This window comes from Eptesicus fuscus, chromosome 19, assembly GCF_027574615.1.
Source record: "Eptesicus fuscus isolate TK198812 chromosome 19, DD_ASM_mEF_20220401, whole genome shotgun sequence".
In the NCBI taxonomy this organism is placed as follows: Eukaryota; Metazoa; Chordata; class Mammalia; order Chiroptera; family Vespertilionidae; genus Eptesicus; species Eptesicus fuscus.
The window spans coordinates 51,813,961-51,886,049 of record NC_072491.1 but is presented as its reverse complement, the minus strand read 5'-3'; the positions used below and the strand labels follow the sequence as shown (position 1 = coordinate 51,886,049).

General features: G+C 44.7%; 1 protein-coding gene and 1 pseudogene across 1 annotated transcript; both read left to right on the top strand.

Moving 5' to 3' along the window:
- Nucleotides 1–11,687: 11,687 nt before the first annotated feature.
- On the top strand, nucleotides 11,688–11,834 carry LOC114230720 (small nucleolar RNA SNORA48; annotated as a pseudogene).
- A 20,945-nt stretch (nucleotides 11,835–32,779) lies between these two features.
- STMN2 (stathmin 2) lies at nucleotides 32,780–68,572 on the top strand. Its single transcript, XM_008139189.3, has 5 exons — nucleotides 32,780–32,941; nucleotides 52,596–52,691; nucleotides 53,312–53,484; nucleotides 64,632–64,823; nucleotides 67,555–68,572. Exons 1-5 carry the CDS (start codon nucleotides 32,923–32,925, stop codon nucleotides 67,612–67,614), a joined length of 540 nt encoding a protein of 179 aa, XP_008137411.1. The 5' UTR covers nucleotides 32,780–32,922; the 3' UTR covers nucleotides 67,615–68,572.
- The last annotated feature ends 3,517 nt before the right edge of the window (nucleotides 68,573–72,089 follow it).

Below are 72,089 nucleotides of genomic sequence, written 5' to 3'. Positions count from 1 at the left end.
CACCTTAGACATGAGAATATGTCCATCTTTGCAAACAATTCCTTTGGATGCTACTGGTCAAATCAACCAAATATCTACACGTTCATGAGAACTCAGTTTTACTTCAGTGAATTAGCAGGGTCCTTCTAGTGAGAGTTGCAGAGAAATATTTTCCCCACTTCACTTCCTAATTATACCAAAGATCATCCTTTCACTTAATTCCGTCCAAATATACTGAGGCGCTAATGGAACATGACGAGGAAGCTGTGCGTACTAACTGTCTCTAACTCGGTGTAATGCTGATTGCTGAGTCTGTACCAGCTGCCCCCCTACACCGTGTGGCACGTCAACTTGATAGCCCTCCTTCTTCACTAGGAACATGGGTTTAAGCTGATGTCATGTTGTGTGAGCCCAGGGGATTTACACCATGAGCAGTTCTTTAAAGTTTCAAAAATATGCCAAGTGGTGGCTGCCAGGGGGAGGGCGGTGGAAAGGGTGCAGGGGACTACGAGGTACAAGCTTCCAGTTATACAATAACTAAGCCACGGGGCTGTGGTGTACAGCAGCGGGAGTACAATGTCAATAATATTGATACCTTGGCACATTGTCACTTGGGTGCTGGCCTTCTCATGGTGATCACTTTGTAAGGCATATACGCATCCAATCACTATGTTGCACACCTGAAACATAGAATATACTTCAACAAAAAAATTAAGTAGACCAACTGTGAACCATAAACAAATTCCAGCTGAAGGTGTGCTATTACCACCCCCCACCCCAGTTTTCCTGTGACACCAGGTATAGCATTCCACTCACCGTAGTAAGTTTGGGGTCAATACTAAGGACTTCTTCATTTATTCCGTGTAACACCTCCTATTGCTAGTCTTGTGATCCTGGCACGTCCCTTCGCTCTGGGCCCCAGAGCCCCCTCTCTCAGCTGAGGGATGAGACTCTGGCAGCCTAGTCATGAGTTTATGTCCCCTTCCCACACCCAGGTGAAGAAACTCTACTTTAAAAAGTGCTAGAGACTAGGTCTTAACTGTTGTCTCCACAAAACAGCAATGATCATTGTGATATGATAAGGGCGTTCACTCACATGACGCGGTAATCATACTGCAATATACAAAAATATATACCATCAACCCATACATCTGAAACGTACCCAAGGTTATAGGGGCGTCCCTGGCACAGAGGCTGAGTGGTCTGTAATCGGGCCCCACATCCCTCTCTCAGTCACTCGGAGTGCCCCCTGCCCTTCTGGGGGCACCCTGAGGTAAAAGGAGAACCTGCAGACCAAGGCTCACCCCCTGCCAGCCAGGAGCCCAGGGCAGCGAGGGGCCCCACAAGGCGCCTGAAGAGTGAGGAGGGGCCTGGAGGAGCCGTGGTGGCGGGCGCCGTGAACTGCAAATCTGCTGCCACCGCACAAGCAGGGGGCATGCTCACAGCCCCCGGGAGGGGCAGCCACGGGGCTGGGCAGGCAGCGCGCCGTTATCCACCAACAGAAGCGGCCCGTGTGCACGACCCGGTGTGACCGTGACTGTGGGCATCGCACGCACCTGTCCCGGACCCTGATCCCCGAGCTCACGCCCCGGCCCGCCAGCTGCGAGCTGGGAAGAGTGTGGCTGCTACGGCGCAGGGCACCCCGAAAAAAGACCCCACGCCCAGGAACAGCTGGAGGTCCGCGGGCTGCTTCGCCCGGAAGGATGGACGCGTGACCCTGGCGACCCCCCGCCTGAGGCCGCCGCGGCGCTCTTTCCCCCTCACAGGTGTGTCCCTGGGACGCAAGGGACCTTCATTTGTTGGAAAAAGGTGCTTACCTCCTGAGACCAGCAGTATGCTGTGTTCCTCCAATTTCACCAAGTGGGCACCCTAAATGATTGGGTCTTCCTTTTGCAACCAGCAGCGGAGGGTTCCGCGGGTACCCAGGCCACCCCATCTGGGGACACAGGGGACACGGCTGTGTCTGAGGAGCCCAGCAGTGTCTCCCACATCGGGCAGGAGCTGGTCTAGGGCTGGTTCAGTCTCCCGGGAGCCCAGCAGCGCTGCCCCTGTTGAACCTCCAGCCGCGTGGCCCAGGCTTTGGAAAGGAGAGACCCTGCAGGACTGGCTGTTTGTCAGAGAACCTCAAAGCCTGGCTGCCGCACAGGGACCAGCGGGGACACCCAGGCCAGGATCACCGAGGAGACGTGGCCAGCAGAGCGTGACAGGGGGCCAGCGATCGCGGGTACCGCGGTATCTGAGCCCCAAGGAGACATACCTCTGAAGCTCATCGAAGAAGCCAGAGTGCGGGGACCATTTCCAGATTAGCTTCCTTCGTTTTACATAACTAAAACCTTCCGGTCTCCGAATGAAGTGCTCTTTGGTTGTTTAATGCCCCCTTGTGAAATGTACAAATTCCCTAGCACAGTGGTGACCTCGCCTGGACGCCTGGGCTGCGCAGAGCCTGCCCCACCCGCGCCCTGCAGAGCTGCGGAGCCTCCACCCGCCTGGCCCTCCGCTGCTCCCCCAGGCCAGCCGAGGCTCCTCCTGAGGCTGGGAAGCACCACCACCTCCCTCTCCCACCTCTTCCCTCTGAAGGCCCCTGGATGTGGATGTTAAATCAAGGCCGTTGCTTAAGAACATTAAGAAGCAGACCCATGTCCCCTCCGGACATCCAGGGAAGGGAGGCGGGCACAGCAATCAGCAGAGGAAAGGCTGGGGTCCAGACTCAGCAGGCCCACTTGGGCGGACGCCCTGAAGAAACCCTGGCACGGGTATTTTAGGAGACAACTCTGAGAATGTTAGCAGCACATTTAGAAGAGCAAGACCCTGGGGACACCCCAGCTGTCTATCAACTGGGAAATGGATGGGTTACAGTAAGCAGTGGGATACCACTCACCAATGGCAGCTGTACGCACCGGCCTGGGTGAATCTCAGTCAAATACCAAAAGCAAGTCACGTAAGAACTCCAGCGCCACGGTTCCATTCAGAGAACAGTTCCAACGCAAGACCAAATCACGTAGGGTGTCCACTCGGTGAAATTGGAGGAACACATTATCTCTAGGGTGGAGAGGGGAGAGACGGTATCCATTGTACACACAGTCTCAACAGCGTTGGGGACGGTCCTGCCTCGTATACAAAGGAGAGGGCACTCAAATAGTTGTCAACATTTTCCCACGTTGGCATTACTGAAATCATGAAACTCGTCACAGATACAGTTGTCATTGTCATAGAAATCTTAACCAGTGACTCCTACGCAACATTTTACTTTTCCAACTTTCACAGTATGTTGAAAATCATAATCTGAAAAAGGTTTTTTGCTCAGAACAAACTGAAAACTCAAAGTGGCAAGAAAAGTGTGCCTGTAGGACATGGTCTTACACATGCACTTCAACAGCGACACCTGCATCTACTGTAATAAAGGCTGAACGTGCCACGTCCAACGGCCCGGGGCCACCAAGTTCTTCCCCGATTCGCCTACCACCTGGGATAGAGGGTGAGGGCATCTTCAAAGACATCTTTGAGTATTCTTTGGCATAAGTAGATAAGTAGTTGAAATATGGCCTACATTTCTGTCAGACTTACTAAAATCTAAGTTTAACGGGAGAATTCCAGCCCTGGCTGGGTGCTCAGTTGTTTGGAGCACGGTCCTGAACATCAAAAGGTTGCAGGTTCGATTCCCGGTCAGGGCACATACTTAGGTTTTGGATTAGGTCCCTGGTCTGAGCATATACCGGAGCAAACTGATCCACGTTTCCCTCTCACATTGATGTTTCTCTCTCTCTCTCTCTCTCTCTCTCTCTCTCTCTCTCTCTCTCTCTCTCACCATAAAGATATCCTTGGGTGAGGATTTCACAAAAAATAATGCCAAGCGTAGGGTGCAAGTAACACCAGCTGAAGGTCCCTCTCTCAGAGCTCCACGCGGCTATCAGGTGTGAGTCAATGTCTGTGTTCCCGAAAACCTTCATTTTCTTGGCCCCGATCCCAGCATTACAGTAGAGTTCTACTCTAGAATGTGAATGAAATAACTCCATCCAACTGTTGTCCTGCACACCAGGGTTAAGGAAAATGAAAAAGCAGAAAACTTTTTCTTTTTAGGCTCCAAGCCAATGTATAGTTTAATCTCAGTTCACATGTAAAGACTCGCTCCTGGTATTTTTACATGTGCTTTTCATCTATGGGGAAGATCCCTGAGCAGTAGGAAGCAATGCTCTGTACACGATCAGGAAAGAAGAGACTATTGGGAAAGACTACTGAGAAAAGAGCTAGGGGTTTTCTCTATCCACAGACACATAAGAAAACAAATGCACCGGAAGCAAAACCTGCTGCTTTCTCACTAAGAAAGTCAGTGGACGTGCTAAAATAAACTAAAAAAGTATTTTTTATTTTTGTAAAAGGAGTTTTTATTTCCATTCAGAAATAATCTGGACATAAATATGAACCACATCCCTACCCCGCCCCTCAAATGCAGTTATAGCAAGTAAACATAAAAGTGAGCTGCTGAATTTCAAAACCAATCGATTTCATAGTTGGGGGGGGGGGGGGGGGCGGGGTAATTGTAAGAAATAAATTAGTATCAGGCCTTGTTTATAAGAAGCAGTGTGCCCTGGCTGGGCAGTTCAGTTGGTTAGAGCATTGTCCCAATACACCAAGGTTGTGGGTTTGATCTCTGGTCAGGGTGCATACAAGAAACAACCATATAAGTGAAACAATAAATCCATGTTTCTCTTTCTCTCTCTCCCTTTCTCTCTCTCTCTCCTTCCTCTCTCTCTTAAAAAAAAAAAAAAAAAAAACATCAATTTCGCCAGGCCAGCATGACTCAGTGGTTGAGCATTAACCTATGAACCAGCAGGTCACAGTTAGATTCCCGGTTGGGGCACATGCCTAGGTTATGGGCTCAATCCCCAGTGTGGGGTGTGCAGGATACAGCCAGTCAGTGATTCTTTCTCATCATTGATGTTTCTATTTCTCCCTCCCTTCTTCTCTGAAATCAAGAAAAAATATTTTTTAAAAATCAGTTTTAAAAAAGAGGCAGTGGGATCACCCATGGGAAGAACAATGTCACATGGAAATAAGGCAGACAGAAATGCCTGCCACGTGACCAGCCTCATGTTAGCCGGGAAAAGCTTGACCACCAGATTTTATAGAAAGAACTGGAACACAGTGTAGGAAGTGGACAGTCCCTGAGAATTCAACACAGCTTCGGCGGAAAGCTTATCCAACCACCCTGAGCAGAAGGTGTTCATTGACCATTTCTCTTATGTCGGCCCTTAACAAGACTCAACGGCTCTCTCCATGTCTGTCCACTCCCCTTCAGCTGAGTCCACCCACTCACCACCGGGACCTCTCATCTGATTTCCATCCTGCCTTCTTTACAGACATCAACCCCACTATAAAACTGCTATGAAATCACCAATTGTCTTTCTGCGTAAATATCAGGCTTCCATTGGCCAAAGACTCACACCAGGACACCTTAAGGCTACCCTCACCTCAAATGCGCTCTCTGGGTCAGCTCAGCTGGGGACTGAGAAATGTCACTTGACAGAGGCACTCAGCCTTCTCACTGGCAGCCTTTCAGAAGAGGTGGCTTTGAAATTTACCAGCTCACCTTTACGTAGCCGGAGGCTGTCTGTGCCGGGGAGTAGATGCCATGTACCCAGCATCCTCCCTCACTGCGTCTCACAACCTGGTATTCTCTGAGACTCATATAGAAAACTTCAATCAGCCTTTGAGGCTTAATGCTATATTAGATTGTTCTTTTTTTCACATTTTAACCCAGATCTATTGAGCGCCTATGTTAAGTAAAGTAGGGTACTAGGTATTTTTTATTTTTAAATTTTAACCCAGATCTACTGAGCTTCTATGTTAAATAAAGTAGTGTACAAGATATTGAGCACGAGGAATGGGAAATAAGACATTTTAGCATATGCTATATTACAACAACAATAACAAAAGTATCAAGTGTGGAGGGGGCCGTGGAGGGTGATCTAGAGTCAGGAAGACCCGGGTTCGACTTCAGCCTGGACATGTCCTAGCTGCGGATTTTGGACAAGTTACTTAATGTCTCTGAACTTCAATATCTTTTTTGAAAAACAATTATAGTAATAGACCCACTGCAGGAATCCCCAACATCTTTTTTTTAAAATGCTTAGATGAACACACACACGTACACACAATCATAGGCTTGGCACTTGCCATCATGAGATCGTGGGCTATCACATTCATTCAGAATGTTTTAATTATATTTTGTAATACGGGAGAAATCCCTTCCTTCTTGGACAAGTACAAAGGGATAAAAGGGAAATGTCTCAGCAAAACACAAAAACCCCTTTGTTCTTTGGACAACACTTTCCTCTTTGCAGTCTGCACCATGCCATCCAGGTCCAATCCACTAGTGTCTCAGCCAATCGGAACCCTTCTGTGCAGCAGGAGGTCCACCAGGGGGTCACTCCACCTGCCTCTCGCTTATCAACAACTGCAGGATCACTCAGAGCAAACGCTGAGACTGCGGTCAGTAAGCGCTCAGGAGCCATTCAGAGTGGAATGTGCGGCAGAACAGGCAAGGCTGAAAGTTCCATCTCTCCTCCACGTTCCCTGGCCCTTTCACAGTTCAGTTAAGACCGTGGTCGGCAAACTGCGGCTCTTTGGCCTCTTAAGTGTGGCTCTTCCACAAAATACCAAGGCCTGGGCGAGTCTATTTTGAAGAAGTGGCGTTAGAAGAAGTTTAAGTTTAAAAAAATTGACTCTCAAAAGAAATTTCAATCGTTGTACTGTTGATATTTGGCTCTGTTGACTAATGAGTTTGCCGACCACTGTTTGTCAACCGTTAAGACATGTTCTAGTTCAGGAGAATCAAACCCGAGCAAAGGCGACATACATCACTTCTGGTCTTTTCTCTGCTACAGGGACAGGCAGTAGCCCAGTAGGAGGACATCTTTGTGGGGCTAAAATAGGGCAATTTCAGGCTTACTTTGTTTCTGAAGAATAATCTGGCTGACCCAGAGTGGCATTCAGTACTGTAGTGAGTTATTAAACTAATGCAAATAGGGGTGCTCCTTGATTCCAGGGGTATGGACTGCAAATCTTGTCACCACACGTTGGAGCACCAGCCTCGACTCCCGTTTGTAGCTGCTGTAATTCCCAGTTGCAGAGGCTGAACCACAGGAGACAATGCCGCCAAGAGGAGGACAGAAGACCGTCCCGGCTTCCACAGGCCGTCAAGTCTAATAACACACAGAACACTTCCCCCATGCCACGTTCAACTGTAGCCACAATGATCTCCGTTATTTAGGTGGCCTTCACGTTCACAATCCCAGAACAGCCAATGACTACCGAGCATCACAGTTCTCCTCAGCACTTAGCCTACAGTAACTCATGCAATGCTCATAACAACACTATATGGTTGATATATTATTGTCCCCATTTTCAAGATCAAGAAACTGAGGCCCAGTGATCTCTCATGGTTGGAGGGGAGACATTGGTTCATGGTGAAGTCAGAAGCCAGCTGGTTAGCATCTGGTCCACAAATAGGTGCATCCACTTCATGCGACGGTGGGGATGGTTAAATAGCATCACACACGCGGATTATTTTGCAGAGAGCCTCATTCCCAGGGAGCGCCCAGCAAGCCTGTCTACGATGATGCTCACGCTGATGACAGTGGGCAGCACAGAACCAGTCGTCCGCGCGTTTCCCAGGGAGAAACTGTATAATGTTGCCTCTTGGACGCTACGGTCTGTGCTCCACTGCGATGAGCAGATATAATTCCCAAGACAAGAACTAAGCCTCCAGTCCATCTGAAAGAAAAGGCGCCCCAGTGAGACTAAAAGTACCCACCAGTTCTAAGCGAGGGGCCATGCAGAGCTTGTTGGTTAAGGTACGTCTCATGTTCCTGCCACTGACATAAATAACGTCACCGACAATCCCCATGATGATGTTGTTATTATCGAGAATGACAGATAACCGTAAGGATGCGAGCTGCGTCTCCCGTGGAAGGCTGCCTGTTTCGTGGGCAACACATACTTGGACATCGATTCCAAAGTGGGGACACACGAAGTTAGGTTTTAATTATCTCGGTAATCTGAACTTGTCAATCTCAGAGAATGTGAATCTCCTGTCAGTAAGTAAATTTGAAAGAGAATTCCAAGCAATACACAGGCTAATTAGCATGACTTTTATAACTTAGGTGTATATCCCACACAGCACTATAAACGGCATCAAATACATCGGCAAGTTCAATACCAGATGTGGGAATAATTTAAGGGCTCAGGTTGGGCTATTCGCAGATTAGTGTGTCGCATGTTAGAAATATTTCAGACAATGACTTCTGACAGCTTCCACGCACACAGGTGCCAACACGAGAAACTAGTCAAAGAGTGGGGAGGATGACCAGCGAGGCTTGAGCCGCTGTCTGGCCATTCTACTGTAATTTCTAAAGCTCGCTGACTTTTAACATAAGATTTTCCCAGGCTTCTTGTTACGTATTATGCCATCTTCAGTAAAATGGAGATATTTTCATGTTTCAAATGTAAAGATATAGCCTTAGTTTCTCATATCAACTGGGAAAGGGAGGGCAGGAAGAGGTCATTGTGGCATCTCTTTTAATGCATTTTATTTTTCTAGTGTATCAGCTTTTTTATGTTAGTTTATATGTTTCTTCATTTCTTCACTGTTCTTATCTAATTCTCCTTATAAGAATTAGTGAATTAGACCAGAGTTGAGCAGATGGCCTAATTAATCTTATAAAAATGTTCACCAACAGATAAATGGATACACTAAGAATTATGCCAATACAAGGTTTGAATAGACACTTCAGTGAGGAAGATAGAAGCTGACAAGCATATGATATGCTCAACGTTATTCATCATCGGGGAAGTACAGATTTAGCCACAATGCGATGCCACTGCAAAGCTATTAGAATGGCTCAAATAAAATTTTCAATGACAATAGAAAGCGCTATTATTTTTACTCCAGCAGAGTTTATTTATTAAAAAATAATTTTAGGCCCTAACTGGTTTGGCTCAGTGGATAGAGCATCAGCCTGTGGACTGAAAGGTCCCAGGTTCGATTCCGGTCAAGGGCATGTACCTTGATTGCGGGCACATCCCCAGTAGGGGGTGTGCAAGAGGCAGCTCATCGATGTTTCTCTCTCATCGATATTTCTAACTCTCTTTCCCTCTCCCTTCCTCTCTGTAAAAAATTAATAAAATATATTTTTAAAAAATAATTGTAGTAAAGTAGTGTCTTGGGTGTTCTCACTTGACTGATATGGTAGGTTTACTGGTGAGAACACAGACCAACTGGAACGCTCATCTAGTCCCGATGGGAGTGAAAACGGTGCTGTTGCTTTGGGAAACAGTTGGGCATTTCTTACAAACATGCCCCCGGGAAGGGCCTGAGGCAGGCTCCTCCCCCAGCTTCTGCTGCTTCCTTAGCTCATAGCAAGTCTTCACATGGTGGAGTGTGTGTGTGTGTGTGTGTGTGTGTGTGTGTGTGTGTGTGTGTAAATTTCCCCTGTTTACAAGGATACCAGTGAGGAACCCATTCTATTCCAAGATGACCTCACCCTAACTACTTACACTGCAACAACCCTCTTTCTGAATGAGGTCACATTTTGAAGTCCTAGGGGTTTGGACTTTGGGTGGGACAATTCAATCAATAACAGTACCTGTTAGAATGGTCCAAATCCTCTGTGCTCCCAGAGACCTGCTTATTTCTCAGTTAATAAATAGTGAAAGGATTACATTAAATGTGTGACATGAGCTTATAAGAAACATCTATTTATTTTGTCAGTTCAAATTGCAATAGATCGTTTAAAATTCCATTAGAGATTATTGTTGGCATTTTAATTTTTTGAAGTATGTCTAACAAGATAAAGCCTCTCTCTTCTCAACTCTTCTCTGTGGTATTTATTTGGGGAATGTTTTAATCTCATCATTTCTTGGTGGTTTCCTGATTTTACATTTTACGACTCAAATAATGCTGTTTAATCAGTGAATCAGACCAATAAACTCAAGCTCATACTAATTAAAAAAAAAAAAAAAGAATGGCCAAAATGAAAAACACCAAGCAGACCAAGTGCTGGGAAGCGTGGATAGTCCCACACACTGCTGGTTGGAGACATGAATGGTACACCCAGTTAGGAAAATCATTTGGAGGTTTCTTTTTAAGCCCACTCCCCTTTTTTTAATTGATTTCAGAGAGAGGAAAGGAGAGGGAGAGAGAGATGGAGATATCAGTGATGAGAGAGAATCATTGATCCGCTGCCTCCTGCACGCCCCCTATTGGGGACTGAGCCCTCAACCCAGGCATGTGCCCTGACGCAGAATTGAACTGTGACCTCCTGCAGGGCTAGAAGTTTCTTACTATGTGACACATATTCCTACCATACGACCCAGCTATTCTGCCATTAAGTGTTTACTCAAAAGAAACTACGCCTATACCCATGCAAAGATGGCACCAAAAAATATTCATAGTAGCTTTAGTCATACTTTCCCGAAACTGGAAACGAGTCATGTCCATCGACAGGTGAATGGATACCCAGACTGTGGTATATCCCTACAACACAATACTACTCAGCAACAGAAGAATTTACCACTGATGCACAACAACTTGAGTGGGTATGGAACTAATCATCACACGGGGTGAAAGAAGCCAGACAAAAATTAGTGCATGCTGTGTAGTCCCATTTACCCACAGTTCTAGAAAATGCAAACTAGTCTACAGTGGGGAAAGCCAAATCAGTGGCTAATGGGACAGGAAGCAGAGGAGCAGAGGAAAGGTTACAAAGGGTTCTGGGAAACTCCTGGAGGTAACAGACATATGTTTTTATTAAGTTGAGAGTGAGAGCGAGCAAGCGAGAGAGAGAGAAAGAGAGAGAGAAACATGGATCTGTTGCTTCCCATATGCATCTCGACCAGGGATTGAACCTGCAAGCTGGGCATGTGCCCTGACCAGGAATCGAATCTGCCACCCTTTTTGTGCACAGGATGATGCTCCAACCACCTGGGCCACCCGGCTAGGCCCATATTCATTATCTTGACTGTGGTGATGGTGTCTCAGGTCTACACCTATGTGAAATGTACCAACGTGAGCACTTAAACACGGCCAGTCTATTTCAGGGCCCCTATACCTCAGTAAAACCTTGACTCATTTGAAGAAGTATTACATGTAATTATCTATCTACACAGTCCTTAGCACAAAGCTGGGTACCCAGAAAATACTCACAGTAAACTTGATAACTGAAAAGAATACTAATTAAAAACAAATAGAAAATATTTAATTACTCTCAAAATTACACACTTAGTAAGCATTTACGCATCATGCACGTGTATAGTGTAAACAAAATTAGAAGGCAATATAACATCAGAGTTTCTACCAGTGCCATTTATACAAAAATTACCCACTAAATTTAATCCATTTTTATCTGCTTACTAAAACAGTTTCTCTAAAGGTTCCTACTAGGTGACACTGTTAATATTAATTTTATTTATTTAACATTTAAAAATACATTTGTTATCTATAACCTGCATTGCATGCTTGTTTTATTATTACTATGCCCACTCTCATCATTCATTTAAATTAGTTGTGCTTTGCATATATGCATAACCCATGCAGGGGGCAGGAGTGAGCTAGGAGGGGTCAATGGGGGGAGGGAGGGACATCTGTAATACATTCAATAAAAAGATTTAAAAAAATTTTTTTAAACAGAGAAATTCCAAACTTTTATCTTTTTCTTTAAAAAATAAATACAGGAGACACCTGATTGATGGTGTTGCTCTTATATCAATCAGGGGCAAAGCAGATGTACAGTCCTTAGTTCATCCTAGCTTGATGCCTGTGTCGGTGGCCAGAGCTGTTTCATGCCTGAGGCACATAAAATAAAAATAAAAAATAAATAAATAAATAAATACATACATAAATAAATAAACTAGTTGTGCTTTTTGCCCTTTTCCCTAAGGAAATCAAAATTAACATAGTTTGTTTTCTGTCAAGTGAATATTTAACAAGTGAGTTTCTAAAAGTTTTACTTCTTGCAGTTAGCCTTACTCTACTAACCCCAATAGTACTTTCCTACCTTCCCCATTCCAGGAGTCCCCGGCCCCATTCCTGTATTTCTTTAGCACACACATTAGAAACACAGAGTCAGTTTCAGTGGGTCACCTTAAAATCCTTCCGAAGGTGCAGTGAAACCTCAGCCTTCCCTTATTCTGACAGCCTATAATCTATATATCTAAGAGCCAAGACATCAGAACGATCGGTTGCTATGACACACACTGTGGCAGCCAACCAGGCCGATTAGGCCCCCAATTGCCCCCCCGCCCCACCTCCTGCAGGGCTGGCCGGCCAACCTCCTGCATCATCCCCCTGCACCAGGCCGGCCTCGATCGGCCCCCATCAGGGCAGGCCAGCTGGACCCCACCTGTGTACAAATTTGTGCACCGGGCCTCTAGTTAAAAATAAAAGAAAGCTGCAAGCCCTTCCCTGAGAATCTACTAATAAGCCAAAAGATTTTTATAAATCAGTTAGTGTCCCTACACAAGCTGCATCTCATTACAACCATGTTTACTCATGCATAGTTTTTAAATTAAAAATAATGTTACTAAGTTGTATCTTGAGTCTTTCCATCTGATTTATGGTACATTTTGCACGGGCAACTTTACCAATGCTCAATTTGCAAAATCTCTGGCATGTGACAGAGTGTAATCAAACTTTGACGTGAGATATGACTGAGGTGATAAAAATGCAACAGAAGACTCATTTGTAATGTGTAAACTGCTGGCTCTAACTTCATGCCCTGGGATTAGATAGAGGGAAATATAAAGCTCATGCCTATGACTTGAAGAAAAAAAAGAGTGGGGGGCGGGGAGAAGAACCAAGAAATTTGATTTTTCGTTATTCTGGCAGCCTAAGTATGATGACGTAAGCTGGTGATCTTCTGAGTAGAATAGACTCAGATGTCCTGTTAGGGATCCACAACCCTGGATGTAGCACAAAGCTATAAGTTTTGCACCTGCAGCTGTCCCTTTCTTTGCCAACACTTGTTCCATGCCCCTTTACTGCCGTCTTTGGGGAAAGCTTTTAGTCCAGTAACACACACACACGTCTGTTCATGAGATCAGTTGGTCTGAGGATGAGGGAGGGGGCTGCCTGGAGCGTGGGGAGAGAGGGATGGCAACTCAGGGAGAGTGGTCTGTGGAGCAAACAGGAAAAGAAGTGAGCAGTGGTAAGAAGCCCCATGGAATCAGACACCGTTCATCTGAGGTGGGAGGACCATTTCACCACCGAATGACTTTCTTCGGCAACACTCTGTGACCCAGGAGCAGAAGCAGGGACCACAGGTGCACACTGAGATGTGGGACGACAGAAAGGCCAGGGCGTCCCTAAATCCATGTGCCCAGGCGGCTTCCAGATAGTAACTCAGGGAGCCATCCAAGCCTGGATAGCAGACGGCATTGGTCAGGTTAACTAGAACCTTCCACACACCCACAAATGTCATCATGTTATAGTTGCACTATGACTGGGCATGCTTGAAGACCACTCGTTAGGATACGTTGTTTAAAATAACTGTTTAAAAAAATGATAACTTCAATAAGATTTATAAGTTCAATAATCTTCACCAGGACTTCAACTCAATCTTGGAGAATTCTCTTCATCTTGTGAAAAGGGTTTTTATTTGGTTTCTGTTGCACAAGAAAAGAGGCTGAGACCCAAGTAAGCTGGCTAAGGTCAACCAGGGGCTACCATGTGGGGGAGGAAGGCTGAGACGTGGACCTTCTGATCTGCCTGGTTCCTGTGCCAGCTGGCAGCGTAGGGGGGAGAGGGGAGGCAAGGCCTGTCCGGGAGGAAGGTAAGAGCAGGTTCAGCGGGTGCCAGGTAAGTGTCAGGTTAAAACAGGCTGGCGCTCTGGGAGATGGAGCTGGGCTGCTAGTGGCCAAGTCCAGGATCTTGAGCAGGAAGATGAGCAGTACTAGGGAGGCGATGGTCCCTGGCAGGCAGCAAGGAACGCAGTAAGGAACTACGGTGACTCAGCGCCTCGTGCGCCGTGTGGATATTAGGGTTGCTAATTATTCCGTGGGAGCTAGAAGGAAACCTGCGGAGAGTCGTGTGAGCAGCAGCCAGGACACACCGTCCCGGTACAGCAATGACGGGAAATCGCCGACATGCAGAGAACAGCCTGACCTTTCTGAGTTCTCAGAATTGCAAAAGAAGGCAGCAGTCATCTGTCTGTCTGTCTATCCATATCTATGTTTCTATATCTACAGTGTCCTTTGTGGAAGCCACATTCCCACTGAAGAAGTAAAGAAAAACTGAAGATGCAGGGAAGTTTCTAGCAGTGAACTAATCGTTACCCAAAAACCATGGCCGGGTTAGTTAAGGGGCAGGTGCAGGGAGCCATGAAGGGAATGAACGGATAAGATGGACTGAAGTGGGGTTTGAGGTGTGGAGGAAGCAGGAAAGAGGAAAACCAGAGACACCAACAGATGACATCAGAGCTTGGGAAGCACAGAGGAAGAAAGGGGGATTTTTGTAGTATTTTAAAAAATATTTTTATTGATTTTCAGAGAGGATGGGAGAGGGAAAGAGAGATAGAAACATCAATGATGAGAGAGAGTCTTTGATCGGCTGCCTCCTGCATACCCCACACTGGGGATCCAGCCCACAACCTGGGCATGTGCCCTGACCTGGAATCCAACCGTGACCTCCTGGTTCATAGGTCGACGACGCTCAACCATTGAGCCACGCTGGTTGAGTGGATTTGTGTAGTATTTTTATTTCCAAAGTCGACTACCATGAGTACAGTTAGGTAGTGACTCCCATAAAATTTCCCATAGGTGTTTCCTCCCCCACATGGTAGCCCCTGATTGACCTTAGCCAGCTTATTTGGGTCTCAGCTTCTTTTCTTATACAATGGAAACCAAATAAAAACCCATTTCACAAGATGAAGAGAATTCTCCAAGGGCTGAGTTGAAGTCCTGGTGAAGATTATTGAACATATAAATCTTACTGAAGTTATCGTTTTTTTAAACAGTTCTTTTAAACAACATATCCTAACGAGTGGTCTTCAAGCATGCCCAGTCATAGTGCAACTATAACATGATGACGTTTGTGGGCGTGTGGAAGGTTCTAGTTAACCTGACCAATGCCATTAATGAGCTCTCTCTGGTCATGTACTTCGTTCTTTATAGCAAGATCAAGTATTTCCCCTGCCTGTGTTGTTCTTAAATATCTCTCAAATTAGCTGCCAGGTGTGCAATTAACAGAAACACGGGCAGGACACATCAAACCCTCGTCCATGAATGTGTCACAGTCAGAGAAGAATCGAAAGATCAGATTAAATTCAGAATGACACCTGCAGCCCTGCCCAGGATCAATGTGCCTCATTACTCCGATGGAGGTTTCACTAGTAAATGCTGCTCTTCTCACAGTCAGAGCACTACCCTGCGACACGTTCCCAGCTTGCGCAAGAGACCCACTTGTCTTTTCATATCCTATATAATAAAAGTGTAGTATGCAAATTGTCCCCTTGACCAGGAGTTGTCCGGGAGTTCAACCAGGGGGAAGGGCTGGCCGGGAGAAGAGGAAGGCCCAGGCTGGTGGTGGCGGCAGGTGGCCAGGGGGAGGGGAGGGACTACCCGGCCAGCAGCCGGCAACTGCTAGGGATCCTACCAGTGCACGAATTTCGTGCACTGGGCCTCTAGTTGTTTCATAATTATGACAAAGTAGTCTAAGATGGAAATTATGTTTGGGCATTTATGCAAACTCTCACTTTGAGCAAATTAATACAATTCATGACCTGTGTGCCTTAGGGCTTAAATATTTAAATTGATGTTTAACATAATGTTTCTCAGTAGAGAAAACCACTTTGGGAAAAAAGCGAGATTTGGATAGAGTGACATATGATAACTTAAAAATGTTTATTTAAATTTGTATGTGTGTAGCTCAGTTGATTTCAGAGAGAGGAAGAATATTCAAACCTTGTGTCTATTCAAACCTTGTATTGGCATACCTTGTATTGGCCAAAAATAAGTTTTCAAACCTTGTGTCTATTTAAACCTTGTGTCTATTTAAACCTTGTGTCTATTCAAACCTTGTGTCTATTCAAACCTTGTGTCTATTCAAACCTTGTATTGGCATACCTTGTATTGGCAAATCTTGTATTGGCCAAACCTTGTATTGGCATAAACAAGTGTCTATTCAAACCTTGTATTGGCATAATTCTCAGTTGGTTAGAGCATCGTTCTGATATGCCAAGGTTGTGGGTTCAATCCCCGGTCAGGGCACATACAAGAAGCAACCAATGAATGCATAACTAAGAGGGACAACAAATCAAAGTCTCTCTCTCCCTTCTTCTCTCTCTAAAAATAAGTAAATAAGTAAAATAATAAAGAACTTTTTATTAGCTTGATGCTTAGAATAAATGTTTCAACTCATTTCATAATCTACTCTGTTCCTCTCTGCTTGTTTATTATTATTATTATTATTATTATTAGGATACAATTTTCAATAAACACATAACAATTTTTCCTCTCTGTGGTAGGTCATTGGCAAAGACGACCTCAATAATCCCACTCAGTCCTGACAGCGTGCACCCTTGCAATGTCACTTCACTTCACCTTGGATCAAAAGGTGAAGTTTTCTTCTCCACCCTGTGCATGTGGGCGTGGCCACTTGACTTGCTTTGGCCAGTGGGATATTAGCAAGTGTGAGATGAGCAAACACTTAAAAAGCACTTGCACATGCGCTCGCTTTTGACTCCAACTGGATCCTTCAGATCACAGTGTGAATGCGGCCCACTGGGGAGCACATTGGGGTGGAGCAGAGCACCCCTCGACAGCCTGCTCACCACCTCTCGTGGTAAAGCCACCTTAGACAGCCCAGTCCCAGGTAAGCCGCCAGAAGATGGCAGCCAAGTGAAGGACCAGGAAAGACCATTACAAGAACTGCCCAAATTGATGACTCACTGAATCATAAGCAAATAAAGTTGTTGTTTTAAGCCAATAAACGTTTTCTAATTTGTTACATGGCGTTAGATACCTGATACAATAACACACTACTATTCTCTGAAATAAGTAGCATTCGTTCATTTAAAGAGGAGTAATAAAGAGCAATGCCTTCATTGGGGAAAGCAAAGGAAATGAAAGTACGGTGTTATATTAATTCTCAGTCTCATCCAATTGCAGTTTTTAGCACCCTGGCCTCTGTCTAACAATTCTTTAGTCTTCTAAATTAGCTCAGTGTTCTAAAACTATAGAAATATGTAACTTCCAAATTGTTTCCATGGGAGCCGTCCTGCTGTCCTAGAAATCCATAGAGTAAACCCCATCCCTTAACTTGTTAATAGTGGGATGCTGGGAGGCAGCCTTGGTGTTGGATGAGTTACATGGCTGAATTGATTACAAAACACCTGGTCCACTGTCATTCACTTTGTATCATACCTAGGAAAGGTGCTGGAGTATCTGGCTCCACCATGAGTTTGACCGAGGTTAGGTGAAGGTTACCTAAGCCCTGTGCCACAGATGAGGAAAAAATTACTTAGTGGTCAGGGTCTGCGCTAATGTTTTTTAACCAGGGATGGGCCTAATAGTCACCAGTAGACTTTTTTAAACTATCAATTTTCCCATCTACTGGAAGCTTTAGTTTATTCAGTCCAAAATGGACTGCAAGTTTCAACATCACAGGTAATTGCTGTGCACACTGCTAAATAAGAATAACCAGTAAAAGCAAAAGACATTAACAATGTGATATGATTTGAGAGTTGTGGCAACGAGAAGATTTTTCAATATTACAACCCTCCATGGGTCTAATATAGTTTCTGAAATTACACTCTCTTCTTTGGTGGGAGATACTATATTACCCATGGCCAGGGCAATTATAGTATCAGGGAAAGATCTAGAATAAAAAATTAAGATTATCTCCTAATTATGTACCTAACCTTGATAAAGTCATTTAACCTCTCAGTTTCTTCCTCTGCAACATAAGGAACAAACTATCTGCTCACTAATTTCCCATAGATGACAAATAGTGCATAAAAAAGTATTTTCACTCTCTAAAATGCCATCTAAAATAAGGAATTACTGCCCTTCAATAGGAAAAAGCCATTGACTTCTCAGAACAAACTTACTTATTTGAATTGCTAGTCTAGTACCTACTAAAATGATGAGGATTAAAGGCACGGTAACTTTGGATTTGTGGGTGGGAGGCACTCTGAGGTAGGGGGCGGAGGAGGGACTGAGTGTTTCACCTGATGGGGGCTCCTCCCCACGTGGCAATAGGAGAGGACAAAAAAAAGGGGGCTAGAAGCCAGCATCATCGACTTCCCAATTTAGCCTCAAATTGCTCAACAAATCAAAATGGTCCAGTGAGTTCATTTGATTCTCAAATGATGAGACAGGTTAGGAGGGAAAGACTGAAGTAAGATATGCCCAGAATAATGCACTTGATTTTAGACATATTCAATTTTTGTAGGCAGCTCTCCTCTCTCTCTCATTTTCTATTTGAAAGTTAGATTATTTCCATTTTTCATATTTGGGAGCACAGAGCTAACACAGCAGAGACAGAGGAGGGATTTTGCAGACACAGTAAAAATGAAAGTGGATTGCTTTTCTAATTGCCTTGCAGACCTAGCTTGTATGAATAATTATTCTGAATCCCTTTTGATTCTACAGTGTAATAAGGGTGTGTTTTTTCTTTTGATGGCAATGAAATAGGTTCATTTATTGAGGTTATAATGATCAAAATAAAAACTTGAAAATGATGGACTCATGCACTAGAGGAAAAAGAGTTTGAATATTTATATAGTAAAAAAGAAGGATCTCTCACCCTTTGAGACAGCATGGAGGGACCTGGAGAGTATTATGCTAAGTGAAATAAGCCTGTCAGAGAAGGACAAATAGCACATGATCTCACTCATATGTGGAATCTAATGAACAAAATAAACTGTTGAACAAAATAGATTCAGAGACATAGAAGCATGGAACAGACTGACAAATCTCAGAGGCAAGGCGGGGGTCAGGGGATGGAGAGAGATTAACCAAAGAATTTATATGCATAAATGCATAACCCATGGACACAGACAATAGTGTGGGGAAGACCTGGGCAGGGGGATGGAGGGAGTAAATTGGGGAAAGAAGGGAGGACATCTGTAATACTTTCAACAATAAAGATAAATTATAAATAAATAAGTAAATAAATCTATAATAATAAAAGCATAATATGCTAATTAGACCAGATGTCCTTCCAGATGAAGCTGGGGTTGTGAGGGAAGCCTGGGTCCCGGGTGCCAGAGGGAAGCCGGTGCCGGCAGCTGGGGGAAGGAAGGCCTACTCTTGCACAGATTTCATGCATTGGGCCTCTAGTAAATAAATAATAAACAGTGAAAAGTTTTTCTCAGTTCAAGCTTTCAAAAATGTTATGTGGAAGTGAATGATGTGCTTGTGGCTTATTTTTTATTTCAATAATATATTTTATTTAACCCATATATGCAAAGTATTACCATTTCAGTATGCAATCCCTGTCCTTACCATGTGCCAAGCACAGTATTTGGTGTTCTACGTGTCATTTGATCTTCATGACTCTCTGATGTAGATGTGATCATAGCCCCCATTCCACATACAGGGAAACTGAGATGACAGGTCAATAAACCTGCCGAGACCCTCAGGCACTCATTGGTGGGTTCAAGCTTGAACCCAGGCATCCCGACTCATTGGGCAAAGCTAACCAGTGGGACTGTGGGGGACAGCACTTGCCCCTGGGGCTGACTTCCTCAGACAGTCCATCTGAAAGGATCCTCACATTTATCTTCTCCTGTTGTGCTTCTTTGCAATGATTTATCATCATACCTCAGATTTTACAGTCACCTCCACACAAATCTGTGGTTGATTAATTAACTAAAATTGGGAGACATTTTGCTGGTGAAAAATGCTCAGTACTCCTATGAATAACAATTGGTGTGGTGCTCCAACTAAATTTTACATCAGCACTGGGGATCCATGAGCGGAGCGAGGTCAGAGCTCAGACAGCCAGAATCAGAGGAGATGGACCAGTCAGGGCAAGACAACTAGAGCAGATCTTAGCCTCAAAAAAAACACAAACGACTTATTGAGCACCTACTATGTGCCAGGGACCAAGACAAAAATGGTACCTGCCCTCATGGTCACAGGACAGAAGAGATAGCCCAGCACGGTGGTCCAGGACTCAGAGGACAAGAAAGGTGGCCCCAGGATGGAGGTGTGACTGACCAATAGAAAGGAAGTTCAAGGCCATGGTGGTTATGATTCAGGGCCTGCACCCAGTCCTAAGAAGGTTGTGAGGGGACAGGGCAGGACTGCTGTACTGGGCCAGCACCAGGACAGGCGCGGCTCTGAGAGGGACTCCGCCCCTGAAGTGAGGCAGGGCCTGCCACAGGAAGTGAGCATGAGCGGGGATCCTGGGAGCAGATCGGGGCCTGACCATTAGGGAGTTCAAAATAAGTAAGAGCTTCAGGCCTAGAATTTCCTAAAGCCTACTGTGGCTCCGGTGCTACCAGAAAAATACTACAGAAAAGACCGCATAGTATGAGAGGGGTCCCAATATCTCCCAAGAATGTGATAAGTTCTTTTATTGCATGTGAACTATGTTCTAAACAAGCATATTGTACCTTTGTCTTTTCCAGAGACTATTAACAAATTAGAGCCTAAATTTTCTCAATTTGTTTTTTGTTTTTGTTTTTTTTTTTCAATTTTTTTATTGATTAAGGTATTACATGTGTCCATATCCCCCCATTGCCCCACCACCCCATTCCCATAGATGCCCTTACCCCCCAGTGTCTTGTGTCCATTGGTTATGCTTATATGCATGCATACAAGTCCTTCGGTTGATCTCTTACCTCACTCTCCCCTACCCAGCCCTCCCACTGTAATTTGACAGTCTGTTCGATGCTTCTCTGCCTCTGTATCAATCTTTTTTTCATCAGGTTATAATGTTCTTTATTATCCATAAATGAGTGAGATCATGTGGTATTTCTCTTTCACTGATTGGCTTATTTTGAAGGGAACTCCTATTATGATTAGTTTATAAAGACTGGAAAGTCCTTATCTAAACTAGCCTAGGGAAAAAAACTCTAAGAAAAGAAAGTAAAAAAAATACTTTTAAAATGCTCACCCTTTAAGAACTTGAGAAAGCTGAAATGTATAAGGTAAGAAAGAAAAAGAACAGGTTTATTTGACCTTGGTTGGTGGGCACACAATTGTATACTTAGAACCCTACATAATTTTATTAAGCAGTGTCACCAAAAAAAATTTAACTTGTAAAAAATAAAAAAAGAGAGCAAGTTTAACCGTGAATCATATTAGCAGATTTGGTTGCTAAGTTACAAGATAAAAAGAAAATAAAGGTCATTTTATACCAGGCTTGCAAATTTGTCTTTCTTTAAGTAGAACTTTAGTCCTTTCAAATAAAATTTGAAGAGCTTTTAATATTAGACGTATAAATGCAGAAAAACTTCATAAGTTTGGATAATATTCCTAAGCTAATGGAGATGATACAGTAGTTGCAAAAACATACTGTTATACCAAATGGTGAATGTGTTCTATCTTCGTATCACATCCAGCGAGGATACATCTGACCTGGTCATGCTGGTGTGGCTAACGTTTTTTAAATGTTAAACACCTACCTAATTTTATGTATATTTGTGTATGCTTAAATGCAGACATACAAAGCTATTTCTATTGGTAAACAAAGGAGCTTATAAATCATCATTTATAAAAAGGTTGATCTGAGTATAATTTTTATGCTTTTGTCATAATCTTAAATAATTTTCAAATTTTTTATTTGTTTACAATTGCAATAAAGTATGTATAATTTAAATCATTTTTATAGTTAAATTTTTCGTTAATCTTGATTGTTGCGATTATTACAGATGTCCCTCTTTTTTCCTCCCAAAGCTCCCCTCCACCCGGTTCCCACCCCATCCAGGCCCTGGCCACCCTATTGTCTGTGTCCATAGGTAATGCATATATGTATATAAGATCTTTGTCTAATCTTTTCTCACATTTCCCACACCCCCTTCCCTCTTAGAATCATCAGTCTGTTCCATTTCCATGCCCCTGATTCTATTCCATTCACCAGTTTATTCTGTTCATCAGATTTTTTATTCATTTGATTTTTAGATTCACTTGTTGATAGATATGTATTTGTTGTCACTTTGTTGTTCATATTTTTTATCTTTCTTTTTCTTCTTCTTCCTCTTATTAAAGAATACCCTTCAACATTTCAAATAATACTGGTTTGGTGGTGATGAACTCCTTTAGCTTTTCCTTGTCTGTGAAGCTCTTTATTTGACCTTTAGTTCTAAATGATAGCTTTGCTGGGTAGGGTATTCTTGGTTGTAGGTTCTTGCTATTCATCACTTTGAATATTTCTTGCCTCTCCCTTCTGGCCTGCAAAGTGTCTGTTGAGAAATCAGCTGACAGTCATATGGGTACTCCCTTGTAGGTAACTAACTGTTTTCCTCTTGCTGCTTTTATGATTCTCTCTTTGTCTTTTGCCCTTGGCATTTTAATTATGATGTGTCTTGGTGTGGTCCTCTTTGGATTCCTCTTGTTTGGGGTTCTCTGTACTTCCTGGACTTATAAGTCTATTTCTTTCACCAGATAGGGGAAGTTTTCTGTCATTATTTCTTCAAATAGGTTTTCAGTATCTTGCTCTCTCTCTTCTTCTGGAACCCCCATAATTCATATGTTGGTACACTTGAAGTTCTCCCAGAGGCTCCTTACACTATCTTCATATTTTTGGATTCTTTTTTCTTTTTGCTCTTCTGGTTGGGTGTTTTTTGCTTCCTCATATTTCAAATCATTGATTTGATTCTCAGGAACCTCTAATCTACTGTTGAATCCCTGTATATTATTCTTTATTTCAGTCAGTGTATGCTTAATTTCTGACTGGTTCTTTTCCCTTTTTTTTTTTTTTTTTTTTTTTTTTTGGCATTCTCACTAAGATCCTTGAAAGTCTCACTAAGTTCCTCAGCGGTTTCTAGAAGATTCTTGAGTAACCTTATAACTGTGGTTTTCAACACTATATCCAGTAGTTTGCTTTCTTCCATTTCTTTCATTTGTGACATGTTTCTTTTTCTCTGCATTTTAGCTGCTTCTCTGTGTTTGTTTCTATGTATTGGGTAGCTGCTAAGTCTCCTTGATAGAGTGGCCTTGTGTAGTAGGTGTCCTATAGGGGAGGCTGAACCCAGTGGCTCAGCCTCCCCGATCACCTGAGTTGGACACCCTTGGTACACCCTTTTCTGGGCTGTGTGCACAGTTTTGTTGTAGTTGAGCCTTGATTGCTGTTGGTGTCAGTGGGAGGAGTTGACCTCCAGGCCAATTGGCTGTGATGACCAGTTGTGTCTATATTGGAAGATCTGTTGTGCAAGAGACACCCTTATGGGGCACAACTTGCTTCAGTGGGGCTTTGGTGCTCACTGAGTCTGCTCCCTGAGTGTGTTGCTTATGGATGTGAAAAGCTGTAATCTAGTATGGTCTCACACTGACCACTGGTACACTGGCTCTTGGGTCTCCAGGGAGATGCAAAGTCATCCACTGTCTGGGGCCACCCACAGGAGCTACAGAGAGATCTTCAGATTCCTCCTCTTTGTATCAGGTTTGAAAGTGCTCAGACGAGGCCCAGCTGTCAACCATGTCTCTAAACTATTCAGAAACCATGGCATGGTTTTCTTAAAGCTATCCAGACTATGTGATCTCTACAATTATATCAATAAAGTTATGTCTTCACACACACACACATACACACACACACACACACACACACACACACACACATAATCTTAGGGAATCTTATAATTAGACTAGAGGCCCAGTGCCTGCTGCGGCTTTGTCTGGAAGGAAGGACATCCGGTCTAATTAGCATATTATGCTTTTATTATTATAGATGGTTGCCCCATGATGGCCACATATAAATGTGGCCTATATCTTGACAAGATCACCCTGCTCAAGAATTTAATGGAAAATTTTATTTCAAAACCAGAACATGGATGCTGGCTGTGCTCACTGTATCAGGGTGTAATTGCTTCTATTTAGTAGACAGAACTAAGAAATACAGACTTGTATTATAAATATAGTATGTGTTTAAGTCATGAATTGGGAATGTGTATATATTTCTTATATCTATAATTCCATTCTAATACCATATGTTCTTTCCTACCTTCTACAATACATATTTGCACCTCCCAGTTCCCAACAATAAGATTATATGTACTTAGTTTCTCAATCCTGCTGCATATACGAAATGGTTCCAGAATTTCCACAGTTATGCTATACAAACAAGAAACAATTGGTAAGTATTCAAGACTCAAGGTTTCATTTTCTAGGTCATTGTTTTTATTTTGTTTTGTGTTGGGTTTTTGGGTTTTGTTTTGTTTTTTTGTTTTTGCAGTTTGTTGTCTTTAAACTAGGGGTATATAATAAAAGCACTGTGTTTAAAAGTTATGTACTAATGGTATTTAAAATCAGGACAGTTAATACTGTGTTTTAAAAGCTTAGTATCACATACTGAGTCCAGCAGGTACAAAGCACATTTTCTAAAGAGATTCCAGAGAATAGGCCACTGTACAATACACAGAAATACACCAATGAAGGTCAGTCTTAGAACTACATTGAAAAAGACCAATTTAAGTGTTTCTAACCAGGAATGCTGCTCTTAAACTCCAGAACATGGATTGATACTTCCCAATGCAAACTTACTGAATACCTCTCCCCACTGCATATCCAATCTTGGGATCCCTAAAACCCTCCAGAAGCAGGAAATTCACAGAAATAAAGCAAACAATTATATATTGTAAATTGCCATAGCTGCCCACATGCCGGTTGTGGAATTTCTTATCTGGCCCAGACCCTTCTAAAAAGTATTAACTAATGGCACGTGGCTCAATTGAACTCTAGGCCTCCCACAATTAGTGCTGTTAGTTATACATCCGGAGCCTCAAGGTCCTCCATGGGATGGCAAGGATAGAAAGGGTCAGGTGACTAATAATGAAAGTTATAACTCAACCATTTTGTCATAAATCAATTGAGAACCATTACATGATTTGTTAAATCTATGGAGAATATTTGTTCTCCTCAATTAGACCAATTACAGTTCGGCAGTAACTGGTACCACCCGATTATCTTTATGTCCTGTCAATATACACCCAAGGGAGGATTTTTCCTATATAATTAGATGGGCTAAAGGCATGCTAATGACTTCGAAATAAGGCCTACACTTTGACAAGATCATACTGCCTTTCCAAGGACTGAAATTCCTCCCTCCCCATCTCACATTTTTGGTGGGGAGCCTGACATGGTAACTGATCAGAAAAGATCCAAGACACCAGATATCTGGAGGATTTCTTCCTCCGCCTGGAATGTGACCCACAATTTAGAGTTGACCATAACCCAATGACAATGAAAGAGATTAAACTTTAGAAGCCCACCCAACCCGCAAACATTTGTTGCCTGCAATAGCCCCAGCTAATAAAAGTGTCCCTCACTATTTACAGGCCAACCAAGTCCTGCATCAATACAATAACTCATCCTGTGTAAACACTTTGGGAAAGGTGGACTTGTTGACTGGGGGTGAGGGGGTGCATATAGTTTTGAATTTTGACCAAACTGATCCAGGAAACTTGTATTCCTGCTGGTTCTAAACCAATGAAAAACTAAGGTGGTATTCTAAATATTTCTTTTTATATTTATGGTTGTCCTCAGACCTCTTGCCTTTTCTACTGAATGATATGCAAGTGCCTAAAAACCACTGCAGGGCCACTATGTTAGGTTTACAGCAGCTGATGCTTCGACATCAAAGAGACTGAAGCCATCTTGGATCACTCAGCTGACTTTGACCTAAAGGAGGGCAAAGTCACCATAACATAGAAATGGTGCAGTCTTAGCTTATCCAAGGAAGAGAGTTCAGCAATCGCCATACCCAGAAATAAAACACATCACTCAGGCACAGAAATCTCATAAGTAACTAAAGTTACCTTCCCTGACAATGGCCAGTCCCTGATAAATGCCCGTTTGCTTCAAAGAAATTGTTCCTCCTGATACATTTTAACTAATTGGCTTGCCCATGGACAAAAAAATAATATTTCACTGTTCCTTGGGCTGCTGTGGAGTTTGCTTTTATAAATTCTTCCTTGTCTTGGTTTCACAACTGATCTCTACCACATATGAGTAAATACAGCTGTGCTTTTAATTCAACTGAATATATATGGATTATTCTTTGAGGTGATTATCCTGGTCCATTTATAGGAAACACAGAAACAAGTGATCACATGGAAGCAGCCACATCAGAATGTAAGAAAGGTCACAAGACAATTGACCCAGTGACTGCAGTGACTCAATGGTGGGAATTTAAAATAAAAAACGGAGGTCTGCCCCCGATCAAGAGATTTGAGCACATAAAACTGAACAGACTGTGTGGACCATGTTTGAGTCCCAAACAAAGACACTGTAAAAAGACACTTTTGAGACAATCATAAAAATGTGACTATAGACCACGTATTAGATGATACCAATACACTGTTATTAAAATTAAGTGTAACCATAGAATTATACTTATGGCAGAAAAGCTTTTCGAGATACTTAAGTATGTAAAAATAATTTAAATGATAGCTGAGATTTCCTCTTAAAAGATTTCAGCAAAGATGAAAAAAAGAAATAAAAGGAATAGAAGAAAATCTTGGTAATTTTTTACTTGATTGATACAAGTTCACTATTTGCTCTCTCTTCGTGTCCATCTGAAACAGTTCATCACAAAGATTTTCTTAAATTTTGATGTAAGAATTAATATATATGTATGCAGTCATTTTTGGAATCCTCTTTCCAAAGAGACCATTTCCTGCACATTCTAAATAAATCCAAGTAGTGAATCTATGGGCAATTCCTCTCCTGCCCAGGAGGCAGCATTGCTCCCAATCTGCATATTGCTCTCTGCTTGCTGAACTGAATTCCTGAAAAGGTAGGTGGAATTGCTTAGCCTGGGAGTTAGGAAGCAGTTTTGTTAAAAAAGGAAGAGTCCATCAAGATGAGAAAAAGTAGAATGAGATTCTATTGTATATAGTTGAACTCAAGGCTAATGTTTCTGTCAAATTGCATTTTTTATGAAATAGCTTTTTGGAGATTATTATGCTAAGCGAAATAAGCCAGTCAGAGAAAGACAAAGAGCACATGATCTCACTCATATGTGGAATCTAATGAGCAAAATAAACTGACAAAATAGGTCCAGAGGCATGAATGCATGGAACAGATGGACAGATCTCAGAGGAGAAGGGGACAGGAAGAGATTAACCAAAGAACATACATGCATATATGCCATGGTCACAGACAGTAGTGTGGTGAAGGCCTGGGGTGGGATGGGGGCTGAATGGAGGGGGGTAAAGGTGGGGATGGAATAGGGGGACATCTGTAATATGTTAATAAAAAGTTAATTTTAAACAGCACTACCTACATTTACTAATCCTATCTAATAAAAGAGTAATATGCAAATTGACCATCACTCCAACACACAAGATGGCTGCCCCCATGTGATCAAAGATGGCTGCCCCCATGTGGACACAAGATGGCCACCACAAGATGGCCAGCAGAGGAGGGCAGTTGGGAGGGACTAGGCCTGCAAGTGAGGGCAGTTGGGGGCGATCAAGCCTGCAGGGGAGGGCAGTTAGGGGTGAGCAGATCTGCAGGGGAGGGCAGTTAGGGGCTATCAGGCTGGCAGGGGAGTGGTTAGGGGGTGATCAGGCTGGCAGGCAGAAGCGGTTAGGGGAAATCAGGAAGACAGGCAGGTGAGCAGTTGGGAGCCAGAAGTCCTGGATTGTGAGAGGGATGTCCGATCCCGGTAGGATCAGGCCTAAACAGGCAGTCGGACATCCCTCAAGGGGTCCCAGATTAGAGAGGGTGCAGGCTGGGCTGAGGGACACACACACTCCCCCATGCATGAATTTCATGCACCGGGCCTCTAGTTTGATAATAAAGCAGGATAGGAGTGGAGGAAGTTCAGAGGGTCAGATCAGTGAATAAACAATTAACAGGAAATATCTGGGAAGGCAGTATAATAAAGTGCTTTTGGCTTTTCTATTCCCTAATTCCACCTCCTTCCAGCTAAACAACAAAGTTCTTAGGCAACTGCAGTGTCACAGAGGGGCTTCTTTCGAAATATAAGATAGAATAGGCACCACGGGATACAGTGTGAGAGAGTCCCTCTTCTCCTGGGCTTCCCTTCCAGGCACTCCATGAGGGCTCACCAGTGCTGTGAACTGAAGCACTGAGCAAACCCCTGATGGTGTCCCACTAATGTTCTCCTTGGACTCGACTGGAAATCAACTCGCAGAGAGAAGGAAAGAGTTACAGTAGTGGCACCAAGACAGCAAACACTTGTTCAACATTACCAATTTAACATAAAGATTTGATTTATTAAGTTTCTATCAAGCCCTTCTTATGATTAGAGCAAGTTCATTTCCAGAAAAGCTCAATTATGAAGCCATCAATAAGACCTGCTCATTTCAAATAAGTCACTTTGCTTCAGGGTAAATGATACTGCTTACTAATACGTACAAGTTCCATTTGGCATAAAGAAAACCATAGGCACAAATAAGGAGACAATGATTAAGCATTCTTCATTTTTTAATAACTGATCTAAAAGGAAGTAATAAGATGTCTTCATTCCGAATTGCAAAAACAACTCTGACATACAGGGCAGTACCTGCACCCCACAGACCCCATTGTTAGTAAGGGACACTCATGCCTTCTTGGAATAACTTTCCTTTTAACTAAACCACATTTGATGGCTCTATTAAGACATATCCAACCCTCTTATTTTATTTTTTGTGTTAATCTATAGAGGTTGAAATATGGCAAAATCATCAAACTGCCAGTCAATTAACTATTTTTCATGTGTTGCTACTTTCGATATATCTCTAGATATCTTTAACTGTAACTGCACTTCCAACCACCTAAAAAATTCAATGGCTTTTCATTTTTCACAAACTTCCTTTGTCATCAATTGAGACCAGGTCAAAACAATTAATTCAACTCTAACAGTAGTTTTCATATATTAGTAACTTTTAATAATTCCTTTAGGATTGTTTTCCAGGTGCGTGATGACTATGAGCAGAAAATCAGAGGACTACATTAGATGACATCAGCTAATCCTCCAAAGCAGCTGCTCCTCTTCGATTTGGAAAGAAATCAACACCTCGGGCCTCCACGCAGAGAGAACACATAACAGGCTGTGACCCGCAGTAATTAAAATCTGTTAGCACGGCTCTGATCTCCACCACCTCCTCTCACTGGTGTTAACGTTTAAAAAAATTCACAAGGGTCTTCTGCTGACCTGAGCTCTGTCCACCCGTGTGCTTTTGTGAAGGGGGCAGGAGATAGAGAAACGACAGTGAGCAGCCTCGTGCCCACTCCCGGTGAGCTCAGAGCAGAGAGGGCGATGGGAGCATTTCTGTGGCTGCACTGGGTTCAATCACCTTGAATTAGTTTCCATTGTGTTTTGCTGTTGTTTCACAAGCATTTATCTACCCTTGAATTACGAAGCCAAACACCGAAAAAGATAGGAATATATACATTACTCAGTCCCCACCCTTACAAAGTTTAAATATACTGACAATCATGAACATCATAGCGACAACTTATTAAATATCTATGGTGCCGTAGGCAGTTTCTATTCGGTAACCTAGCCCTTCAGTCTGCCCAAACACTGCAAGACAGGGATGGTTCTCCTTATTTTACAAGGCACACATCTAATACCTTTTCTCTGGTTAGGGTTCCACCTGTCCCCATGAAGACTGTTACCTTCAGGGAAAGTGGACTCTCAGATCCTGACCCCTGGCATCCACTCTACCGCTAATTAGAGGAGTCAGCTTGGGGTGTTGTTAGTTTGTTTTCCCTATTCTTTGCAACCAAAGGACTCTAACTGATAAAGAGGATGATATTCATCCTCCAAAAGTATTCTTTTCTTAAAGAGTTGTGGCTTCTGCTTTCCTTCATTTTACATTTTTTTTAGACATTAAGGAAAAACTTAGCTGATTTCATAATATTAAAGTCTGAAGTTTTATTAAATAAGGATTTGTTTGATGAATGAATTAACTGAACAAATGTATGAATAATGAATAAATGATTGAATATGAGATAATTTCTCTCTTCCTATTTTGCCCCTACTCTCTCAGGCTGAGACACATGATTGACAATGAGAAGAAAAGAAAAGAAAAAATAATAATTGATTATAACTCAGATCTTTGAGTATATTTAATTTTTCTTAGCCCATTGATGTTAGCCTGCTATCTTTTTTAAAATCCTCATCCAAGGATATAATTTCTGAGAGGAAAGGAGAGAGAGAGAGAGAGAGAGAGAGAGAGAGAGAGAAGAGAGAGAGAGAGAGAGAAAAACATGTATGTGAGAGAGAAACATAGATCTGTTGCCTCCCTAACACGCCCCAGCCAGGGACTGAACCAGAAACCTGACCAGGAATCAAACCCAAAACCTTTTGGTGCACAGATCAATGCCCAACCAACTGAGCTACCCTGACCAGGACTGCCTGCTACCTTTACATTCTACAGTAAGTCATATTAACCTACCCTCTTCCCTGCTTGACATTATTTGAAAACCATGCATATCTGAGTGTAGGTGCCTAGCACCCAGGAAGTCAGAAACAGAAGACTCCCACATCAGACACTGCCCCTGCATATATTGACCTCCTCTCATAGTCCGGTCCATCAATAAGCAACATCACTAGAGAATGAGAGATTGGACAGTAGAATGTGTGTTTTGTTTTGTTTTGTTTTACTCATAGGGGTAAAAAGTGCAATAAATCTTGTTCAACTGCCAGTGGTAGTTGTTGAGACATCAGTGCCATGACTTAGGGACCTTTCTCTCCAAGGAGGCTCAAGAAAATGTAGGGATGACATCTACCCTGAGGGGAAAGGGCGTGGTGGGTAGAAGAAGGATCAGTATTTTAAAAACATTAGTCACACAGATCTGTTGAAGATCCCTCACCTCCTGACTGGCAACTACTCCGTTGAGAGGAAATCAGCTCTCATATTTCAAGAGGGAAATGACTATAGAGAGGGAGAAAACTGTTATTTATTTCCAGATCCTGCCAACTTCCATATTATGCTCTTGCTGTATCATAGTCAGAGACCTATACAATGACAGGAAAAATAATTTCTAATCTTCCTGTTCAAGGAATAATGTTATTGATCTGCACTTTATCTTTTGTTTTTCCTGTGACTCAGCAGGTCAGAACAGCCTCTGTTCCAAGATGTCCATGGGATTAAAATGGGTTACAAGTTAACAGGAGGTGAGGAACTTTATTTCAGCACCAAGGAGAGTGCCCTGCTGTTTTCCAAGGGGTTTAGGCGTTCAAAACTGCATATTATTCATGAGACTAGAAAGAAATTTTGAAATGGAGTTTGATAGACAGTGGCGATGAACTCATTTTACTCATGAGAAAAATTCTAGTAATTTCTGTAAAATAAAAACTTGCCAGGGTTTCGTACATGTTCATGATTTCTATGCTATCCTATTCTCTTAGCTTCCAATGCAATGAAATTAGTGAATCTTTGCCTATTGTCAGGTGTCAAAACCACAGTCTCTGAGTGGATCTAGACTAGAGGAGGCTCAGTAAAGTCACAGAAGTGTTACACAAACAGAGATTCAAAGCTCCATGACAACAAGTCTTACTGTCCTTCTCACAGCTGTATCCTTCCTTAGGGCTTGGTAAGTGCTCAGTGAATATCTATGTGAGTCCAGTGGGAATAAATGAATTAATGAATGATATTAGGTAAGTGACTAGGGGTGAATGAATAAATGACTCATTTGCAATGAAAAGTCATTTTTTGTGAGTGGTCTCCGAGATCCTTGCATACCACGCTGCTCAGCGAGAAACTCGAACACACGGCTGATAGCGATGGAGTCTGGATCTCAGACCACGCCTTTTCTGCTTCCTCGGCCTTCAGTGGAGAGGGTTATCCTTAGAGACCTGGACATGTTGCTCAGGGGTCAACCCGTGCAATCCATCATCTCCAGGCCAGCACGGCATCCGCCCACCTCTGGCTCCTCCAATGCTCAGGGCGCCCAGTCCACCTGGTTCTGCCCTGTCACCAGATGGACAGGGCACAGGCCCAGGAGGCAAGCCCTCCTCCCCTCCCACCAGGCCGCCAGGAAGACCATGGCTTCTTGTCCCTATTCCCACCCAGCCCCTTCCTTCTGTGCCCAGAGTAGAAAGCGTCAGGCCTTGCTTTGTGAGGGACCCTCAGGAGTCCAGAGACATCTGAGCCCAGCTGCGCCAGAGGCAAATGACAAGGCTGCAGCTCTGCTCTGAGTGGCCACCAGAGAGGACATGGGGTCACCCTGGGAGACTAGAATCTCCCAAAGACAGGGCCAAAGGCCAAGAGAAGAGACAAACGGGCGGAAGCAGCGTTTAAACACATGTTTCCAGCAGGCAGAACGTTGGGAGGACTTCTCCGCCTCGGAGCCCCTTCCCCTGGTTTAGGGCTATTTGTGCCAAGGAACATGTGTGAATGGGGTCAAGCGTGCTGCTTCCCAGGTAGGCACAGCCCAGTTCTCAGCTCCTAGGAGCCTGTGGGCTAAGGCGCCACTCTACTTGGACTGTACTACCAGGCCCCCAGAACGGGGGAGCCGCCAGGGAAGGACTGATTTCCATTTCAAACTGCATTCTGGTACTTGGTACTCCAGCACCACTGGCCAATCAATATTTAATGCTCGGAGGTTCTGACTCTGCGCGAGTCATGTCAGGGGACCTGGGGAGCCAATCTGCGCGAGCTTCTGGGTGATAATTATTCATGGGCTCCTGCCTCTTGCTCTTTCTCTCGCTCGGTCCCACGCTGCAGACTCAGTGCCTTATCCAGTCTTCTCTCGCGCTCGCTCGCTGCTGTCGCTGGACCCCTCGCCTTCGCCGCCGCTCAGCGTCCGCCCAGCCCTGCAATGGCTAAAACAGCGATGGGTAAGGCGGCGCGCCCCGCGTCCCCGAGCTCGCCCGGGGGCCCACCCTCACCTTCCGTCTTAGAGCCCGGGAGGCATTCGGAGATATTTTATAGACAGAAAGGCACGCAGGGGGACACGGAAACCGGGAAGGACTGTGCAGGGTGGGGGTCTGGGGACAGCCAAGAGGAAGGGAGGGTCCCTGGACATCTAAAGCTCAGAATTTCTTTTTAAAAGTAGACGCAGGTAAGTTGCCTTCCCAGGGGTAGGGAATCATTATGTTGCCGTGTTTAAAATTAAGGCTCAGCGGGAGGGGGTTGGGGGGGGGGCTACCTTTAACATTTACCTTAAATGAGGTTAAGGGAAATTTTGGAAAGTGCTTTGTAACGTCCTTTATCTCTCCTCTAGCAAGAAAGAAAGAGAAGGGAAGGAAGGAAGGGGAGAGAGAGAGGGGGAGAAATTGAGGAGGAGAAAGGGGTGGGAGAAAGAAAAACGCAAAGTCAAAGCGGCCCCTTCCAGGCTGCTGGGAAGATGGGTGGAGACCAGGGGAGGGTGGAGAACAGACGGGCAGGTGGTGCGGTATTGTCTCCGGGGCTGGAGAAGCCGCTAGTCCTGGGTGCGGTGCCGGGAGGGCAGGAGGGAGCCAGCTCCTTTGTTTTGGGGGAAGGGAGGGGAAGGTGGGGGTCGGGAGGGCTAGGAGGGCTCGGGTGGGCAGCTGCAGGGGGGCGTGGGGAGGGGGGGGCAGCGGTTTCCCGGGCCCTGGGGTGGGGTTTCTTTGTGTGAGGAGGCAGGGTCCCTGGGGGAGGCACCTGCGGGCTGGGCGCACAATGCGGAAGGCCCCACCCTGTGCGGAGCCCGCCGCCGCCCCACCCCCACCCCGGCGGGGAGCGTCCTCTCGGGCGAGAGGGGCGGGTGCGGAGGCAGCGGGACCCCGGAGCCCAGCGCGCGGGGCAGCGCCACGCCCGCCCCGGGCCCCCCGACTCCGAGCCTGGGTTTGGGAGTGCGACCTGACCGATGTCCCCCGCCCCCTCCCCGCCCTGGCCTCATTGTTCTGTTCCACAGAGGGAGGAGGAAAGTGGGTTAACATTTGTCTTTTCAAAACCCTGTTGCAAAGGGCGATTGGGCATGGACGCAGATAAAGGCTTTTTTAAACTCCTGTGATGGTTTTTGGGGAAGAGCTGGAGCCCTCAGATGTGAATCTGTAATAATAGATACAAAAGGGGTCAGCGGCTTCGATGGAGCCACGGGAATACCCGCTCCGGAGGTCAGACGGGGCCAAATACCGGCCGTTTTCCCAGGCGCAGCCCAGACCCAAGCTGCGCGGAGACGGAGCCCGAGCGCACCCAGGGCCTCCACCGCAGCGGGCCTTGTGCCGGGAGCGCCGTCTGGTTCCGGGCTCGGTGGCCCCGGCGGACAGCAGGGAGGGGTCCGGGGTCGGTGGCTGGCAGCTGCCCTCCCGGGGGCCCTGGTGGGGTGGGGCGCGGAGCGAAGCGGCGGGTGCGCCCGGGAAGCTCCGCCCTTGCCCCACCCTCGGCCGGGAGCTGGGACGAACTTGGGCTGCGTCTTGGCTGGGAAGGGGGGTGGGGGGGAAGGGGGGCGGAGGGGGAAGGGGGGGGGCGGGTGAGGCTCTGCAGTCCTAGGGCCCCTCATCCCCGCCCCCACCGCCTGGAGCTCCCGGGCCCCTCCCTGCGCGCAGCCACCCGCCGGCTGGGCCGGGGAGCCGCAGGGCCACACAAAGGCGCGGCCCCACCCCGTTGTGGGGAGACCACAGAGGTGACCCTGCCACGGGTGCGGGGAGGGTTTTCTCAGCTCGGCTCGCACAGCCCACCGAGCTGGGGACTCTTTCCACAGCCCAAGCCCACGGCCCACGCTCTGCTCTCCCGGATTTCCCGGGGTGGGGACCTCTCGGGCAGTCTCCTTGGCCGGGCGCGGCTCGGCCCCACCCCTCCCAGCTGGGGCCGGACCGCAGGCCGCCGGGAGGGGGCGCGCGTGGCGAGCCGGCGCGGGGAGCGGAGCCGCGCTGCAGAGCCCCCGCCGCGCCCTGCCCCCCTCCCCGCCCCGAGCTGGGCGCCCCCGTGGGTGCGGCCCGCAGACCGATGTCTGCGCAGTGTCCTGAGCTACCCCCTCCGCCCTGACCCGGGTTCCCCGCAAGTCCCGGCAGGGCCTGAGGATGGGGGAGGGGACGCTGGCTCTGCCTCGCTCCCGCGCCCAGCGGTTCTGCTGCAGGGGATGCGGCTAAAACCCCTGCTCGGCAGTGTCCGTGCTATTTCAAATCATCGTCGTTGGTATTTCATGGTTCCGTGGCCTTACTCGTTCGGAAGGTTTGAATGACTGCATTGGGTTAAGGATTAACCCTTGTCTCACTCACTCTTCTTCCGCCTACTCCTCCCTTCCCCACCCCTAACCCCCGCCCCACCCCAAAAAGAAATTCTGTCTGCAGTTGCTCATTTTCCGTTAGAAAGCAAACGTGTTTTCGGGTTTTCTCGAGATGATGTGTATGCCTGTGGGTCGGATATATGTGCAGGTGCTTGCTAAAGGCAGGGCTGTGTGCTAGAGATTGCTGGAAAATTCTCCCCAGAGCACTGTGGCTGCAGCGGTGAACATATGCATGGATCACTGAGATAGGATCTTTGGCATGCATCCCATAAGATTACATCTATAAATACATAAATATAGGTTTTGCACAAAATCTTAACTTCCCCCCTCCCCCATCTGTTCTTCCCATTGCTGATTCTTGATACACTCTCAATTCTGCGCAGAAACGCGGTTGGTGAAATGGTAGCCAGCGTGCCATTAATAAAAACCCCACCCAAACACCACAGCTCTGGGTCCTTCTGCCATCAGCAAGCTGCGTCTGCAGATCATGAAGAGGCAGAGCCTCCGCAATATTGAAATAGTGGGTTTGAAATCATTCCAGTTGCAAAGCATAATCGATCCATCGCCAGGGCGGATGCTCTTTCCTGGTTCATGGAACAATTACCATATTCAGCGTGGTGGCACCAGGCGCACAGAATACTCCCCATACCTTCTTAATGAAGCGCACCTTCTAAATGGGTAGATAAGTAATAGAAGTGAGAAGATCAGGGTTTGGTCAGGATTTCAGGATGAAATTGAATTGAGTAGCACTAGCTTATCAATTAATCATATAGAAATATATACAGGGGTAGACAGAAATAGGTTTACAGTTGTGAGTAAGCAAAACAGTTATTCTTTTATTATTTATTAATGTATTATTTTCCACATGAACAACTGCTGTAAGCCTACTTTTGCCTATGTATGTTTGTATGTATGTATGTGTGTATGTGTATCAGGTGAATAAGCTGAGCCTGCAGCAAGCATTATGCAACCTCTGTTAGCCTAACGCAGTTCACTCCTGTGATGGTAAAAATTAATGCACTGATGGTGTTTGCCTATCATGTGTGCGTGTTAACATTCTCCGAAAGAAAGTCCAGTATATTTTTAAATAGTAATTAAGATGGGATGATTTGTAATATTGAGATCTAGAATTTTGATTAGCCAAAACTCACAATGGTTTTGTGATGCAATTTACAGGTTTGTGGTGAATTATTCTAGCCTAAGGGGGAGGGGCGTATTTTTACTGCTAGAGAAATTGCTTCTACCCTTAGACACTAACATTTTTAGCAGGGTTTATCTGTTGCATTAAACACACTTTTACTTACTGTGGGGGTTTTTCCCATTATTAATGGATAGATTTGGAATAAACATTTTATCATTTGGCCCAATATGCATGCAGCATTTCACTCCGATTCAAGAATTGCTCTCAGCGTGCCAGAAAGCTGAGTCACACAATAAAATACTTTTCCTCCCTATAATTCAGGATCAAAATAGTTTCTGAATTCTGTGAATGTTCAGTAGTTGCTATTAATAATAATTTTAAGTTAAATTTGTACAATTAAAAAGTAAATGGAAGATGAATCAATTACATATTTCATTGGGGATCTTTCTCATTGATAAATCCAAACCATCTTTAGAAAAAAATCCTGATTTATCAATCACCACTGTTCTCACTCCAACGGTATGGGACTGACTCTGTACCCCGCCCACCCCTGTAGCTGGTTCCTCACTTAAGGCTGGTACAGTGGCCTCCCCGAAGGTGGCTGCCGGCTCTGGGCGTGGCCACCCCAAGCCCCTGCAAGCTAACTCCAGATCACACCAATTTCCTCTTTGGTTTTGGAAAAACACACATTATTCTGTGATCACAGGATGTATAATGTAAGAAATTTGTCAGACAAGGGGGAAAATAACAAACTAGCCACTGACCCAGATGTTTCCAGTACCAAGGCCAGTTCCCTTTCCTGGTTCTTTCAGATGGAAACTTTGGAGTCTGCATTAACTTTTCCTCTCACTAGAGGGCAATCGAGTTCTCTAAAGAGGTAGATTAACACACCTTCAAATACTTTTTTTAATGAAATATTTTTAATTGGTTTATTCGGTTGCTTATTTGCTACAGTGTTATGCTTTACCCCAGTAGAATAAAAATGGTTGTGAGCCTGGTCAATTACAATGTATTCTCTTACAATTTTACTTTCTAGTTTCACTACATTATTACTGTAATATCATTTATATTAATTTGGGGGGAGGTGGATAAATAGTAGAAAATGGTCCGTAATAATAAAAAATTTACTAGGAAAAAATAACACATTAATGTTTAAACAAAGGAATAAATTAAACAAAAAAATTGTTTACTTATTCATTTATTTACAGTGTGCTTGATGTTTGGGGCACACCTGAATGTCAGTGGCCACCTTTGCATTGGTAGGGAATTTCTTTCTCTTATATTTCATGTAATTATAATCCATCTGTAAAGTATTTGATAGTTTCATGTGACTGTGTTCCTCAAGCTTTAATGTGCATATGAATCACCTGTGATTTTCACTAAAATCTGAATTCTGATAGGAGATCTGGTTGAGACCAGACATTCTACATTCCTAACAAGCTCCCCGGATGCTGATTCTAACCACCAAACGCCTGAGTTTTAGAAACAGAAAATGTGTGCTATACACGTTGCTTTCATAATCAGCTCTAGTATGATGCCTTCCCATTTTCAAATCCATGGCCAACTCTACAAAATATTTCACTTCCAAACCCCCATGCTTAGGAAGTTCATTCTTCTCGAGTTACATGTTTTTTTTGCCATCAATCTCTCTTCATTGGATTTTTAAAATATATTCCTGTTGCAGGATGTAGGACTCAGCAACAGACCTTCAGGAGAAATGTCGAAAGGAGCATTTGGCTGTATGTGTGCATGTGTGTGCGCAGGCACGCGCGCGCGTGTGTGTGTGTGTGTGCATGTGCATGCACGTGTGTCTAAGAAAAAATGAATGTGGCTTTTGGTACAGTTGAGAAGGACTGATAAATCAATATCCAGCATCACTAGCTTACTGTTATTTACAAAACAATGAGTTCAACTCAGCAGTTTTTAGGTGTGGATTAATATACAAAAGTCTGAAACTCCATTTGCCCTACAACTAATTCATTGCAAATCCTCCTTCTATTGAAGCAACTAAAACAGAGGATGCGTCCTAGCTGGTTTGGCTCAGTGGATAGAATGTCGGCCTGTGGACCAAAGGGTCCCGGGTTCGATTCCGACAAGGGTATCAGGGTCCTCCCTGGCCCAGGCCCTGGTCGGGGCGCATGCAGGAGGCAATCAATGGATGTGTTTCTTTCACAGCAGTGTTTCTCTCTGTCTTTCCCTCTCTCATCTACTCTCCCTAAAAATCAATGGAAAAATATCCTCGGGTGAAGATTAACAACAATAAAAAAAGCAGAGCGTGAGCTGCACTAACACTGCCTCTCACTGTGCCCCATACTCCCTGCTGACCAAAGCGCTCTGCCAGCAGGTCTTCCTTACGCCGCGTGAGGAAGCCGATAGCTGAGTGTGGCTGCAGATCAGAGCACAGATTGCCTGTGGGCTTTCTGCCTTCTTAAGCCAGGAGAGGACCCCCCTCTTTTCTCTTAATACTTTCTAAGGAAGTCAGGCCAGAGCGGAAGTGGGTCTCTGAGGACCATCGGCAGAGACATCACATGTCAGTCCTCGCCTGCAGCGGTGGCTGCCCTGCTAACATGACCACATTCCTGGAACCGTCATCCTGCAAAACCGTACTACACGTGAAATATCTCAAAGGAGAAATGCAGTGCTTCCCAAACAGGGTACCAAAAGCACCCCAGCTAAAACTGGCCACGGCGTGGGGAGGATGTACTGCTATTCAGCGAAGCTGGACTAAGCCTCCTTCTCCATCCTTTGTTATTGTTGTTAACTGTTCATTTCAGGGTCTCTCAAAAGCTAGGAAACTTTCAATTTTGCAGCTTCCGGTCCATTAAAGAAAGAAGAAGAGCTGCTGACACAGCATTACGAAAGTAACGTGTGCTTCAGACGGTGGACCCCGGCCCTGTGAGGCTGCAGGGCACCTCATGCGGAGAGAACAAAAGTCTCATCCTGACGACCTCGAAGACCGAGCCTAAACGTCTTCACTGGCCCTTTAACCAGCAGTTCTACTGTGACACTGCTTTCCTCCAAGAATCACTTTTCTGGCACAAAGATTCCTATAACAAGTGACTTTTGTTGATTGAGTTAACCCTTACATAACTTGCTAGGCACTAAGCACTTACACATATGACCTATGTTAACCACCCAATAATCCTTAAAAGTAGGTCATTTTACAGGTGGGGAAACTGAGGCACAGAGAGGTGAGGTGATTTGGCTGCCAAGGTACCATAGTTTGTCAGATCCAGAATTTGGGCTCAGACCATCGGCTCCAGAATCTGCGCCTTTAACCAACACCAGATGCTCCTGGACCTGCTTCCTGGCGGGGTGATCCCACGGGAGGTCAAACCTATGAGGCTGCCGTTCAGTCTCACAGGCCTGAGGTGGCCTCGCCCTGTCTGAGCAGGCTCACCTTGAAGAGGAAACACCTTCAAATCGATGACTAGTTTTAATAGCTCACCTGGGACTTTAAAATAATTGCCATGATTTGGGCTTTTGGGGAAAGAGAGTTAAGAAATCTCGGGGGGTTGCAATGTATGGAGCACGTGGCTCTCTGAACGGGGCGCTGAGAGGCAGAAGGGATTCCTGATGTGGACACGCTATGATGACCAGTTTCTGGGGGAAAATGAAATCTGGACGTAATTTAATCAGTATCATCTTGGATAATGCATTTCAAAATGGATCCTTCTATTGACCGTAGATACCCAATTCTAACATTTTGTCTTATGAAATAAATCTAAGACTGAAAGAAATATGCACCCCAGGCATCCCCATTTAATGCAGTCGTTGGAATTGCTTGAAGCGCCCCCTGATGTGACTGCCTCTGAAGCAGGCAGGCGGCAGAGCGCCCCGGGAAGGCCGCGACCCCCGGTGCGACGCTGTTTAATTTCCTTTTAATGAAGGCAGCGCGTCTGTCGTTTGTCACGGAGACGCTCGCGGTGGAACCTGTGTTTGTATAACCCACTTTTCCTGGCCGTGATTAAAGATAACATTTTGTGTACACTCGTTCTTACAAAACACTTTTATGTGGCTGTAAAGGTTAATGAATGCATCCCTGTGCTCATCATGCAAACAGCTTCACCGGGAATTGTACTTAAGAAGCCACATGTTATACTATCCAACCACAGCAAAAAAAAATAAAGATTTTTCTTATTGGTAATTTTGCTGACCTCTAGGTTAAAATATTTACTGCTTCGAAAAAGTACAAGATTCCAAAAAATTGCTTTGTAATCAGAGTAGATCATTATGGTTCTTACATGGTACAGGAAGGTACATTAAGTAGAATGTTCCCGGGAGTTATTTTTTTTTTTTTTTAAGCAAAATCATTGCAAAAGCACCACCAGTAAGAGGGCATATGTGGCAGTTATTTGTTCAGAGCAGCTAGCTGTGCTTTTGATGTCAGAGTTTGTACGTCACCATTGCAACAAGGACTTCCTGTAACAGTGACCATCAGTATTAAGAGTCTGTCCGTCTTCTAGCTGTTTGTCTTTATGGCAGGATTAAAAGAAATGGATGCAATGTATCTAAACCCAGTCCCACAAACTCTTGTACAGGAAAGCATTGAAGTTTCCATTTTAGCCTCCTACTCCCTCTTCTGGAAGTTTTTTCCCCTACAGACTACAGCCATATTGATTTCACTCCACAAACCTAACCATTGTGAACCTAAAGAGTAATCTTCCCCTTTGGACTTCCTGGTGGATAGAAACCAAACCCCCAAGGCAGAGCTCCAGTTAGAACATATAGGCTGTTGCAAAGCTGAGGCCAGAGAATCCCGTGAAGCTCTCACTGTTCTCACCTCCAGACTAACGTGAGGGCCCAGCCTTCTCAGGCTGTGGACCCGGCTGGGGAGACGGGCGCCTCCCTCGGGACCTGCTTCGGAACATAATTGTCTTTATTACTGCCTAGAGCTTTTTATTCCCAACACTGGCGTCCATTGCTCTTCCTTAAGTCCTGGCTTTTTCTGAGAGGTGCCGGTTAGCGTCCTTCACACTATCATTGTTCAAAAACAAAAAATTACCAGAGTCAATTCTAGTCTTTTGATGCACATTATACATGATCTAAGACTCCTGTCACTTTAAAAATCATCTTTTCATTGGACTTGAGGGCTACATTTTCCTTTTATAGTTTTTAAAATTAAAAAAAAAAGAGCAGACAAACACAGAAGATTGAAAAATGTTCAAAAGGGAAAATTAGGTAGCCTGATCTACCTATATTAGAACTTGTAGTTCTTAGAAAAAATATTTTTAATCTTCACATAATGCCTAGGAGATGGGCATAGTACACAGGTTACTCTGTCTTAAAATGAAACAAACGTAAAAGTGATTCAGATCTGCCAGGCACCACATAAATTCGAGGGGTTCATTTTTCATTATCAGTTAGGTGGAATGACTGGATATTTTATTCATAAAAACCCCAAGGCCATGCATTCAGAATGAGTAACGGGGAGCAAGGAGCACAGGCAGAAACTGAGTTGTTTGCTTTTTGAAAAATACTTCCCAAATAATGAAAATTGAGCTCTGGCCTGTGCGCTCAGTGGTCAGGGCTTTGGCCTGCGGACCAGAGGGTCTCGGGTTCAATTCCCAGTTAAGGGCAAGTGCCTAGGTTGCAGGCTCCATCCACGGCCCCAGTCGGAGTGTGTGCGGGAGGCAACCAATCACGGTCTGCCATCTATGTTTTTCTTTCTCTCTTTCCCCTTCCCTTTCACTCTCTCTTAAAATCAATGGAAAAAATATCCTCTGGTGACAATTAACAAAAAATCATAAATAAATAAAAATTGAAATAAAAGTTGAGTGGCTTGTTCAGACAGGAGTGTCTGATATTTTGAAGAGCTTGTGCTTAGGTTCAACTTAAAATTCTTCTTTAAAAAAAAAAAAGAACATTGGCTGAGAAGAAGCAATAACTCATCTAAAGTTCTATTACAGCCCTAGCCAATATGGCTCAGTGGATAGAGCGTCGGCCTGTGGACCAAAGGGTCCCAGGTTGGATTCTGGTCAAGGGCACATATCTCAGTTGCAGGCTCCTCCCTGGCCCAGGCTCTGGTCAGGGCTTGTGCAGGAGGCAACAAATCGATGTGTTTCTCTCACATGGATGTTTCTCTCTGTCTTTCCCTCTCTCTTCCACTCTCCCTAAAAAAACCAATGTCCTCAGTGAGAAGTTCTATTACAGTCAGTCCCCACTAACTTTCCAACCTTCTTTAAGGGAAGGTGGCACAGCGAATGGAGAGAATTGCTGGGGAAAGCCTCAGCGAGCAGACACAGGAAACGGAAGAAGGCAGACAAGCCAGAGATAAAGCTCGGTACAGTTTTCTTCTGGCTCCACGTTTGCCCCTTGCCCACAGCACCTTGACATTCTCTGCTCTCCGAGTCACCCCTGAGCAACTGCGCAAGCAAAGCAACCAGGACCAGACAGACGGTCAAGTGCGCGGGAGGCTTGGCTTAAAGCTCATCCAGAAGTTACAAGCAAGGAAAAGCTCGGTGATAAGGAGGTACTTTCAACAATAAAGATTGTGTTTTTTTAAAAAAAATCAGTACTAATAAATTCCACCAGAAAATGGCCAGGTCGGGGAACATCACTATTCCGTGTGAGAGAGCGTTACCCTGCTTCCTTATCCACTACCTGATAATCCTGGAGCAAATTATCATTTCTGGACCACAGTGACTCAGTTCCGAAAGGGGGACACAATACACCTAAATCACTCAGCTGTTAAGAGGATTAAGTAACAACTAAATGATAAGCACTTTGTAATAAAAATATGAATCCCCTTTCTAGACCCCTTATTTGAGTGATGGAAACACTAAATGAAAATATTAATTTAAAGTAAAAATCTAGCCCTGGCCAGTGAGGCTCCGTTGGTTTGGCGTCATCCTGTGCACTGAAATGTTGGGGGTTCAATTCCCAGTCAGGGCAGATGCCTGGGTTGTGTGTTCCATCCCTGGTTGGGGTGTGTACTCGAGGCAACTAGTAGATGTTTTGTTCTCACATTCAGGTTTCTCTCTCTCCCTCCCTCTCCCTTCTCTCTCTAAAATCAATAAAACCATCTTTTTAAAAATGTTTTCATAAATTAAGTAAAATTTTAAATTATTTGAGATATCTTCGACATATAACATATTAGTTTCATGTATATAACATGATTGATATTTGTATATGTTTTAATAAATTCTAATACTTTGTGAATTTCCACATGTAATAACAAATCTACTAGAAATTACTTAGGATTTAGGAACTGATCACTACTCAATAATTCCTTGTGATAGAGGGAGAACTGATTATATTTATTTTTTAAAAATATATTTTTTTATTGATTTCAGAGAGGAAGGGAGAGGGAGAGAGATAGAAGAGAAGCATCAGTGATGAGAGAGAATCATTGATTGGCTGTGTCCTGCGTGCCCCACACTGAGGATTGAACCTGGAACACAGGCATGTGCCCTGACCGTAAATCGAAACATGACCTCCTGGTTCATAGATCGATGCTCAACCATTAAGCCATGCTGGCCGTGCTAATATTATATTTATGATGCAACTGCCAATATAGTGTATCTCCAAGACAAATCCACTCTGGGTAATGCCAGAATTAAAAGCACATTTCTCCTGCATTTATTCCTCATGTTTTTCTGTCATCCCACTTTAAGTATGTACGTCTATAATAATAAAATTATAATATGCTAATTAGACTGGACAGCCGAACGACCTTCCAGGTGACCTTCTGGATGAAGCCGGGGCTGCGAGGACCAAGCCCCTTGCACAAATTTTTTGCATCGGGCCTCTAGTATATATATGATTGACAGTTTCAATAAAAACAGTTTCAATAAAACTGACCCTTTTCACCTACCCAATAAGGCTTATCAACATAAAACGTCACATTTAGTAGAAATAAAAGCTGATTCCAGAATTATTAAAATGTAGAAGTCTCCTGAAGAGCAGGAAAGGGGGATTATAGCACACACACACACACACACACACACAGTCTCTGATTCTTAAAATCTTATTAAGCCATCCATTTCATTCAAACCCCACACTGCTTGGCTGTTATCTCCTTCCTGCCTCTCCAGTCTCCTCCCTGCCTGGCTCTCTCCTGCCCCCTACTTCCCTTTTCAACACCCTTCCTTCAGCTACATCATTGCTTTCACAGGCATTTTCTTATCTAGATCTGTTTAGCTTCCTCCCCTCAACCCATTAGTAAATACCCACAAGGAAGATCCTAGAACCAAACACTGCAAATAGAATGTTCCTTAGATGACTATAGTGGGGGAAAGGATATGGCTTCTCAGAGTTCAGTATTATTTCTGAGTCTTTCATGAAAGTAACACCTTTTCAATTGACAGTGTGTCTGGCACCAATCAAAAAAATCTATAGATGTTAGCAGAATCTAATTGTTAGAATAAGAAAGATATCCTGAGAAATCAAATTAGTGCTCACGTATCTGGCACCTGACTTTCCAAAGGCTTAAGGGTGGACAGTTGACTATGGATATAAAAGAGCATTTTAACTTTGGTTTTGCCTCCAAAGTACCAATTCACATACATGTATGGTACACAAACTAGGAATTACCTTTATGACAAATGCAGAAATTATAGAAATATGTGATTACATTTACAAGTACAGTAGAGTCCTTGTCCAATTTGATATTATAGATGATAACAATTTAGATATAAAAATATACTCTATTGTTTCACATTTTACACCATCAAATACAGAGAAGATAGACACCCACTTTCTCAGGAATATGAGATGATGACATCAGAGGAGCTTCGTCTTAAGGCATCGATACAGTTTAAATCCTCCCAAGGTCATAATATATTGCCCTGGGAGGGGAGCTCAGCCTTAAAGAAAATTCAGACATATCTTCACTAAAAAAAAAAAAAAAAAACTAACAAGGTTTTGAAATGCCTCACCAACATTCAAAGGAAGAGAGAAAAGAATGGCATCGCTTCTATAAACCAAAACCTTGGTTAAAAAATATTTTTAGTAGTAGAGCAAATAAAAGAAAATGAAATTCAGACTTTAGGATGAACATTTTTTTCTTAGTTTAGGACTAACATTGAAGAAATATTGGGTTAAGCAGCTTCGAAAGAATTGGACTCCTTTTGTCAAAATTTTTTCTTTAAATGAAAAAAAAACAACAGTTGCTCTGTATTGGTGATGCATTGCAGCAAGCTATGTTACAACCCACTAGAGAGAGGAGATGCAGGCAAATGGAAGTTGGGAGAGACACTGGGCTTTCGGTCCTGCTGGCATGGCTGAACAGAATAAACTAATTATCTAAACCAATTGAGAGGGAAGATGTCCTTGACAAATAACAAATAGCCAAAACTTATTAATAATTTAAACATATAAATTGATGGACTTAAAGTAACTTAATGGTGCTCACCAATCCAAGTCAATCAGGTTTCAAAAAGTAGAAAAACAAAATGCAATAACCAAACCAAACTAAAAATCCTTTATGATATACAGGGTTTGGCAAAAGTAGAGTTACAGTTGTTCGTATGGAGAGTAATCAATAATAAAAATAACACAAGAATAAACTCTGTTTTGCGTACTCACAACTGTAAACCTACCTTTGCCCCATCCTGTATTTCCTCAAAGTCTGAGCAAACTCTGCTGGCCTCAGGGATTCTTGTTTGTACGTGATGGCTTCCGTATATTGAGAAATCTATCTGCACGAGAACATACGGTTACTTTTTAAATCTTTCTGAGAGTTTTTGTGCCATGTAATTATTTCAAGTAAATCAAAACCCAATTTTTTATTTCTTTGTCTTCTCTGTAGCCATTTGTTTTATTACAAAAAGAAGCAAAATGATATTTTGGCACGTAAAAAATAGCAGTTCAACAAAACTACATCTATCACAGTGTGAGCGTGAAGAGCTTTTGTTTACCATTTCTTGGAAGACCTTTTATTGCCAAACATCCAGAGGAAACAGAGTGTGAAAGAAAGCAGTGTAGGCAGCGTCCCCTGCACTAGGTTGTCTTGTACGTTTGAATCCTGCTGTGACTTGATGACAGGAAACTCACAGAGGGACTCAGAGGCAAAGACGTGACTTGCTTTGCATGTTGCTTTTCGTTCCTTGCAGAATATTATGCTCATTAAAAGTTCTGGTATGTGCTCTGATGAATCCTATTTCAGAAAATGAGTCTTTACCTACCAAAGCCTGAGGAAGTCCCATTTGATTTCCAAAGCAAAAGAAAGCCATTTTCGTGGCATGTCTAGGTTAGCCTGAAGGATCACTTTCACGCTATTAACCGCCTCAAAGATGGACGCTGACGGTAATGACACGGGGGAGCTGTGACATTACGATGCTGGACACTCATTGTCAAGTCTCCGTTACTCTCACCTCCTCCCAGAGATACTCAGCAATAATAGCACTGCAATCATTTTTAAATTCCGAGTAGCTCTAAGCCTTGACAATATTTATGTGTTTTATTTTTTTATGTATATTTTTTCATCCTATTCTCCTTGAGACAAAGCAACTATAGGACATGTCACTTAAGTAGGGCTCACAAAGTCCAGAGACTTGTTTTCTTTCAGCAGAAAAATATTCCCTGGCTGTTTGCTTTTGCCCACTACTCCAGTTACATAAGCATTACTGCACAGATTGTTTGGTCTTTAAAAATATATATATATTTTTATTGGTTTCAGAGAGAAAGGGAGAGGAAGAGAGAGAGAGAAACATCAGTGATGAGAGAATCACTGATTGGCTGCCTCTTGCACACCCCCCACTGGGGATCGAGCCCACAACCCGGGCATGTCCCCCGACCGGGAATCGAACTGTTACCTCCTGGTTCATAGGTCTACGCTCAACCACTGAGCCACGCCAGCTGGGCACTGCACAGTTTTTGAATGGATAGCTGAAATAGACCTTCAATGAATGTGATTTGAAAATCCCATTTTTAGGACACTATTGAGTAAATGTTCCATAACGTGCATCATACAAAGTTTCATTGAATGAGGCTAAAATTCTCCTTAGGGTTTTGGAATCACGGGAAACCTACCTGAGGCTTTCGTGGCCTTTGTCTGAAATAGTTGCTGTCTATGAATTACAACATATTCTTTATTTCCTAAGGAAGCATTTGGGGAGAACGCTGTACGCCTCAGACGACAGACGTACCCAGATAAGGAATCTATCCCATGGCATGGAACCGTTTGAGTATTATTTGGCACAAACACCAAATTAAAATACTTCTCTCGGTCACAGTTGGTGCTAGTATCTATTGTAAGTTGTACAATTTTGAAAGACACACTCAGAACTACAGCAGCAATACGGACCTTAGGAATGCACAGAGACTTCCCACCATCAAGGAAATAGACATTTACGCAAACTGCTCAAGAAATGTGCTCTGAATTGTTAGCAGCACTGGGAAGGTGAGGTCCCAGGTCGGCACCACTGACTTTCCTTAGCACAGTTTTGATCACAAGGACTGATTCATGTCATCCAGTTTCTTTTCCTCGTCATGATGCTTCGCCAAGAATCAATCTAATTGAAATTTAAGAGCCTCATATACTTCTGTAAAACCCAGTGATGGGTTGTACGGCTTTGACCTTAAAGGCCGCTTTATTTGATTCGATATCTATTTCTACGGAAACAGTATGCTGCTTCAGCCGATCAAATATTAATCTTCCGAGACCTTCCTGGTCATTACAGCTTAGGAGACGGTAATTCTTATGGGGAAGGTGTGTAGGATGAATGCAAACTGGATCCATATTTATACTAAACCCAATAGCATGACATCATCGTAGCAGAAATATCTAGGACATTACCTCATATCAGAGATCTGCTGGGATTTTTTTTAAATCTGAGATTTATTTTTCACTTAAATGCGTTGAATCCTCAATTACACATTTATCAACCAAAGTTTTTTTTAAGGCCCAAATTCAAGCCAATCTAGTATGTAAGTGTTTTAAATGAAATCATTTTAGTCTATTTCATCTTTCAAGAAGAAAATCAGTGAAGGAGGTCCCAAAAATATAACTAAACGAGGTGACCGATTTGACTTTGAGAAAATAAACTGCCTCAGACTATAGGACCTCAGAGCAATCAAACTACCAAACACATCACTCGCACACACATATGCACCCACACATGCATGCACACGTGTGCACATGCACACATACTATATGGTCAAAATCAAGTTAAAATAAGCATCAGGAGCTTAATTTGTAGCATAAAAACAAAGCACCACAAAAGAGCTGAGAAGCCACTGGTTTCCATCTATGCAAAGACTCGGACAATGGGAGGCAAAGAGCATGGGGGTGCAGTGAGGAGAGCAGTGGAAAGTGTGGGTTCAGGGTTTAATAATCATGGGCGGAAGGTTCAGGTCTTCAGAACCAATTAGTGGAGAGCCTGGCTCTGCCACTGCCTGCGGTTCATTCGGGGGAGAGAGCCAGCCAGGCCCACAGTTACCCCCCCACCCACCCCCGCCCAGTGTGCTGGCTGCTAATGGTACCTCCACCGGGAATGACAGATTTTTTCCCTAAGAAAAGGGGCGCCTTTAGTCCACATTTATAAAAATTGGTACGTTTCAAATAAAGAAAATTTTCAATGAAATCCCTCAGAAGCCAATGCGAATCCGAGTGCTGTAAGACCAAGCCGGCACCGTCTCCTGCATGCTCCCTCTTCTCGGACTGTGCCCGGACCCTCTGCCCAGAGGCTTTCAGAAGGAGGCGCTCGGGTTGAATCAAATCAAGTACTGACGCCAAGAACCTGCGGCCCTCGCTAGACGAGCATGGGCCATGAGAAAGGAGGGAGAGAAAAAGCGCTCACAGACCCTGGGCGCTCGCTCTTCGGGAGCCGTCCAGGGCACACGTCCTCAGCACGGCCAGGCCTCAGGGGACTGTCCTTATGGTCACACATTCGAGTGTCCCCTCAGACAGAAGGAGATATTTTCTCCCAAAGTAACACCTTAAGGACATTCCCAGAGCATTTCGTATTAGCTTTCACCTGGTAACAGGAAATCTAACACAGGCAGCCACTCCCCACTCAGCAGTAGCCAAAACTGAGGAGACAAATAAAATTTTGCTCAGAATGAATGAACAGAAAGTATTTATGACACTACTGATTCCAAATCAAGTATCAACGAGATGTAGGGATGAGAGCTCGTTTTGGTGTGTTCTCACACAAGCCAAGTGAAGTAGAAAGTTTACAATTTTTATTTCAAAATAATGGGGCGGGGCATATTGTCATGAATAATATATTTTCTTGTTGAAACACAACATGTATAAAATTAAGAGGTAGTTGAAAGTTGGAGCAAAGGGCTTAGAGCTTATGAGGTAGACTTAGAAGACTGGGGAAATAACTATAAATGTGTGCGTCTATTTCATACTTTACCAAGTAAGCAAAATATCTCATTTTCATCAATCCCACAATCTAATCTGATGATTAAATCTCAAGAACAATTATATTCTCCTCCACTACTCTGTTCCTCAAAGGAAAAAACAAACAAACACTCCCCACATTTATATACTCACAGGAAAAAGAAAAAGAAAAATTTCAGGTAACTGCCTGCTAACATATATCATTCTTCAAATACCTGGATAACGGGTGCAGAAGTGTTTCCCTAAAATACCTGGATAACACCACTTTCTCTCCTTGGCTGTGACGTGCGTATGTAAGGATAAACTTACTCATATAATGAGAATATACACTCGGCACTAGCTGGTTTGGCTCAGTGGATAGAGCGTCAGCCTGTGAACTGAAGGGTCCAGGGTTCGATTCTGGTCATGGCCATGTACCTCTGTGCAGGCTCAGTCCCCAGCCCTGGTCAGAATGCGTGCTTGAGGCAACCAATCGATGTGTCTTTCTCAGATCGATGTTTCTCTATCTCTGCCTCTACCTCTCCCTTCCACTCTCTCTGGAAATCAATGGGAAAATATCCTCTGGGTGAGGATTAACCAATATATATATTACATATATAGTACATACATACATGTATGTACTATATATGTAATGTATAACATATAACATGTTATATATAATACATATATCTGTAATATGTAATTTTTTTTCAGAGTTCCTGCTCAGCAACTCTTCCTGAGTTTTCTCACCATTTGCACCAAGTAAAATCCACAAGTTCAAAAACAGGTTTCTTTCTTTCTATAAACCTCTATACTTACTTGTGCCAATTAAACAACAAACGCCAAAGGAAAATGGGAAGATAAAAAGTCTTGGATTCTTTATTTGAAACATCAGGAATCCTAATATACCAACAAATAAAAAGTAATCCTTTCTGGTTAGAAACCATATGTAGACCGTGACGGTGTGTGTTACTGATCTGAGCAGATGGTTGGAGGAAGTGAATAGTTACATTCAAACTGAACTCCACTCAGACCTGTCGCACACTGCACAAGTTTCTCCACTTCTCTGAGCGTTCGCTTCATCTGTGCGTCTAGACTAGTACAGTGCCTCTCCCCTAGCTGTGTTGAGATGACTAAATGAGAAAATGCACGCAAACGGCTATGCACCGTGCCTGCTACGTCGTTTGTGCTCAGCGAATGGCAGCTGTCACCGGTATCCGCAGCTCATGCAGCCTTTCGGAAGAGGGGCAAAGCGCTCACTGTGCGTACGTCACTAGGCTGCGTGGATATTGCTATAGAATCATCAGGCATCATGTGGGCTGAATATAAATGAATTCACTGGAGAAATACACCTCCTTGCAAACATTAGTAGTTAATCGCAAGTGCAACCGACTATGAAGAAGATTACATGGAATTACCGGCCACCTCCCACATCCCTGCACATGTGCATCCAGCTCTGCTTGCATGCGCTGGGTTGCTGTGAAAAGATTAATAGAGGCTGATTTTCAAAAACTGTTAAGAACAATTGTCAATTGAAAGTAGGAAATATCAATAGTGAGATATCATTAGCGTGTTTCTAATAGCCTTTGCATTTGCTTGGGATTTTTTTATTGTGCATACAAAAGGTTATCCAAGTTATGTACCTTTCAGCACCTCAACCCATGCCCTGCTTTCTGCAAGAACAACTCGCTCACGGGACTTCGTTTTAAGGACCCTTTCTCTGGAAAGCTCCCCTTAATCACCATCCACGAGCTCCCCCTCCCCTCTGCCCTGGGCCCACATTCAGATAGTATTTCCTGTCAAGGTGCTTCTTTCACACACCTGGGAAGTTCAGTACATTCTTCCATGTTGTATTACAAGTTAGGGCACCGTATGCCCATCATTTTTCTCCCATTTTTCTTAATTTATTAATCTCACTAATTAAAGAATCAACATCTGGCCATCACTTGTCCTGGTGACCACTAACAGTGGTAAAATGCCCTCAAGGTCACCTGGGCAGGGGACCCCTTGGAGGAGAAAGGAGAAAATGACATGAAATACGGAGGAAGGAGGTGCCCATCTGAGCTCCTGCGGCCACCTGGCGAGGTGGGCACCCAGACTGGGTTCCACAGAGCAGAGGAGATCCATGCCGGGGCTCAGGCCAGGTTTTCGGTGTGCGCTGAAAGAGGGAGCCGGAATAAAGTGCCCTTGGGGATGAAGGGAAAGCAGCAACCCGGGTCCCTGGAGGAGGTATCTGCTCACTCGCTGTCCCGATGAGTCCTCTGCCGTCTCCAATGAGGGCCTTTCAGGCTGAGCCAGCTCAGGGCCCCTCCTGAGTCTCACACCCCACAGGCCTGTGCGTGAGCTGCACTGCCCCCATCTCTGCTCACTTCTGCTCCTGCTTCCTCCAGATCTTTCCCATCGCTCCCTCCTGTCCTGCTGGATCTCATTCCTCCACCTTCCTTCCTTTAATCCCCTTTCTCCACCGTCTTACCTAACCAGCTGTAATACACTATTTATGTCCTGTGTAAGAAAATGCACTTCAGCGTTCTGTCTTAACCTTTCGTCCGTTTATATTTTGTGGAAGAGCAGAGCGGGGCCCCGGCCGTATGCATTCTGGAGAAGGCTGTTACTACTTAACGAGCATAAGAGGAAAACGAGGCCCTGGCCGGGGGAGCTCAGTTGGTTGGTCCGCATCCTGAACACCAAAATGTTGCCGGTTGGATTCCCCGCGGTCAGGGCACAGGCCTGGGTTGGGGCTCAATTCCCGGCTGGTCGCTGTTCCACTCTCACATTGATGTTTCTCTCTGTTCCGTGACTTTCCTCTCTCTAAAAACCAATAAAAATATTTTTTTTAAAAAGAGGAAGCTGAGGGAGGAGAGATTCTAATCGTGCCCTTTGTTCCAGCCTACAAGGAGAAAATGAAGGAGCTGTCCATGCTCTCGCTCATCTGCTCCTGCTTCTACCCCGAGCCCCGCAACATCAGCATCTACACCTACGACGGTGAGTTCACATCTGGGCGGGCGGGGTCCTGTCCTTTCTCCCTCCCAGCTCCTCGTCTGATCGAATCCACGTCTGGTGGAGCTCGGTCCTCACGTGCTGGGTCCAGCTATCAGGCCTTATTGCTTGTCCATGGCTCAAAACAGTTCGGATTTGGGGCCAATAACAGGACTGTATGTGGGAACTGGAGGACTTCGTTATTTCTCACCATTTAGCCTGAAAGTGCCTCCGGCCTGGTAATTCCCACACACAAAACCACCAAAGTCTGTGCTACTTGGTTTTCATGTGAGTGAAGCCCATATTTATGCAAAAGGAAAATCAAGTTTAGATTAAAATCAATTCAGGCTATTTTCTCCTAAGAATGTCTGCCATTACTCAACGCCCTGTGGACATTGTTGAGTTTCCCAACACCGTAAATATTTATTCTCTTAAAATATATCCATAATCGCACCACAGAAAGAGGTCTTGTATTTTCCAGCCGAGGTGGCGCAGAGGACCCCACGCAGCCTGTGTCCCTATCGGACAGCATACAGTGCTGCTTCCCATCGCCGGGACCCGGGTGATTAGAATGAGGCCTGCTTCAAGCTCTGTGTGCTTACCATCCTCACATCTTCCTTTCCCAGACATGGAAGTGAAGCAGATCAACAAACGTGCCTCTGGCCAGGCTTTCGAGCTGATCTTAAAGCCACCATCTCCCATCTCAGAAGCCCCGCGAACTTTAGCTTCTCCCAAGAAGAAAGACCTGTCCCTGGAGGAGATTCAGAAGAAACTGGAGGCCGCTGAGGAGAGAAGAAAGGTAACTTTCCCATACATTTTTTTAAATGTATTCTTAATTATGGTTGACATACATTAGAATAGATTCTCTCTCTCTCTCTCTCTCTCTCTCTCTCTCTCTCTCTCTCTCTCTCACACACACACACACACACACACACACACACACACACCCCTGGCTGAGGTTCCAGAGGACAGCACCTGGATACATGAGGGTCCTCAGTAGACCTGGAGTCAGGTGACCACTAACGGTAAAGATTGCTGCTTCTAGACTAGCTAGAGCCAGAGGTCTCAGACACTCAAAGAGCACCATGCCCTGGTGCCCTGCCCCCATTGTGGGTCCCTTATTGTAACAGTCGCCCTGCCCCAGTCCCTCCCCCTCAGGGAGAAGGCAGAGCCTCAGGTAACTTTACTCCATGGCTGGTGGTGGGAGGCGTGCAGGTCGGTGCTCCTCCCTCTCAAGCCTGCGTCCCACCCCCAGTGTAGTGCATGGTTTCCCTGGAAACTAGAAACCACCCCGCTGCCCTCTGAGATTTTTCCTGCCCAGATGCTCCCCCAGGATGAGCGCCAGGCACTTGCCCTGCCCTCCCCAGGCTGAGCTGCCTGCCGTGAAGTTGCTCCTCCCATGGTCCCACAGTTGGGAGCTGCCCTGGGACCTATGAGTATCTTCCTGTGCTCACTTCTCCTTGGTGGCATTTTTTCCCTTTTCCATTGGTTTGTGTTAGAGACCTTTTGTTTTTCCAAATTTTAATTCTCCACAATCAGATGGCCAAGAAAAGCCAAGGGTATTAAAAATGGAGGGCACTCAGAAACCCCAAGGACTTTGCACACAGCGACAGAAGTTCTGTCTGCATGTATCTGTACCGATGATGTGAATATGGGCATCCATCCCATGAAGATACCTTTAATCAACCCAAGTGGAATTACTTTAGCTAATTCATATCTACATTGTATTTTCCACTGACTTTATCATCATATATTTCTAGGATTATTTAGTCACTAAGAATATGCTCCATACCCAATCTTGTGATTTGAATGGAAACTCTGCATTTATAACAATTTTTAATTTTATTAAGATGTTGTCTATAAAAAGCCAACCCATTAAACACTTCTATCTGATAGGTATAAAGAGAATGAAGACAGTCCTTCTAAAAACTGAAATTTCTAACAGGGAGTGCAGGACGAACACGTGTGTGTGTGTGTGTCTGTGTGTGTGTGTGTGTGTGTGTGTCTGTGTGTGCGTGTGCACATCTATACTAATAAAAGGGTAATATGCTAATTAGACCGGATAGACCAGACATCCTTCTGGACAAAGCCATGATGGCGGGAGCCAAGGCAGAGGCGGTTAGGGGTGATCAGGCAGGCAGGTAGAGCGGTTAGGGGTGATCAGGCTGGCAGGGGAGAGCAGTTAGGGGTGATCAGGTTGTCAGGGGAGAATGGTTAGGGGCTATCAGGCAGGCAGGCAGAGGCAGTTAGGAGCCAGCAGTCCTGGATTGCAAGAGGGATGTCTGACTGCTGGTTTAGGCCCGAGCCCTGCAGGATTAAGCCTAAACCAGCAGTAAGACATCTCCCGAGGGGTCCCAGATTGGAGAAGGTGCAGGCAGGGTGAGGGACTCTCATTCTCCACCCCCCCCCCATGCATGGATTTTGTGCACTGGGCCTCTAGTATGTATATATGTGTGTGCATATACATATACATACAGATATATACATATGTATGTAGTATCAAATAACAAGGCTTGAAGAGTAGAAGTCCTCAGGCTAACTTTTCTGAACCATAAAATACTTTTTGTTTAAGATGAGAAACAACACAATCTTCCTGTGGTTGAAAACCATCTTGCTGTAACACACTGATTGCAATTTCACTTTTCACGGCAGAGTGACATTCTCAAATGTCTGAGGAGGACTTCTTTATTTATTACATAAATATTTATTGAATTTGCCCACTTACTGTTGCCCTAAGTCAGAGTTTTAAAAGGAGGAAACTAGCTACTAACCTGAGTATATGTATAGAAAGTTGCTTTAAAAATATTTGTTCACTTTGGGGGTTGTGAATTATAGCTTTCCTTGCATAGCAGAGCTAAGTTAATTTCATCCATGACCATCCACCAAGACTTGGCTGCTGACGATTATTAATAACTAGCTGTAACAGCAGCGCGCACGCCGCACACAGGCTGTCCAGTCCCCCCCCAGGCACTGGCATCAGAGGACACAGGTATCGGTCCTAGGTTCACATAGGCAGGTTCTGTCACTTGGCTAGAATACAAACCCAGTGACTGAGCTAAAATGGAAACTTAGAGATGAAAATCCTGCAGCAGGTTCAGGATGTTGCTGGTGTTTCTAGGTCAGATATTTAATTGGAAGGAAATCATTAAAGGAAAAGGAAGAACAACACAAAGATGATCAATATTAACTGGGAGTTTTCATTAAACTCCCTGAGTTAACTACTTACTGGTTCTGGTAAAATTCCTGCCCCCTAACAAAAATAACTTACGAGCAATGAGACATTTATACAATTGAATTGAACTAGAAATTGGCCACGTGGCTAACAGACATCTACACGTATGACCATCCGCATTATGAATCCAAAGAAAAACGTTCTTTGGAACCCTTTGAAATCAGTTTTCCTCCGCGTTTTTGCTATGACTTCTTGTTACAGTTTTCAAGGCAAAAATCATTACATGGATTATGTCCTGGCAGTAGGGCTTTACTTAGAAGAAAATACAACTAATTAACAGAAAGTATTGAAAAAATCACTAATTGATTTTATTCTATTGGGTCGTACTGACTTAATTAGTGTTCATTTGAAGAACTGTTCATTCTCTTTAAAAAGCCTTCAGCAAGTGCATATATCTCAGCAATTATCTAAGCAAGAACATTCCAATAACCAAAACCTGGCTCAACTAGCTAAAACAGGAGCAGGGTGTGTGACTAAAAAGTCTAGGAGAGGTTGCAGGTGGATTCAGGAGGCCAAGCAACATTGTCAGAAAACGTTCTTTTCATCTTCTTCCAATTGGTTTCCATAGTAAGAATGTTTAGTTTCAAAGAGTCATCCCAAATTATTGACCTCAAAAATTAGCAACCCCTGCAGAAAGAGCTCCTCTCTCCTAGGAGTTCTAACAAAAGCCCTGGAATTGGTGGTCTGTCCAGGTCTGTCCACATGCCTACCCAGGGGAGGCAGCACTTTGATTGGCTAGCCTGGATCACATGACCTGAAGAGGCTTCGCTAAGATCTCTGAGGTTAGAAGTGAGGAGGAGTGATGCCCCAAAAGACTACTGACATGTTCTTACCTGAAGAAAGGGAAATGAATGTTGACAAGAAAAATTACAAGCATCCACAGTTTTTGTCTGCAAGTGTTAGATGACCATTGGAATAATTATTTTGCTCATGCACAATTCAATTTGTAATTCTCTTCTTTAGCCCTGCTGACATCCTGTGTGGATATTTTCATATAAAAAGAACAAACAAACAAAAAATCCAGCTATGCAGCTATCTAGACCAGCACTGTCCAACAGAAATATAATGTGAGCCACAGAGGTATTTTAAATTCTTCTAGCAGTCACATTTAAAAAGATAAAAAGGAGACATGAAAGTAGCCACGTGTGGCTAACCAGCTGGATGGCACAGATACAGCTGATGAGACCTGGAAACTCGTAGTGAACAATGGAGGAACTTTAGGCCTAACTTTTTCGAAGTGGTACCAGATAATTATTCAGATTCAGCTTTACTTTGTATTGTCCTTACATATTCTCTAATAATTAATTGATATAAAGTCAAAAAGAAACTTCCACACTACGATTGCAATCTTCGCATTATCTGAACCAACACAGGTGGAGTTTAGGACCTACAGAAAGAGGTGGGCTCTTCTAAATCCCACACTTCCTTCCTTAGGTTATGTGTCAGTTCCTCACCATGGGGAAGGGACTCCTCCAAGCCCCTTTTTATTGTTATTCTCTCTCATGGTACTCAGGACTATTTCTCCTTTGCAGTCCTTAGCACAGTTGGTGCACACAATTGGTGAGCATATGTTTATCTGCATATTTACTTAGCCCTATATCCCCTATCTATATATATAAAAGCCTAAGTGACTTGAACGAACGATAGGTGGATCATTCACTATGACATGCACTGATCACCAGGGGGCAGACGCTCAATACAGGAGCTGCCCCCTGGTGGTCAGTGCACTCCCACAGCCAATCTCCCTCTGTCCCTCCACCAGGCCAGCTGATCCCGATAGGCCCCAATCAGGACTGAGCAAGACGGCCCCGCTAGGCCCCAATTGCTGGCCAGGCTGAGAGACCCCACCCATGCACAAACTTGTGCACCAGGCCTCTAGTTAGATTATAAACTCCATGAAGGTAGGGGTTATATCTTCTATTTAATAGTGCTTTGCCATAGTTAGTACCACAAATATTTTTAAATAGTAACTTGCAGACCAAATGCTAAAGTGGCAATATGTAACTTGTTTTTGTTTCATCCTCCCATCATAAAACAAAATAATAGTAAGTTTCCAAATGACACCTTCTGAAGTTGCACTAAATAAACTCTATAATCCAAAGAATTCTTAGTCTAGGGAAAATCACTCAATCAACAGATATGTATTGAGCATTCTCTGTTTTGTCAGATGATACTAAATAAAGCAGGACAAGGGGAATTGGTAGTGCTGGAGTGAAAATCTCTGTTCATATGGGGTGGTCGGAAAAGGCCTCTTGAATATGAGAACATTGGAAAAGCTGCATGAAGGCTAGAACATTTGAAGTAAAGAGAATGATGAGTGCAAAAGCCCTGAGGTAGGAGGCTTGTTTGAGAAATAATAAGGAGGACAGTGTGGCTGAAGCAGAAAGAGCAAGGGCAGACTGGTAGAAATTGAGCATTGTAAGGAATTTGACTTTCAAGTAAATGGAAGGTCACTGAGGAAAATAAAACCATTTCACTACTTGATATGAATTGCAACTTCTTTTCACAGACATATCTGTTTTAAAAAGCTGGGTGACTAGCTGGTGGCAGTTTATTATTTAAAAAAATAAGACCTTTCCTGCTTTTTCTCCCCCCTTTTTTTTTTATTATCGCTGGGAATTTATGTTTACCTCCGTGAGACCATATTCTCTGAGGAGGTCAGCTTGAAGCTCATATTTTGAAATCCGAGTTTCCATACTGCAGCTGACCCACTTGGGCACAATGGAAGGAACACTTAGTCATCCATCCTTCTACCCACCCATTTATTCATTCAACAAACATTACTCAGCAAGAGGCAGAAGAGCCAAGCCAGCCGTACATCCCCGTTGGCTCAGGACAATGTCCGCTTTCCTCCTGCTGTTCTGATACCATTGGCATTATTTCAATCTCCTAAGTGTCCTGGTTTGGACAGTAAATTATACGGACATCCTAAGCCAAGCACCGTGTCTACGAGTGCTTCTTAAAGCATAATGGTTGAGAAATATGTTAAGAGAATGTCTATGATTCAAAGCCTGGTCCCACCACTTAATTGCTGTGTGACTTTGAGCACGTCACTAAGCTCTCTGTCCTATTCTAGCCATCTGTGAAATGAGACAAATAATAGGCCTGCCTCATGGAGTCACTGTGAGAATTAGAGGCGTTAGTTCCTCCACATAAAGACATATAACCGGCACCGGGAAAGCACTGGTAGCTGTTATTGAGCAAAAACACACCCAGTTCCTGCCCTCACAGATCTCATGCTCTAGCACCGTGGTCGGCAAACATGCCATTCAGAAATGTCCCTCGAGAGCCACATGCGGCTCTTTGGCCCCTTGAGTATGGCTCTTCCACAAAATACCACGGCCTGGGCGAGTCTATTTTAAAGAAGTGGCGTTAGAAGAAGTTTAAGTTTAAAAATTTGGCTCTCAAAAGAAATTTCAATCGTTGTACTGTTGATATTTGGCTCTGTTGACTAATGAGTTTGCCGACCACTGCTCTAGCAAATTCATAACTTAAAAAAGAAAAGACGTTCCTCATCAATGCAGATACTGAACTGTTACCATACAATGTGTTTCATAAATGTTTTTAAATACTAATATTATTTGTCTAATTATAAAGAAAAATAGACAGTTTGATAGGTAACAGATAGAAGTGGCTTGAAAATTTTAATGTCATGAGAAAATGATGAAAGCTGAAGGGTTTAAATGGCATTGACAAAATCTCATGTTAAAATTGATTAAATTATAAAGAACGCCACTCAAACCAGCCCAGTGACATGTAATTGGCATCCTGACAATATTGGCACAACGAACTCCCAACTCACTGAACTGCTGAAGGAAAGATGTGTTGCTTATTTTCATAAAATGGCATAAAAGCGGGGCATTAGTCAACAAACTTGATAAACTTACCTCTTGCATTTGTTGGCATCTCACGTTGTAGATGCAATTAACGTCGAACCCAGGAAAAGAGGGGGTGGGCTGTATAGCAGTGGGTCTGAACTGAAGGGCAGGATTATTCCCAACTCCCGTGGCGTGGCCACAGACTCCCCACGCGTGACCAGCTCCCCGGGGGCTGTGTCCCGAGGAGGTGACCCAGTAAATGGGTACGGCTCTCACAGAAGGGCTCATTCTAAAGACTTGGATTTTAATCATTTTAAACTTCTTATTCTGCTTCTGGTCCGTCAACACAAAGTGAAGATTGCACCCTTTCGTTTCACACACGCCCATTCAGGTGTCATATTTTAACAAGACATTATTTGTAACGTCAGTTGGGTTAATGTTTTCTTCATTGTTAACAGAAACTCAATCATTAGATATCATGAGTGTCTGATACTTGGTTCTAGATGGAAAGTAACATCAGATGATGAGAAGGGACAAGAAAATAATAGGACAGAAAAACATTTTACTTCAGAAGTGAATGAAAACTAGCCCTTTTTACATGCAGTCTTAAATCCCCTTTGTGTACCTACCACAAAGTGAGCTTTATATACCACTTAACTCAAATGTATCTTCCATTCATTTGCACAGTAATTAAGTCTTATGCTCAGTGATATAAGAAATGGGAATGAACTCTCGGGACAATGCTGCAGTGTTCCCACATGTACAATCAGCTTCTCCCAGACTCGTTATTTCTCCCTCCGCGTGCCTCTCGTGCACTTACTCCAATGATACCGAGTTCAGCGTGACGCCTGGAAAAGGCGTTTCACCATCACGTGCCTGTCATCCCCACAGCGGATGGAGAGGGCTCCTCGGTCTCCCAGGATGCTCCACTCGAGGTCTCGGGTCTATAAATACATTTGCCTTGATAACAGCTGGTCACTCCCATGCCCTAATTTCCTATTTCAGTATTGCAGTGACCTTCTACATTAGGCACATGCCATTCAGAAGTCTCCCTCCATGGCCACAGCCTTTCCCTTGGACAAGTTATTTTTAACAGTAAATCCCACCTGTGTTAATCAGTCCCTTGCTCTCTGCTAATCTACGCACGCGAAGGACAAAGCAAGAGGGCCTGTGCGACCTTGTCAGGAGGCCGACTTCTGCAAAAATGAAGGCAAATGCTTCCACCCTGTAGGTCACGTCACGCCTTCTTCCTGCACCCCATACTCACTTTGTGTCATGTTTTCATGCACTTTTCTGGATGGCATGCCGATTTGCTCATTGATAGAAATACTGGGATCAGAGCCAGCTTTCTTCCTGGAGGCTGTGACCTGGGAGATTCCACAAGGTTCAAGAGGGAATCGATTTCTCCCAGGAAGGGAGTTAAAGTTTCGGCAGTGGTATCTGGGCGCCAGGCTGTGAAAGAGGGAAGAAGTGTGGTTTTCTGCAGCGAGGGAGTGACAGAGACTTGGGGCCCGCGGAAAGGCCCTCAGGCTCCTTGGAGAAGCTGCGGAAGAGCTGAGTGCATCTGAGGAAGGACTGAAATAGGGAGCCGTAGCTATCTTCTCAGTGAGGCATTCATTCCATAATCACTGTCCCAGCCTGCAGTTTTTCGGAGACAAGGTAAGTATCAGGTCCTCGCAATGCGTTCGTTGAGACGCGGTGGCTGGCGCCGTCCCTTCCAGTGCCGGTCTCTGCGGCGCAGCAGAGGCCACACGCGAGCACACACGGCACTGCTGCCTCAGTTTCTATCTCACACCCTGAGCTGCGCTGGTGAAACACCTCACACCCAACCTGGGGGTCTCATTTAGCCTCAGTGGCTGCAAAAGGCTGACGCCATGAAGCGGGACATTTCAGATGAGCCGAAGGCCGCCCCAGGATGCTGCAGGCCTCTCTCCACTGACAGTGGGGCCTGCGGGCGCTCCCACAGATCCAGGGTGTCCCACCAAGGCAAGAAGTTGGCAAAGGTGTGTGTTGCTATTTTAGTCTTTTAATTCCAAGGGATTCCTTTCTCAGGCCCTTTCCCCTGCTGTCTCCTGATTGTCATCAGCTCTTTTGCAGAAGAAAATTAAGAATGCAAGATCCAACGTTGATTTGAGCACCTGGAAATTAACAATTCCGCAGTTGCCTCTTGATAACTACCCATGGTAACTCTCTCCGCAGAAAAATAGCCATAAAAATCCAGGTGGCTCCCATCTAGCCAGGTGGCTCCCCCCTATCCAGGTGGCTCCTATGTGGCCAGGTGGTTCCTATCTAGGGCCGCCAGGCTGGGTGCACTGAGGAGGAAGAGAGGGAAGGGCCTGCTAATACCCTGGCCGGAGAAGAACCACCCGGAAGTGCTGCCCACAGAGAGGGTTTGAAGTTACATTTTGTTGGGCTTTATTTTTCTCTGTTTGGTTTTCCTTCCTGGCGCTGCCTCAGGGTTTCCTGTCATAAAACTGATATGAAAAGTTACAAGAGAAACCTCGATTCCAATCTTACCTCCAGTTCTCGGACACGTGGCGCCCTCATTTCGTGATAACCCAGACTTCTCTCCCTCTGGAAGTTTTCTGGTCTGGGGGTTACAGACTGAACTGCGTGTTCTGAGATGAAGGATCAGTGGTTTCCCCCAATTTTTTGAGGTGCTCACCGATGTGACATTTTCTATCACTGTAGCCCATTCAGCGGATGAGGGTGGTGCAGCGGGGGGAGGTAGGAACGGGTTGTATCATCACCATGAGGACCCCTGAACCCCCTGATGTCAATAACGAAGATATTTGAACAAATATCCTGACACAGGAGGCAGCCAACATTTTACACCTGAGTTTAGCTGTGCCAGTGGGTTAATTGCCATCATCTCCCAGTCACCGGGTTTTGAGTTTGGGTTTCAATAATAATGGCTACCCTTTGCCCGGTACTAGCTTACTCTTTATTGGACACTAGCTGAGTACCTTGCAAACATTTCATTTGATGCTTATAAACAATCCTATGAGATAGGCACTATCTTTATCCATATGTCAAAAGGTAATAATTGCATGAGGATTGTTCTCAGAAAAAACTTTAAACACACACACACACACACACACACACACACACACATGCCTTCAATCAGTCTCTCTCTCTCTCTCTCTCTCTCTCTCTCTCTCTCTCTCTCTCTCTCTCTCTCTCTCTCTCTCTCTCTCTCTCTCTGAAACAATTCAGTAGCCCTGGTAGCAGAAAAGAAGCAAAGTCCACGCAGGAAGCTTTACCAGTAGTCCACCTGCAGGCAGGAGGATGAACCAGCTAGAAAATGCTTTTCATGTTTCTCCAGAAAAGCTCCATTTGATTTTGAACTCATTTTGTGTTAACATTTCCTCCTGGTCTTTCATCTCGGTTTTATGGCAAGCTGTAACAGAGCAGGAATGTGGCGGGTCCACTGAGATGCCAGTGAAACCATTATGGGGTTAAAACTGGAAGTGGGCTCAGTTCCCAGGATTTTCTAATCTCCCATGAATCATCAACATGTTCCTGACAAAGGTCGGAATAAACACATCCACAGGCCTCATTAGGCTTTCTGTAGAATATCACCTTTTTTCCACGCCCGTAGAATTTTATCTGAGTTTCTACCCCTGTCAGATCTCATACTGTTTACACATCAAGATTTATTTAGTAAGACCCCATGACCACTACCATCAACTAAAATGTTTCCTATTGATGCTTTTAGTGGTATTAATACTTAACAGCCCATGGAATATATTTTTTATCTACCATTGTGTAGAATCTCACATTTAATCCATCTCAGAGGACCAGCCAATCCCGAGTAATTACCCAGGAACAATGAGCGTGTAATAATTTAGTCTTACCCCTGGAAAGGCCAGCATTAAGGAGCTGTGTAATTGTGGAGGAGCAAATGCATGTGGGAAGAAGGTAACACACCCAGGTCACCAACACAGCTAAAAGGTGAACACAGGCCTGACGTCGAAGCCCATGCCAGTGTACGTTCCAAGCATAGACTGAGAACTGCCTGCATTATAATCACTGGGGGTGCGGATCCAAGGTATAGATTCCTGGGTCTCACCCAACAGCCACAGAACCGAAATCTCTGGCGCTGGCTACCAGGCCTTTGCTTGTTTACCAAGCTCCCTGGTGGCTGTTAACATTCATGTGCAGAACTATGCTGCCCCCTGCTGCTGTAGGTGAATGTCAGTGCAGAAAATGCAGGGGTGAGCGGTGTCTGCTCCTGGTATTTCTGCTGGGATCACTAAGCAACTACAGGGTTTCAAAAATGACCTGGGTGACCTCGGAACGTTACAGAGAGGTCAGCACAAGGACTTCCTGTTGTCTGCGGCCACGTGGACATTAAGTTTGCACTATAGACACGTCTCCAAGGCTAACTTGGCATGAGAGAAAAAAAAAGGGGGGTTAGGGAAGGGGAGAGGGGCATGGAATTAAACCAGAAAGTGAATGTGGTGATTAGATTGGCGGAAGCGGGACGTTCATTGCAGCACCCAGCCTACAGCTGATCTACAATAATGAGGCAGAAAAAAGACCAAACTTGCTCCAATCCTACCTATTGTCCTCCAGCTTCAGTAGATGTTGCTACTCAGTGATTAACTATAGCATCCCCTGTTGCATAAATGCATAGCAGCAACTCATTAAGAAAACAGAAACAAAAACTCCTCAGTGAGGGTTAAATGTTTCTTCTAAGACAGCCCATCCAGAAAACTCACATCTGAAAACCCAGCTAACCACAGTTCCCAGCTCCCCGCCTGTAGGAAGGCCTGAGGCGTGGAGGTGAGGGCCCAGTGGCCAGCCATGCTCCGGCCAGACGTGCTGCTTGTTTGCTAAGAGCGTGCTGGGCCTGGGCCACTCCTTCTCTAAGAGGACGTTTCTCTCGCCCAGTCCCAGGAGGCCCAGGTGCTGAAACAGCTGGCGGAGAAGCGGGAGCATGAGCGGGAAGTCCTGCAGAAGGCACTGGAGGAAAACAACAACTTCAGCAAAATGGCCGAGGAAAAGCTGATCCTGAAGATGGAACAGATTAAGGAAAACCGTGAGGCTAATCTAGCCGCTATCATTGAACGTCTGCAGGAAAAGGTAATCACCTCAGGGTCCTGAGCAGGCGCATTCCTCAGACACAGCTGGGCGAACTGCAAATCGGGCACCAGAGACTGGGTCAGAGCCTGCGCATGCGAGCACAGCTCACCCCGTGCTCAGGCCTCAGTGTAGACAGACCTAATGGGGCTGTAACGTGGGCCGGGCATTGGGCCCCACCGGGAGCCTGGAATTGTGTCAGACTTCCAGGGGGAATGGGTTAAGGGAGGCTAATTCATTCTTTTCCAATGTAGGAAAGACTGATGTACTAACCTTCAGAGCCAACCTGTCGAAAATATTAAATTAGAACCACGCAATACTTCATACATATATATTATATAATGCTTAATTTTAGTTTAACCACTAATTAATATGCAATATTAAATACATCAATATTAAGTTGGAAAAGTATATTTCTCAGAAAAGGACAGAGTATTTACGAATGGTGGGAACCTGTTCTCTCCACCTGCGAACATCTGCGTGGAAAGCTCGGCTGTGGTAACACTGCATGGAGCCAAAGTGAAGGGTAGCAAAGGGGAGGTGTTCATTTTCTCACGTCCATACCCGGTGCCTTTCTCTCCACCAAATGTACACTCGGTCCCCCCCAGTCAGGATGAGTGGCACTGCAGATCCTCCCCAAAATGTTCTTTCTTGCCCTTCTGTATGCTCTGTGCTATCCACAGCCAGGGCCATCACCATCGCCACCACCACCACCACCACCACCATCACCACCACCATTACCACCCACCACCATCATCACCACCACCACCATCACCATCATCACCACCATCATACCCACCATCATCATCATCACCATCACCACCATTACCTCCATCACCATCATCACCATTACCACTACCATCACCACCCACCACCATTACCACCCACCACCATCATCACCACCATCACATCACCACCACCACCATCACCATCACCATCATCACCACCATCATCATCATCACCATCACCACCATTACCTCCATCACCATCATCACCATTACCACTACCATCACCACCCACCACCATTACCACCTACCACCACAACCACCACCATCACATCACCACCACCACCATCACATCACCACCACCACCACCACCATCACCATCACCACCACCATCACCACCATTACCACCACCATCACCACCCACCACCATTACCATCACCACCACCACCATTAACACCGTCACCACCACCACCACCATCACCATCACCACCATTACCACCACCATCACTACCCACCACCATTACCACCACCATCACATCACCACCACCACTATTACCACCATCACCACCACCACCACCATCACCACCACCATTACCACCACCATCACCACCCACCACCATCACATCACCACCACCACCATCACCATCATCACCACCATTACCACCACCATCACCACCACCACCACTACTACCATGACCACCACCACCATTACCACCATCATCATAATCACCACCACCACCATCATTACTCCCGGCACCATCACCACCACCACCACCACCACTACACCACCACCACCACCACCACCATCATCACTACCACCACCACCATCACCACCCCTCAAAACCTTCCTTTCAAAATGGACGGTATAGCTATGAGTAGTCAACTTCTGTCCATTTTAAAAAATCAGATTAAGCATTGTGAAAGAGGGTCTTTGAGATAGGCTTCCTCAATCCTTTTCTGAGCAGCCACCCTCCCCGCCTGTCCTTGGTGCCATCGCATGATAAGCACTGGAGATACAGGGAGATGTGGGACTATCCCTGTCACCAGAACACTGAGTGAGAGTTTAGACACTTCCAGCCCCCTGTTTTCTGATATTTCTTAGGAAGCTTTGTGTCGTCTGTTAGAGTTGGCCCATCTCATCTAAGAATCGGGCAGCCTCAGCCTGACATTCTAGTGATTCTTTGATTTTTCACTCCCATTCTCTGACTGCAAATCAGGCCAGAACCAAAGGAAATCAGACATAAAACCTAAAAAAATATACACTGAATTCCATGGAGATTTTCATGGGCACCTGAACTCTAAGGAATGCTCGGAAGCTTTGCTGGGAAGGGCATGTGAGGCTTTGAGGGTGTGTGAAGTTCAGGGTGACCTGAGCAGGAGCCAGAACAGCCACTGGATGCCTCAGTCAAACCCTAAAGTTGAGATTTAACTTCCTTGTGTAAGCCCAGTCCCTTCACACTCTCACAACTATTTCACCCACATGGGTCAGGTCAACATTTAGAGTAGGCACCAGTACCATGGACAGCGGAGAACCACTGTGTTCCATTCAGGATCATTGTGACTCCACCTTTACCTCACATCCTAGGCCCTAAAAAATCCTACGTGGCATTGCTAGGAACAGGCACACTCATCTCATCACCATGATTCTCAATTTGACCTGCAGAAAGTTCCCCACCTGATACATCAGGAATCCTGAGCAGTGGTCACTGTCTGGATTTATACAGTGGCCATAATAGTTAAAATTCTCTTTTGGTCATAGTTTTGGTTGAATACTATGGTGGTTGTTTTTTTAAGATGCCACAAGTCTCCTAAGAGCTTCTGCATTGTGACATGTATTGGGTTCCATGTGTTCCTCTCTTGGGAAATGAGAAAATGTTCTGAAGGTAGATGTCCAACGAGGTTACTTCCAGTCAAGCACACAGCATGCAAAGGGGCGGGCAGGCCCTCCTGGTTCTGCGTGGAGCAGACAGAGGGCTCCGTGACACAGCTTGTCCCTTGGTGTCTTGCAGGAGAGGCACGCCGCGGAGGTGCGCAGGAACAAGGAGCTGCAGGTGGAACTGTCTGGCTGAGACGACAGAGGGTATGGCACGCCCCGCCACTAGGAAGTCCCCCTGGCTATATCATAAGGGATGAGGTGATATCAGTATGAGAAATGTGTGACATGGTTTAAAAAGAACTCACTATTTAAAAAACACACAAAAACAGAATCAAAAATAAAAAAAGTCAATGCGGTCTCTTTGCAGAATGTTTTGCTTGATGTTTAAAAAAATACCTTGGTTCTTATTTTGTAAATACTTACATTTTTGTTAAAAAATACAAGTATTGCATTATGCAAGTTATTTCATAACCTTACATGTCCTGTAACAGGCTTTTGATGTTGTGTCTTTCCACGCAAATGAAATCGCTGGGTCTGTTCTTCCCGAAGCTCCCCACGTCTGACCACCTTCCCTGCCTTTCTCATTCCAACAGAAAAACGAGGTCAGTAGACAGCCTATGGTGCTAGCGATCCACCATTGCTAATGACCTAGGCAGCTCTGTCATCCCTGAGCTTGACCGAGCCCATCCCTAGACCACAGGTGTTATGAATCCACTCCTAACTCTACATTTGTTCATTCATAACCTACTTACTGCCTAGAAACAGCAAAACCAGGCTAAGAACAACCACCAATCATAGCATTGACATGCGCTTCTACTGGATTGTGTGCTACCATGTGCTTCGGTTTTAGAAAGGGACGGATGAGAAGACAGACCTGAGATCAATCTGGGTGGAAGCAAAAAAAAAAGACCCTTTAAAGTGCTGTGGTTTAAACGGTTCCAGCAGCCGTGAAATCGCTCTTCATGAAGTGGGCTTAGTTCTCTCCTTTAAGTTCTGTTGATGGAATGAATTAATTAATGTGTCAGGTGGCTTATTTGTGGATGCCATGATGGACGATGTTCATTTTAAGCTCTTACCTATAGTACAAGTACATGATGCTACTGAATAGTTTTCACTTGGAAACTGTGAGCTGGTCGTTGCGTTGAAATACACACACACAGTCAGAAACACTGCGGACTTTCACACAAGCTGGTCTTTCTTCCCCAGTGTGCGGCAATCCTGCCGATTAAAAAACTATAACTCACTCCATCCAAGGGGCTGACGCAGTGAAGGGGGTTGGCAGGGCACTGTGCCAACTTCACCAGACACCCATGTCAGTACCGATCACAGTTTTGAAGTCGTTTCTCCCCAACTCCCAACTCCCAAAGGTTGCTGCCTGCATATTTACTCTTCATTAGTGCTCTTTCCTGTATGTCATTGTGAGCAAGATGTGATGAATAAAGAATTGGAGTTCTGTGAACTAATAAAGGGTTGGTCTGTTCTCTTGCCCCCTCACGGGTCTGAGCCCAGAGTCCAGACCTGTAAACGGTCAGTGGATTAGACCATCTCAGCAGCAAAGACCTGGAGTGTTTGAGACCTTGCTTCCCGGCATATGTCGTCAGTTTGGCTCAAACTCACAAAAATTATCTAAAATAAACAAACAAATAAATAAGCAAAGAGACAGTCATTAGAGCTTGAGGAAGCCAGTGCCTCGCTGGCTCCCTTAAACACCTTCAGGACTGATGGAGACACCACAGGTTCGGACCGATCATTCTGAGGGTGAGAGCCCCTTTCAAAAACCCTGGAAGGTTCCTGGTGTCCCCTCAGGCTTCCCTGGCCCCAGGCCACCTCCCAGCCTGTGACAGTGCGGCCGCCCTGCCCTCCTGCTGCATTCGCACTGCCAATCACACGGCACAGCGGGCCCTGCCCATGGCCCAGATGGTCCTACAGGACCAGCGGAACCACGTCCAGTTTAGCAGGAAATCATAAATAATTGAAACCACATGGATTTATGAAAAAATAAACTGGGCTGCCATCCATGGCAGTGCTAACAAGCCAAGTTGAAGGTGGAGGCCATCTGGTCTCCACCTTGAGTATCTTTACTTGTGGGAAAATCTAGCACTGCAACACTGCACACAAATGCTTAAAAATATGAGCTCCATGACCTCTTTTTTGGAATATCAATCCGCTTCTGATTGGCTTACTTTGGTGGTAACTAGAGTCACAGGCATTATTTTCAAGGGTAAGAGAACAAAAGGGTAAAAAGGAAAACTCTAGTACCCAAAAGCTTCCCATGCTTGCTGGCGTCAACCACCTCCGCAGGTTGTAATTCCCACGGCTGAGGCTCCCACAGACCCTTCGTGTATTCAAGTTAGGAGCAAGGTTTACGAACACTTCATTTAAATCCATTGGTACCCCCAAAGTCTCTTCAGACCTGCTTGTGATAAATATGGTACCTCACTCCCTAAATACCAATTAAATAAAGGTATCGATTCAGTTCTGCAAGCTCTATGACGGACAGTGAGCCAGACCACGTTAGTCTGCAATGGCACACACGGTCATTGAATTGTCCCATCTCCCTCTTGAGTCATACCCAACTCCTCTCTCCCTCGCCCCCCACAGTCCAGTGGAGTCCATCCTGTGCCAAGGGACAAGGATGTGATGGATATTTTATTTTTTTTTAGAGAGAGAAAAAGGAAGGGAGAGAGACACATCAATTTGTTGTCCCACTTAGTCATGCATTCATTGGTTGACTCTTGAATGTGCCCTGACTAGGGATTGAACCCATAATCTTGGCGTATTGGGACACTACACTAACCCACTGAACACCCAGCCAGGGCATGATGGACATTTTAGAGGCCATTTCTACATCCAACAAGCGGGCCTTTCTGCTAACTTTCAGGTTAGCAGCAAGCACTCAGGTCTTCGAAGAAGAATAAATACTATGCTCTATCCTATTCCAATCCTACTGCCGTCTTTTCCCTATCCATTTTGACCAAGCTTCTAGAAGTTGTTTCTCTTCCTTCACCTCATATGCACCCCTTCACCTACCACCATCTGCCTTCTGCTCTCAGTCTCCAGCGAAACTACTCCCACCAATACCAATAGCCTCTTTGCTGCTAAACCAAATAGAAACTCCGTCTGGCCAATACTACTCAGATCAGCCCCAGGTCCTACCTACCCTAAGAGTCTTCCTTGAACCTCTCCCACCCCACCGAGCTGATGAGCCACCCACCCCTTCGATGTGCTCCCAAGCACTCTGTGCAAATACTGGAAGCGGTCAAGGACTGTGATTGAAGTGGAGGTTAGGGTGCCTAGCTTTCAGACCCTGGGCAGGTGTTTACTCCTTTAAATCTCCTCACCCGGAAGTTGAGGGTGGTTGCTGGACTCATTGTTCTCACCTCCTCACTCTCCATGCACCCTTGCCCTCTGCCATGTGACTCTGCGGTACCTCCCCTCAGAGGAGGCCGTTGATGCTGGGTATGGCCCTGCAATGACCATGGATTTGACCTGAGTTGAGGCTTGAAATGTGCAGAGGCTTGCCAGCTTTCCCTCCCAGCCTGTCGTGAAGACGTGCCACCCAGGGGTGCTGGGACGGAAGAATGACCTGAACCCCCTCAAACACCCGGGCTATTGCCATGCCCAGATAGCACCAGCCTGAAACCCGAAAGGAAACACGCAGGAAAAGTAAGCGTGTTGTCCTGAGCCTCCGAGGCCTGACGTGGTGTGACACAGCGTTACTCTGAAAAGGCCCATGTGACGCCCGAGAAGACTGCTGAGGTTAAAGGAGCTGAGATACCTTCACACGGCACCTGGTGCGCAGTGAATATCCAGTAGTCATTCACTATCGGCACAGGTCACACTGCGCTTTCATTTCCGTTTGCTTAGTGTTTCTCTCATTTAACCATTACTTCCTCTAAGGCAGAATCTCTAAGTTTATTGTTGAATCCCTAGCATTTAGAAGTGTTACACACACAGACACACACACACATACACACACACACACACACAAATGCAGGAATAAAATGAATTAATGCATCCAACTGAGAAAAATATGTAGTGCAGTGCTTGGCCTCTGTAGGCACTTCTTAAATATTCATTTCCATCAGACTTCCTTCCTCCGTAGTCCAACAGTGTCTGCTTGGTGTTAAGTTATTGGAAATTCAGCTTTATGTCCTACAAAGGACCAGTTTAGATGATCAGAAAATAAAACTTCTGTGAAGATTGGACAACTTGCTAACACCTCACCATAGAGGAAAACATTTAAGCTGTTTGGGGGAACTCACTGACAGAAATTGAACAGCGCTGGCAGAAACCGCTGTCCGGAACTCTACGTGCCTTGTCCCCTTTAAGCCTCCAATGCCCTCTGTCAAAAACGTCGTTCCCAATGGCACCCCAGGACACTGCTGCCCCGGCAGTGGCCTGAGTCTCTTCGAGATCATTCTCCCTTCTCCCAAAACACCCACTCCTGACTCTCATGTCGCCAGACGACTCAGCCTCTTCTCTTCATTGCTGGCGGTCACTACTAGCCCCAGGTCATGCGCCCCTCGCCCCCCCCTGTGATTTTTAGTTTCTGGTCACTGTGGTCACTGTTACCCTCTTCAGTCCCATCCCTGTCCTGACCACTGGCCATTTTCATACCACACAGATGACGCTTCCACACTCTGAGTCCCATGACATCCCCTCCCT

Bases quoted from the DNA above. Each gene is read 5' to 3' on its own strand.
- STMN2 (XM_008139189.3), top strand. The intron at 52,692-53,311 runs GTGAGTTCACAT...TTCCTTTCCCAG, and splicing joins CAGCATCTACACCTACGACG to ACATGGAAGTGAAGCAGATC. The intron at 64,824-67,554 runs GTAATCACCTCA...GGTGTCTTGCAG, and splicing joins TTGAACGTCTGCAGGAAAAG to GAGAGGCACGCCGCGGAGGT.